Source organism: Nannobrachium achirus (genome assembly GCF_963921795.1).
Source record: "Nannobrachium achirus genome assembly, chromosome: 4".
In the NCBI taxonomy this organism is placed as follows: Eukaryota; Metazoa; Chordata; class Actinopteri; order Myctophiformes; family Myctophidae; genus Nannobrachium; species Nannobrachium achirus.
The window spans coordinates 32191558-32263646 of record NC_137813.1 but is presented as its reverse complement, the minus strand read 5'-3'; the positions used below and the strand labels follow the sequence as shown (position 1 = coordinate 32263646).

At 42.1% G+C, this 72089-nt stretch overlaps 4 protein-coding genes across 5 annotated transcripts in view; 1 reads left to right on the top strand and 3 right to left on the bottom strand.

Annotated features, from left to right (window-relative positions):
- Window positions 1-20971: 20971 nt before the first annotated feature.
- On the bottom strand, window positions 20972-28079 carry desi1a (desumoylating isopeptidase 1a). The gene is made up of 6 exons (XM_080724502.1): window positions 27682-28079; window positions 25145-25166; window positions 24255-24324; window positions 22798-22907; window positions 22498-22620; window positions 20972-21622 (listed from the first exon to the last, which is right to left on the bottom strand). Exons 1-6 carry the CDS (start codon window positions 27770-27772, stop codon window positions 21532-21534), a joined length of 507 nt encoding a protein of 168 aa, XP_080580628.1. The 5' UTR covers window positions 27773-28079; the 3' UTR covers window positions 20972-21531.
- A 1550-nt stretch (window positions 28080-29629) lies between these two features.
- flii (FLII actin remodeling protein) lies at window positions 29630-50884 on the top strand. The gene is made up of 31 exons (XM_080724498.1): window positions 29630-29769; window positions 31620-31730; window positions 32981-33052; window positions 33182-33262; window positions 34527-34774; window positions 35062-35165; window positions 35347-35522; window positions 36047-36204; window positions 36893-36977; window positions 37091-37238; window positions 37525-37655; window positions 37952-38059; window positions 38399-38503; window positions 38916-39095; window positions 39479-39561; window positions 39985-40059; window positions 40175-40258; window positions 40434-40605; window positions 41004-41111; window positions 41459-41650; window positions 42582-42686; window positions 42779-42868; window positions 43278-43417; window positions 44616-44865; window positions 45455-45609; window positions 46465-46525; window positions 46806-46934; window positions 47366-47472; window positions 47722-47827; window positions 48335-48400; window positions 48528-50884. The coding sequence occupies exons 1-31, from the start codon at window positions 29707-29709 to the stop codon at window positions 48660-48662; spliced, it is 3828 nt and encodes a 1275-aa protein (XP_080580624.1). The 5' UTR covers window positions 29630-29706; the 3' UTR covers window positions 48663-50884.
- Window positions 50885-58485: 7601 nt separating this feature from the next.
- Window positions 58486-62788, bottom strand: LOC308282828 (mast cell protease 1A-like; the record flags this gene model as incomplete). The annotated part of the gene is made up of 6 exons (XM_080723213.1): window positions 58486-58820; window positions 59380-59956; window positions 61051-61290; window positions 61521-61662; window positions 62354-62531; window positions 62746-62788. The coding sequence occupies 5 exons, from the start codon at window positions 62786-62788 to the stop codon at window positions 59810-59812; spliced, it is 750 nt and encodes a 249-aa protein (XP_080579339.1). The 3' UTR covers window positions 58486-58820; window positions 59380-59809.
- Window positions 62789-66620: 3832 nt separating this feature from the next.
- llgl1 (LLGL scribble cell polarity complex component 1) overlaps window positions 66621-72089 on the bottom strand; it is a 70154-nt gene continuing 64685 nt past the window's right edge. For both annotated transcript variants that reach the window (XM_080724500.1, XM_080724501.1), the window contains 3 exons: window positions 71608-71743; window positions 70990-71072; window positions 66621-69618 (listed from right to left, as the gene is read on the bottom strand). In XM_080724500.1, coding sequence (XP_080580626.1) covers window positions 70994-71072; window positions 71608-71743 — 215 coding nt within the window. In that variant the 3' untranslated portion in view covers window positions 66621-69618; window positions 70990-70993. The remainder of the gene's footprint in view (window positions 69619-70989; window positions 71073-71607; window positions 71744-72089) is intronic.

Sequence of the window (72089 nt, the reverse complement as noted above, 5' to 3'; positions counted from 1 at the left end):
CAAAAATGTACAATTGGTAATACTCTAGGAAAGTGGCCGCTGGGTGTGAAAATGACAACTGTGTCGGTTGTAAACTTTGCACTACGTGTTTAGTGCCGGGGGTTGTCCACATGCACTCAAGAGGATGGCAAAAACAGATAAAACATACCTTTTTTATATTAAGGATTTTTAGTAATGACTCTTCAGAAGTTCAGATCTCTTCAGTCAGTGTAATTTCACTGAGTTGGATATGTCTCCTCTGCACAATGGACTCAGTGTTGTGTGTCTGTTGGTCATTGTATTTTCTGGTGACTGTTGTTTTCTGCAGGCAGAGTGACTGACTTTCAGTTTTCCTCTGGAGAGATTAATGAAGTGTAACTAATTGAATCTAGTCGAAGTTCCTTTGTCTCCTTGAACTGATCGCTTTCTCCTTCTCAATCATTCTATTTTCCCCTCTCCTAGCCCTCTCTCTCCCATAGGATGCTCATTTATTCATCGACTAGTCTTCAAGTGCCCAAAACAAGTTGTCAAGGAAGTGAAAAACATATAGTGTTCAGGCATGGTCAGCCATCATGGTAAAAAAAAAAAAAAAAAAAAAAATGGTGCATTTATATAGCGATTTTATCCAAGGCGCTTTACATACATGTGCATTACATTCACCCATTCACACACACATTCATACACCGATGGCGGAGGAAACCATGCAAGGCATCAACCTACTCACCGGGAGCAACTAGGGGTTCAGAGTCTTGCTCAAGGACTCTTCGACATTGACTCAGGGGGAGCCCAGATTCGAATTGGGAACCCTTCGGGAACCCTTCGTGCTCTAATGTCTCTAATGTCTCTAATGTTTCTCTACCCCTGAGCTATGCCGCATAGTAAAAGAGTTCAACTGGACTTGCGTAGTTTAACATGTTATTTGTCTTTATATTCTTGGATGCAGATATGTTGGCCACAAAGATAGATTTTAGGAAAAAAACATATCAAATAACTAAGTAAATATCATTTTAATGTATACATTTCTAACTCTGGGTTCATTTGGTTATTTGGACAGTTAAATTAACACTAAGGATTTTACTGTGTGGGCTTTAAAAAAAAGTGACTCATTGTGATAACGTGTTGACCTTAATTTGAATTTGTGCAAGTCTCCTTGAGATCAGGCTGAGTCAGGGTACAACAATGAGCCTGGTGAGACTGGTCTGTCAGGGCACCGCAGTGTGTCATGCCCTAATCCTCTCCATTAGACAGCTCCTTGACGCTCCACTACCCATCTGAACATGCAAATGATGACCGCTGACCTTAGCTTGATCACAGTCACTGTGTTTGTGTTTAATTGGATGTTGAAGTGTGTGTGTGTGTGTGTGTGTGTGTGTGTGTGTGTGTGTGTGTGTGTGTGTGTGTGTGTGTGTGTGTGTGTGTGTGTGTGTGTGTGTGTGTGTGTGTGTGTGCACGCATGCATGTGTGCGTGCGTGCGTGTACACCATGACCATTGACCCATTGATTCTCTAGTTGTATACATGTAATAATATACAGAACCCATGTTGAGAAAAGAATCATTAGAAAATCCCACATGGAAAAATGTCCTGTATGTAATGAACACAGTGAAAGCAGGTATTTATTTTTCCCTCTAGGATTAGAATCACAGGGAAGACACAGCAGCCACTTTCAATTAAAAGTTATAAATGTGCAGCATTCCGTAACTGCATTTCAAATACATTCTAAATACATTTCTCTTCACCTATGGCATTTACCTGCATCTTAGAGGTAACACTGTCTTCTTTAGCACAAAATGTTGACATTATGTTGAGCATGACATTTTACTTTCTATAAATATGCTGAATACCAATCAGCAAGTATAGAGTTTTCATTCACTTTTCATTTTTTTAAGCACCAGTCCTTGGGCTGGCCTGGGGCCTTCGGCTTGCCTGCCAAAACAAATGCATTTAGTTTGATTGTGTTGATAGATTGACAGTTGATGGTGATAGAAATAATGAAACTGTGAAAATGTAATATGTATGGCTCTTTGCATCTTGGATAGTTTTTTTTATAGGACTATTAACATGAATGGTTTTCAGCAGAGCTGTGCAACAATAGGCAATATACTACTATAATGTTTTCTTATTTGTTGCAAACACACACAGAGTGACTGTATTGTTTAGTTCACTATTGCAAACATCTAGTTTCTGAAGCTGTGGTGTCCATCAGCATTGAAAAATAAAACAATTGAACCTTTATTAATCGCCTCATTGAAATTCAGTTTGCTGTAGAATTCCTGCCTCTTCCTATCTCAGACCCTCAAGTCCTGCCTGTCACATTGCTGACCGTGCACATTTCTAAATACAGTCCTGAAGTAGGTGAAATACAGTACCCCAATATACTGTACAGCAGTGGTTCTCATAGTAAGGTCCTTGGAGGGGTTACCAGTTCTGATACAGTATTTTTTATACATTTTGTAATCTCCGCCAGGCCGGATGGACGAAGACCGGACATTAGCTATCACGAAATGCCACACATCATGAATGCGGTGTAGAACGTAGCATTGCCGTGAAACTTTGCACACACACTCCCAGTAGGCTAAGGAAGAACCGCCACTCTTTTCGCCACCCATTGTTTTTCCCAATCATCCTCATGGTGGCACTATAACAGGTAGCTCACGTAGGTAGGTCACATAATAGAACCGTTCCTTACAATTATGGTTATTTTCCTTGGATTCCTAGGATCATTATGCTCGATCATCAAGTACATTGATGCACACTAGGACAAATAAGCTGTGTCTGGAAAGTCCATTACATTTATTCTCCCCTATAGACATTTTCTATGTAGTGATTCATTTTATCCATTTTATACCATGGCATGGTAAGTAGCACAATTGCATAATTCTGCGAAGCTCTGAAAATAAAGAACTAAAGAGTGAGCTAAGAATTCCAGCACCATTGAACCAGTCACAATGATACAGACCCACTTTCTTGGAAGGCACAAGACAAAACTCTGAAGACTGAAAACACTGAAGACTGCAGAGCTCCAAGTGGGAAAACAGTATAAGCTAAATAATGTGTGTACACAAAAGGTACAAACAACACTATTATTCGTGCACAACCTATTCATGCACAACCATTCTGTTAAAACAAAAAAAATTGCAGAATGAAAACCAATGCATTCTATTACAGCCTATACAGTGAACCGTACACACTCACATTCATATGAAATACCTTGACAGGGCTTAATGAGAGAAAACATAATCAGTGGATCTTCGTTATAACACTCTCTTGTAGCACCATCAACTGGATATTCATAGTAATGCACAACATCCACAATAACACTGCTGTTTAAAAATGTGGTCTAGGTTCTAGGGCTGCAATTATTGATTGTTTTCGTAGCAATTAATCTATTGTTAATCTTTTAGATTAATTAAATAATCGAGAAGCACTTTTTTCATACATCAACAAATCCAGTTATAATCGACTAAATCAATCAGTCTGATTGAGCACTTATTCTATACTGTCATACACTGGTGTCCTGCAAAAAGAGACAAAATAATCTACAAGCACAGAACGTGTTGCATCGTGACACATTGTGAGCTGTAGATCGGTTATTTTCACTGCATTGATACTTTTCATAATTTTTTTTATATAATTATACTAGTAAGACGCCTCAGGGCGACAAGCAACCTCGCCCTAAAGGGCGAGCCATGTCTTGGCCATCTGGCCAGTGATGTATCGGACCAGTTTCCCATATGTAGACCCCTGGTACCCGTACTGTATATGGAGATATGCTGTGACAGCCCAAACATGCTTACTCAGTTATTCGTTATGTGAAAGTCCTATGATGTCTATGACATCTGACATCATACCTTTGTATGCCCATACATGGAGATCCCTGTCTGTAGAACCAGCCACACAGATATGGGCTGTCTTGGCCATATATGGATTCTGTTAGTGTGGTATGTGGCTGATGTGGCCTCCATATATGGGCATTCCCATATGAAGTCCTGTTTGATATGGGCTTAATGTTGATGACATCAGGGAACTCCATGTATGGGTATAAAAAGGATTGTGTTAGTGTGACATTACAGTGAAGCCAGAGCGTTATGTCAGAGCGGAAAACCCATTCTGTTAGAGTGGTTCCCCTGACATCACAGTGACGTCAGAGCATGATGTCAGAGCGGCAAACCCATAGACCGTAAGAAAGTGTACACGTCTCCAGACGGACAGATAAGCTGTGACGGTTCTGATAGTAAACTGCAACCTACGGTTGCAATAAAAAATATATATATATCATTTTATAATCAAATAAGTCAATTTGTTTGTCAATTAGTCAATTTGAGTAAATTCGAATAAGAATGTAAGCAGAATGCAAAGTACTGTCCATGAGTATACAACCTATGAGATTGTTTGACGTTTTTTGCTAAACGCAGCCCAGATGGAAAATTGCACACAGTTGAAATTGAGGCTAAGGAGGCACTCATAACTAAAAGGCCACATGTGTTGAATCCCTGCACGTGTGCTGTCAACGTGTCCTTGTACAAAACACTGAACCCCCCTCGGCCCACTCCCTCATTGTAAGTAGCCTATATGTATGAAGGCAGGAGCTACTTGCTTACAGTGTGCAATATTACATGTCACACACCATGACCTTGGGATATCCAGACTGTAGTATACAGAGACACCGCTCATGGCGAATCAGGAGGAGATTGGTATTTCTATTAGCATGGATATATGAAGGCTAATTTCATGCTGCCTTTGGTGAACAAATGCTCGTATTTTCAACTGAAGAAAGGTATGTTCAAGCGACATGATGATGTTTCCATGATGCAGCACAACATCTTCTGTGTGTGCGTGCGTGTGCGTGCATGTGTGTGTGTGCGCGTGTTTAGCTGTTTCGTGTGGAAACATGGACGTTATTGTTTTGCTATGTCTCTCGTGCACTCGAACTCCAACAATGTGTCTCTCTACAATACTCCCAAGTCTCTCTCTCTCCCTGTTGTTTCTGCCCTTTACTTACTCCCTCTTTTTCCTCCTTGGACCATCCATTCCATGTCTCCTTACATCCTCTTCTATGTGTCTGGGAAATGGAATCCTTTCCTCAGGTCTCAGGTTAATTAGTGCTGGTCTTGTGTCTGTTGCTGTGGTACTCAGGCCTGTAGGGACCCTATTAACAACACTCACACAGCAGCAACCTTGGCATTCCTATTTTGGCCAATCTTTCAAAATCTTTAAATTTTTTGAATATCTTTCTTCCCCCACCCATAATAGCGCACAACATGTCACAATACGACACAATGTGAGCTTATGGATCTGTTATTTTTGGCTATATGGCTTATACTGTAAGTGGTTATGCTTACATACTGTAAGAGAGCATATGATGGCTACCATGGCAGTAATGGTCAATTAAATCTGTAGTTTCATTCTTTGAGTGTCTTCTCCATTGTTCCTATACTAGAAGCTTGTGGCCCTGCGGGCCACTCACCTCTAGTGTTGTCGTGCTACGTCTATAGGATATATAGCCTACTACCAGTAAGAAGCATGGATTGGCATTGCCAAATATGGGCCTTCCCAGATATGCGCTTAATATTGATGACATCGGGACAAGGATCTTCATATATGGGCATAAAAGAGACAAGGGCAGAACTAATTTGAAAGTGTGACTCATTTCGCGGCAACCACACTGGTTAGACTGACACAATATGGCCATATATGGGCATTCCCAGATATGGGCTTAATATTGATGGGCATAAAAGGGATTCTATTGTATGGGCATTCCCAGATATGGGCTTAATATTAATGGGTCAAATACAAACCCCTCAGGTACAGGGTGGCTTGCTCTGTGTTGGCTTGGTGGGTTATAATAAGATATGGCATGATGTTAATTTGGGAAATGGCTATTTGTCAGGTTAGTGATGATGTGCAGCCACTGTTGTCCCTCTTCATGCTGTTACCTATATTATTAACCTATAGGCGGAGCAATGAACACTGCTGCAGGGCTCCAGAGTCAGACATCCCATTTTTGTAAACATATTTATATTTAGCATATATATAGCAAACTAGACCCTGGAAACTACCGCCCCGTTTCCATTCTTTGCTCCATATCCAAAGTCATGGAGAAAATAGTCTACGAACAGATTGCAAGATATCTCCATGAGAATAATCTGATTTACGAGTTCCAATCTGGATTCAGAAAATCTCATTCCACTGACACATGCCTTCTCTATTTGACTGACCAAATCAAACGCGAAGCGGATGACGGCAAATATAGCGGCATGGTCATGATGGACCTCCAGAAGGCATTTGACACCATAAATCATTCTATTCTGATTGAGAAACTAAAAGCCATCGGTCTTGACAGCGCAGCAGTGAGTTGGATGCAATCTTACCTGGTGGGGAGGGAACAGGTGGTGGAGATTAACGGTACCCTGCCCCCCCCCCCCCCCCTCCCAGTAAGCTGTGGTGTTCCTCAAGGTAGCATGGGACCTCTCTTGTTCCTAATATACGTGAACGACATGGCATCTGCTTGCGACTGCAACCTGTTCCTGTTCGCGGATGACTCGGCTCTCCTAGTCTCAGGCAAGGACCACTTGCAGGTTGAAAAGACACTTAACTCTGAACTAAGTAAGATCTGCACATGGCTTAACGACAACAAATTATCAATTCACCTGGGAAAAACTGAGTCCATCCTCTTTGGATCAAATCATAACCTCAAAAAAGTCGATAACTTCACAATTAAAGTGGGTGACAAGGTCATAACACGAAAAAACGAAATCTCTTATTTAGGATGTATCCTTGAAGCTAATCTTTCCAGCGAAAAGATGACTTCTAAAGTAATAAATAAAATCAACCAACGAACTCGTTTCCTACAGAGGATCGCCCCAATGGTCAACTTCAACACACTGAAGACCATAGCTGGTGCAATAATCCAGCCCCTCTTTGACTACGGAGTCCACGTATGGTATTGTGATGCCCCACAAGCCCTTAAAACTAAACTCCAAACAGCCCAAAATAAACTAATTAGGGTCCTGCTTAGCCTTCCCTATCAGACTCACCTCACCACTACTCACCAGTTAAGAGTGGGGTGGCTCAGAGTAGATGACAGAGTACAGCAACTTGCAATGGGCCTGGTGTACAAGATACACTACACCACTATGATACCCAAGTACCTGTCAAAATACTTTATAAACATTAAGGATGTCCATAACTACAACACCAGAGGCAGCGCCACAGATCACTTTCAACCCAGAGTCAAAACCAACAAAGGGTCTGCTATACCACCAAAATGTGGAAAGCCTTACCGAAGGCCATAAAGGAGTGTGGATCACTAGCATCCTTTAAAATTGCCCTGAAAAACCACTTACAGGCAGCAGCCGTTCGCAACTGGTAAAAAAAAAAGAACCTAGCCCAGCCCTACCCTCCCCTGCCCCTTCTTTGTATATACTTTCTGTTTGTTTAGACTTACTGTTTTCTTTTTTCTTTTGTTGTTTTTCATTTTCTTTTCTTTACATATCTACTGCATAGTACTGTGTTCTATTTGTCTGTCATTCAATGTTATATGAGATACTTAAATGGTTTCCTGTGGAAATAAGCTTAGTCTTTTCATGGATCTCCTTTTAGTAGACCTTGTACCAGTGAATTGTACCGTCATGAAACTGTACCTTTTACTATGCAAACTTCTAATAAAGTCTTCAATCAATCAATCAATTTTTTATTAATTATAATAATTATTATTGTCTCCACCAGCCGAAAGGCATGGGAGAGACTATGTTTATCTTCACTATTCCACTCATATTCCTTCCTATGGGAGGCGCTAATGTGTCGCATAAATCAGAGAACGCTGTGTCGTTTGCTCCCGATAGGCCGATGCCATTGGCTGAAGGGCATGTCAATCATGTCACCGGAAAACCCACTCGTCTGGTCCGAAAAGAACAAAAACTGTATCAGTGGGGAGCTGAAAACTTACTCTACTTAATGGACGCAGTATGGGCCCCCTAAATACATTTCTAGGCCGAAATGAAAAATATTCCACCGGCTGTCTTCCTTTGTGAAGACAGCGCGAACACGCTTCCAACATCGCAGAGGTGAATAACACCCAACGAGTTAATGCGGTCCTCTGCGGTACTCACTACTGCACGGCAGTAGTGAGTTGGCGCCGTGATGGCGACAACAAAATCGGACAAATAATAAAAAACTAGAAGAAGAGGAGTCTCCGTCCGGTGGAATATTTTTCATTTCGCCCTAGAAATATATTTTAAGCGTGTGGTGGTGGGCTCAGACTGCGTCCACTAAGTAGAGTAAGCTTTCAGCTCCCCACTGATACCTTTGGTTTGGTGAGGGGCGAAACAGTTTTTGTTATTTTCGGACCAGACGAGCGGGTTTTCCGGTTTTGCCAAGCCAGAGCGGAGGTGGAGGAACATAGCATTAGGGAGAACTCCACTAACGCTATGGACCAGAGCTACCTGTCAGCATGCCTCCTCTCCTCTCTCTCTCCTCTCCTGCACGTCCAGTGCAGCACTGTGCAGGTCCCTGCTGACAGCAGAGCAGCTCCCTGTGGACTCACAGTTGTGTCTACAGAGCTTTCCTAATGAGGGAGTAAATGGCTTTGCAGCTCTGATTCCACTGTGACCGTGGTGGTTATACACTGGAGAACCCTGGATCGATTTAGCCGCACTCTCTGTGTGTATGTGTGCGCGCGCGTGTGTGTGTGTGTGTGTGTGTGTGTGTGCGCGCGCGCACACGTGTGTGTGTGTGTGCGTGCGTGTGTGTGTGTGTGTGTGTGTGTGTGTGCGTGTGTGTGTGTGTGTGTGTGTGTGTGTGTGTGTGTGTGTGTGTGTGTGTGTGTGTGAGAGAGCAGGTGAGAAAGGCAATTTCCTGGACAGGGCTTGTGCTGATGCAATGCTTTTCAACAGCTTGCTGTGAGCAGGATATTGTCAAGATTTGTAATGTTACGGTTGGGAGTGTGAACTGTGTGTGTGTGTGCGTGCGTGCGTGCGTGCGTGCGTGCGTGCGTGTGTGTGTGTGCGAGCGAGGCTTATGTAAAAATATGTACCGCCGGTAAATGGTCTGCTGACGATCAGACGACTGGTCAAGGTCACTTAATGTTCCATTAGTGCGTGCAGCATTATGCTGCGCACGCACACATACAGCACAGACATAAACATACACGCACAGTACATGCCCTACGTTGATTTAAATCTGAGAGTGTACCCGTGGGGTCCATTTGGGTCAATTCTTACACACTATGAGTTAAGTGAATACTGAGGGCTTTGCTGTGCACTCACTCCAGATGGGACAACCCAAGGGCATTCCAGGGGATAGCAGCATGTGGCGGCTGATGCAGCAGAAACTCTATATACAGTATTTATGCATGCACATACCGGTATGCAAGGACATGGCAGTTTCCTGGCCTCAGCTTGACACAGACAGGGAGGCCGCGGCAACTGCTCACCCAAGTCATCTCCAAAATGGTGACTTGGGCAGCTGGTTGCCTGTCCCTGGTGGTGAGGGGAGCACTTTGTTTGACGAGTTAAGGAACATAAGGAGGGAGGGAGGGATAGAGGGAGGAGGGAATGCCGTGGCGTCAGTTCAGAAAAAGCTAAGGTATGGCAACATGACTGGTGTCTTGCACGCGCAGGCATGATACATTTATTTTAATAGTACTATTTTTCCCTCCGTTTCTACGTTTCTTGGGCTGGATATGGCAGCCTGGAATGGTTGTTCAAGTGCAGCTAAACTTGGCATGTTAGTAAACGTGCCACTGCCACAATTAACAATAATGAATTGCACCTGTGCAGCTGACCTGCAGAACCTGGGAATATACCATTTTGTCAAGTTGGGGAGAATTTTGCATTTGTAGTTATTTTACTGTAACGTATTAACATAATAACCAGAACAGATATATAAAGAGACATTCATAGATTTATATTTAAAAGTAACTTTTATTTTCCCCCTGGACCCAGGGTATGGCAGCTGCATACCCCTGCCATATCCATTGATGCCCCTGAGGGAATGGCAGAGAGGGACACAGAAAAACACAAGCATATTGCTGCAATGGTTTTCAAACGTCATGTCAAGGACCCCCAAATTAATGTACGTGGCTGCAGACCCCCATCAAAGATATTTTATGCAAGAGACCCCATGTGTTGTTAAAATGTTTCCCAGACTCTTGCCCTGTAATGCCCTACAATGCCCTCTTATAATGCAGATGTTAAAATGTTAATGTTAATGTTACGCATGGTCAGCTGTTGATGCCCCATTGTGAGCTTGTAGATAGGCTATTTTAACTGACAGACATCCTATAACTGAGCCGCTGTTGGTGTGTTTCTGTGTCTGTTCGAGTTTAGACTGCAAATCAGTAGTCTAATTGCTTCCAAACTTGCCACAAATATTGCTCAGGGCTTTTAGCCATCTAGGAGAGAGTCTGACTGTGTGTTTGTTTGTTTGTCCTAGGGATAATCTCGCAAACAGTTGGACTGATCAGTACCACATTTCTTGTGCAGACTGCAATATTTATTTCTCGTTTTAAAGGGTGTACATTTGAATATGTAAATGTAATTTTACAATGGAAGCGAAAGGTGGTTAAATTGGGCTGAAACCTTGCCCAAATATAGAGTCATACATCACAGATGACTATAGCTATGGGCACCACGTCCACACTATTATTAGATTGTTGTTCCCTTTCAATAAGGATATTTGTCCAGTTCTGTTAACATTTCCATGACTGGCTGACTTTTCCGATACATTGTTGTGTTTTAATGTGACTGTAGGTCGCATGTTTAGTATGAAAACCTGAAGATCATGTCTGTCTGTCTGTCTGTCTGTCTGTCTGTCTGTCTGTCTGTCTGTCTGTCCATCCGTCCGTCCGTCACATGTCAGCGTGACATGAGGTGTGACTGAGGCGTGATGACATCAGATCCCTGATGTCACCAATACATAATGCTTGTCCTTGTTATGCCCATATATGGAGATCTCTGAGGTCATCAATATTAAGCCCATATCTGGGAATACCCATATATAGACATATTGTGTCAGTCTCATGTGGTCTATGACGTCAGACATTTATGATGTCAGACGTCAGTCATCTCCATATTTGGGAAAATATGGACAGATTTTGTCCAACTTAAACAACCAACCAGGTCTGAGCATTTTTTTGGTCAAAGTTGATCCCATGCCAAAGCACCAGCGCTCGCCCAGCAGTCTGCCGTCACCCAGGCGGATGTGTGCACAGACTGCACGCGCCCATGTTTGCGACCTTGCTCTTTAGGATGAGGTCGCTTCCCGCCTTAGGGTGTCTTTCTAGTTAGCTATATATGTTCTTCTTAAGATGTTTTACCCGTGAGGCTGAAATAAACCTTGCGGGAGAAAATAAAGGTCCATCTATATAATTTGCACTTTGCATAAAGCAGTTTTTATGGCATACATGTGTGCCATATACCACATACCAGTTTCTGCTCTAGGGAGTTTCTGAAGAACTCAACAGATAAGGACACAACAACGACCACTCGACCAGGCACTAATACAGTAGCTACTTACACTACTGTCTCATCGTTTTCTTTTGAGGGTTGCTTGTGCAAACACTTGTGTACTGCTGTAGTAGGCCATTTCCAACAACGTAAATGATGCATCGATGCATCACACTCAAATTGATGCACTTATGCAATCTATGTTATCGATTATGCTGATAAACTTGACCTTGACCTTGATGTGAGGTTCCAGCGCTTTTGTCCAAATCGTTAATGGACTGTTTATTCAAAGTATACAGGTTATATGCATGAAAGGGAAAGAAGTAGCTGTGACTTTGTAATTAAAGGAGGATTATGATGTGCTTCCTTTTTCTTTGCAGCAGTCTTCTGTGGCAAACAGCTTCAATTCAAAGAAAGACTTTTTTTAAAGGCAACCTGTTTTTGGGTTGCCACTCTGGTGAGATGCAGTCCGACAAACAACCTGCCATGAATGAACCAAAGCTGGGAACTCCAGGCTGCTGAGCTGGATTTTAATATTTCAATGTAGGGTTCACTATAGTACAGACCACGCCTTCAAACCAAAGATCGCTAAACATTATTTAGAAATGAAGGAGATGAACATGACAGGATAAGGGATTGGTTATGCATGGATGGAGATGGCAGAGGCATGAGGGAAGAAGGGTCGGGAAGGAGGGAAGGGGACAAAAGGGTTGGGGGCAGGGGATGTGAGGATGAAGAGGCGAGGAAGATGATGTAAGGACGGGGAAGGTGAGCATAGGAGGATGAGGGGGTGAGGATGAGGTGGTGAGCTGAAGGGAGTGGAGTGATGGAGAGGGAGGGAGGCGCGGCGGTGGGCGCAAATGAATGAGGGGAAAAGGCCCGGAAGGACTGTAGAGCCCTGGGAAGGCATGCACGGGCACTGAAGGGCACAGGCCCTGAATGGCTGTAGAGCCCTGAAATGGGGGGGAGGGGAGGACGAAGGGAAGGTGGGTAGCGATGCATAATGAGTGGCTCCAGGGGGGTGGAGATCCTGAGTATTTGGCATGGGATCTGGAGAGATAGCGCCCATCTCAGCTGTCATCTGAGGACACAGCATCACTCCGAGATCCCCATCTGGAACCTGAAGTTGAAAACATGTTCTGACAATAGGTACTGGCGACTGGCGTCATACTGATGTCATAGTACTGACGTCATAAATCAGTGGTTCCCAACCTGAGGTCCGGCCACCCATATTTGCGGGGGGTACCAAAGACCACCGGGGCCATGGGGCCTTGTCTATTTGTAAGTAATCCAAAATTTAACTTGATGTGATATCAGTCCAATAAAGTCCAACTTATTGAAAAAGTTTATACAAATCTACTAGATCTACGAGCTTGTAGATCGTCTATTTTCACTATTCACCATATAAGTAGATAGGGTTTACTGTAAGTGGTTTATCCTGTATGAAAACTTGTATGTGTGCATACATGAACACACGTGTGTGCTTTTTTGAGCGGTGGTTACACCGTCTCCTATACGTGGCCGTGTGTGTATGCGTCCGTCCGTGTGTGTGTGCGTGTATGTAGCCTGCAGGCCTGCAGTACCTTTTATGACCACACATGTTAAGGGAGGGGCGCTGTTGTTCAGGCCAGGCCAGACCAGGCACACACACACACACGCACACACACACACACACACACACACACAGGGGGGAAGGGGGGGGGGGGGGGGTAAACCACCGCTCAGTTCACACGGGTGTGATTTTCAGAAGAAGGGAGGCTCCACCAAAGATGACTAATAGATGACTGATATGACCTCTGCATGCTGTACTGACATCATAGACGGAAATACTCAAAATACTCAGCCAACGGTTAGTATTGACGTCAGACATAGATAAACTGGGGAATGCTTTCATTTCCTTGTTATCGTGCTTTCTGTGGCAGCACACTGAATGTCACCTCTTTGTTTGTGAGAAGGTCTCTGGAACATTACAAAGAGATCGGTCTGTCAAGTGAATAATCAAATCTCGGCTCGCGTGAGGGAGCACATGAGTAGCTACCGAAGTGGATTATTTCTTTTCAATTACACACAGATATGAAGAAAATGTCCCAGACTTCTGCCCTGCAATGCCCTCTTATAATGGAGGACACCTCTCACCAATGTACTGCTCTATTAATAAAGTTGTAACCTGTGTATTATACTAGTCAGACAAAAAGTGTACATTAATTGTGAGCCATTTCTGTACGTGGGAGTGGGGGTCTGTGCACGTACACAGAGGAATTGTAGGTTAAAGTTAGAGAGCAGAGTACAAGACATTATCTACAAGAGTGTCAAAGCTGTGAGTCTATATGCACAGTAAGCAGCAGAGAGGAGGAAGATATAGGGATGATTTAGAATGATAGAGGTCGAGCAACAAGGGCATGCAAGTTGGTGGCAGAAAGTGGAGAGCGATGAGAGTTTAGGCATGAGGCGCGGAGGAGGGTTGGATGCAGCGAGGAGGAGCAGAAGTGCAACCAAGCAACAAAAATAAAATAAAAGTAGGGAGGAAAGAATGAGAGATAGGGGGGTGGGTGTAATAATACTTAATTTATACTACTATTTTCAGCAAGCAAGTTGGCTATCTGGCCAGTGATGTATATCGGACCAGTTACCCAATCTCAACAGGCACTGTTGAGATTGGGTAACTGGTCCGGCAGAACATGCCTATATATGGGCATTACCAAATATGGGCATTCCCAGATATGCCCTTAATATTGATGACATCGGGACAGGGATCTCCATATATGGGCATAGAACGGACAAGGACGTAATTAATTTGCAAGTGTGATCTGGGAATGCCCATATATGGGCATGTCAGAACATGCCCATATATGGGCATTCCCAGATATGCCCTTAATATTGATGACACTGGGACAGTGTTCTCCATATGGGCATAAAACGGACAAGGATGTAATTAATTTGCAAGTGTGATCTGGGAATGCCCATATATGGGCAATTGGGCATGTTCTGACATCACATTGTGGACTATATATGGGCATAAAATATATGGGCATAGAAGGGACATCAAGCCAGAGGGTGAGGTCACGGTGACATCAATTTTAGTTTTTTAGAAAGTTTTATTTTGGTCCCATTTGGCAGCCAGTATAGTACAATACATTCAATATCAGTATACACTGTATGGTCCGAAAAGGTATAGGCAGAAGCTTATGCTTATAATGCCTACCCCATATAAATAAAATATAAAATCAAATAAAATACATCAGAGCATGATGTCAGAGTGGTGTCACAGTGACAAGGGTCACTGACTGAACAGACAGACAGACAGACGGAGACAAGCTACGACATTTCTTATGGTATACTGCGACCTTTGGTCGCAATAAATCAGAAATGTCTCTCAAATGTCTAATTTTATAGCTTTTGTATTCCTTATACCACTGAGATGAATGTCTTCTACAGCTGGCCTAGAGTCAAATCTTGACATCAATTTATGGAAAATGCACTGGTAGGCTACTGAGAGAACACGTCTGACATGCCCTACTACTGTGTGTGTAGCTGCTGTCTGCATCAATTATCCTATCTGCAATCTGCCTCTATAATGTGGCTTGATGCCAGCACTTCATTAGGATTCATTATGAATACCAATGGCAAATGAAACTTTAAGCCACAGGGATTTGGTTCTCAAAGTACAGCAGGACCTTGAGGAAGATGTGAATGCCCAGCTGTTGCCTTGAAGCACTCATCTTCTTGCTTTTTCTCAAATCAGAATTATAATCACACACAACATTACTAGCAAGCGTCAGGCGGTTAACATGTCTGAAAATCACAAATTATTTTTTGTATGACTTGAAAAAATTATAATAATAATAATCAGAACAAAGTAAACAAAATTACTTTCTCTTTTCCTTTCTATCTCTCTCTGTGCATGCAGTGTGTGTGTGTGTGTGTGTGTGTGTGTGTGTGTGTGTGTGTGTGTGAGAGAGAGAGAGAGAGAGAGAGAGAAAGAGAGAGAGAGAGAGAGAGAGAGAGAGAGAGAGAGAGAGAGACACTCAGAGCGCTGTGTGATGAGTGATGGTGGCATTTGAAGTGATGCCATAACTTCATGTCACGCTAACAGCTCGGGACATGAACACGACCAATACCCTTTAGCACCAGACATCTTGTCAAGCTGTTCCAAGCAACCACCATCACTGCTTTAACATTACAGCAACAACTGCAACTGCACAACAGCAACCTCCATCCTGCATGTGACTTATTAATACAGCTTGAAAAGACAAGGCTGCGTAAAGGTTGTCACCCTACAATACACCCATATGGTATGAGGTAGAGCTGCTGTCTGTTCGATCCCCGGCTCGCCCGGGCTGTGTTCGAAGTGTCCTTGAGCAAGACACTAAACCAGATGAGCAGGTTAGTGGCTTGCATTTTAAAGCATATTTGAGTGGTTGAAAGTCGAGGAAAAGGTGCTATGCAGATAGTTCATTTAAGTCTCATTTATACTCAACATTAAGTACGTGTACGGATACAGATGGAGCCTTCTGTCCATTTTTTGCATTCATTTAATCTGTCTTTCCGCACAGATAAACGTGAAATGGAGCAGTACGTACCACCATAAATCGTGAGGGCAGCCATCACATTTGATTAAACTACATCTAGTTCATGCAAGACACAGCTGGCATAACATTTTGAGGAGAGGTTGTGCAAGTCGGTGAGTGCTTTATATTATAAATATATAAATTGTTATAGGCAATCTGGCAGTGAATTCCGTTTCACGTACAGTAAGGAGTTCTTATATGTAATCGCCCTTATGTGTCATTGAAGGCATTTGTCAGCACAACATGGGGCCTGCTGTGACTCAGTGGGTTTTGTCACAGACAAAACCCCACGGTAACAACTTTACCACGATCTAACACCACCCTTGAAGATGGAGGGAAGGTTAACGTTTGTCAAATGTCAGAAAAGCACTCTCAGGTCTGCTGGCACTAACATGGCTGATTCAGCTACTTAGCAGGGTATAAAGAACAGCCAGAGAGCAAGATGTTCAAGGCCCTGCAAGCATGTATTTATTATCCATTTCTCAGTGGAACCTAGGGGCCATTGACCAAGTCTGTCTGATTAAACAGCAATAACTGCAGCTTTTAATACCTTTAGCATTTATTATGTATTAGGAGCTGACAAAAAAAATTAAAAAAATGTTTTTACTAATATTTTGTTATTCCTTTTTGCCCTTCTGGTTTCATAAGTTACAGATATGTATTTCATCCTTGGGACTTGAGGTAGTTTAATGAAGCATAGTGCAATAATTCAGAGGTTACAACTGAAAGGAACATGCTCAGTACAACCATAGTATTTTTTTTTTTTTTTACCTTGTTCAAGGCCAACTTGAAATATATTTTTTAAGGGAGACAAAAGCCTTAATTGTCATTCTTCCTTGCTTAGGTTTACCCTAACTGTTTCCCCTAACTGTCTTAAAATTCACACCAATTCACTGTTTGTTAGTTTGTTTTTCTTTCTTTTTTACATAGCATCAGAGGCTATAGACAGATAGAGTGACAGTGCCACCTGATGGATGATTCAGGACTTGCAGTGGTACTACAGTCCGTTAACCTCCTAGCCTGGGGCCAGCCTATATAGCCTACTAATGCAGCTAACTAACCCCTCCTTGTTTTAACATGTGTGTGGATGTCTAGCTGCAGCTAGGCTATTAAAGGAGTAGTTCACACCCAACATATTTTTTTCCCTAATGATTACTCATGCCATGGAGACTTGAGTTCAATAATATATTTTTTTGTATTTGTCGGCTTGTCGCATTCCTAAGACAATAATTTGATTACAATAAATGTACCTCCATTGATTCCAGATGGGGACCCGAATGCATTTGGGTCCCCATTCGGAATCAATGGGGGTAAATGTGGGGGGGGATCTACTCCTGTGGTTGTGGTTTGTTCTTTCATGCTTAACCCCACAGGTGTGTATTGGTATCTTTTTATTCTTTAGAAACATGCGTCTTACAAAATGTAACTGGAAATGTATCATAGTATTTAATGTGCAACATTATATTGTTTCCATCTTATAGCAGTTTTCCCAGCTACCCACCCTGTCTTTCTCCTGACCACAATGGAAATAAGCTTCCGAGCTTCCTTGTGTTTATGCTTTTGACTGTGCGCATCTGCCATCAATTGTACATTACATGTGATTTGTCAGTAAAGAATTCAATAAATCAATACAATGTGGCTGTGATTATGTATCAGGCAGTGTGGACACTTTATTTTAGAAATGTGTACAACATTATATATTGCACATTTATACATGTTATGTATATTTTGGATGTACGTTACTAAATTTGAAATTAATAATAACACATCACATTAGTCAAGGTTGCAGTGAACAGTTTTATGTGGTAGCACAATTACAAAACATGAACATACAATGAAACAATGTGCAAAAGTGCAAAAACAACTTTACTTATGACTTCTATAGAGAATAATAATATATTACTAATGAATATCAATATTAACATAATCATGAATATCAATATAAACAGCTCATTACAGGTATCAGCAGCAGCTGTATTTATAAATGATGAACTTTAGAATATAATAATATAATAGGTTAAAAAGGGGGACCTGTCAATGGTCAGTTTAGCTTATAAAGTTCCTTGGTAAACAGCAGGCTGTTAGTGACTGACAGTGAGCGAGATGAATACGGGTCTGTATCCAGTGGCAACCTTGTGGTTCAAGGCTTTTAAAGGGCAATTCCATCTAAATTTGGCAAATTTTCCTTCAAAAGATTGCCACCAAATTCCCCCAACCCCCCTCCCACCACCCAAAACAAAATAACAAGAGAAAAATACCTACTCACAGTTCACAGTTTAACGTTAAAGTCAGCTTTGCATTCAATCTTGCAGCCTAAAAGGCTCACCCACGAACTGTACACATGTATGGAAACATACCATGCATTACCTTAAACACATGTACAATACTGTACAACATGTGATCTACCATTGAATTACCCTGACAAATTACAAATCTACGCAGTCACATCTGGTGCCATACATCAACACTAGAGGTATTCTAGCGGCATCGTTGGTATAGGTGAAGAAGAATTATTAGAAAGACCTAGAGGAGAGATACAGGTATTGTTACACCAAAACAATAAGTATTATTGGAGTAACACCTGCTGTTACAGAGTTCATACTGTGAATTTTGCTATTGCTGTAGATTGGCTAGTATTAGCATGGGAGCTGTCCACTATGTATTTCTATTACTGAATCATGATTTGAGTCAGACACTGAATCTATACGCAATTTTTTTTCTCTTAGCATAAAATGTAGCATATTCTATGATTAGTGTTGTAGAGTTGCACGTGTATTGCACTTTGTGATTTAAATTACAGACTAATGGCATGAACGTAATATTATTGTGACCATGTAAAGGTTTCCGGTCGTAAATAGACCATCATATTAAGTAAATTAACTACCGTAATACAAACTACGTAATGTGAATTGCCATGTGCTCTATGATTAATATGCTAACACCCTTGATAATTACTCTAAAGCCTGATTTATACTTTGCCGTATAACACCGTTGCACACGGTTGGAGCAAACTAATTGTATTTCATTGCTGTGGTTTTGCCATTCTCATGGCATTCAAATTGTTCAGTGCTTTTTTTATTTTACTTGGTGATCTAGTTTACGCATTGTCCTTATATCAAAGTCATGCTAGTTTACTATCATTCAGTTTAGTTTGTGTTTAAGAACTGTGACCATTTCTAGTATGGTGATATCTGTCTCACCAAAAATAGCAGATTGGCATTAGCTATTGCAGCGCACAACACCGCCATACCATACGACAGAGTAAAATGAAGCATTCAAGGTTCAAGCATGATGACTAAAGCAAAGCTGAGGGAAGTGAAGGCACAGAGGTGTATTGTACTCTATATAAAACACACTCTTAGCTGATGGGATTTTTGTTAAGGAGCATAATTTCCTGGGCAATGAAAATGAATTGTCTGGTCACTTCCATATTTAATCTAAAGAATAATAATAATTAACTATGTAGATGTGTTCTTTTCCTTAATGACTTAATGAGTGTTGGCAGACCACTGGGAATCACGTATAAAACTCATATAACAACATATTCCCACATCCCTGACTAGATCAAATCAAAATCTGAATGCTGATTAACCACGATTGCTTTCTATTTCATTTCTCCACCTTTGCATTCCATGATTAGAGATGGGAGCAGGTTTAAGACATTCTGATCAATTATTGCTCCACGCAGATGAACTGGTTGCATCTCTTGGACTAGCAATGTGTCTGGTGAGCAGGGAATGTTAACCATGGAAAGTAAATCCCTCTTCAGGGCCAGATAACTCTCATGTGCCCACTCATTAAGAAGACATAAAATTGATCTAGGATCAGCTCTCCTCCTAGGAGACATTCTGTAGCCCAGTAAATTCTGACTTTACAATGGCCTTATTTCAATGTATCAGCTTGTGTATTAATCTTCCTAATACAATACATAATGTATTTGCGAGTATGTAACAAAAAACTATTGGACCATATAATTACACCGTAGACTTTGGATGTTCACTGTATTGATACTCCCTCATTATTATAATCTATATCACGAAGCTTTTCATTCCAGAGGCTAATACACACCTTGATACACTGTAATAAGGCAACTGGAAACATTATACTCTCCAGCGGGTATAATGTACACATTGAGTCTCCTCTACTATTAAGCAAAATGTATATACTTTGTCATATGGCTGCATTGCTCACAGGAAATAACGTATTTTCCTGTTATTTTACACGACCGACACTATCTGTATAATTAGGGTTTTGAATCTCAATGCTGCCAAGCATAATTGCATGCACGGCTACTTCGTGTAAAATGAATAACTGTGTGACATCGGGAATGATCATGATATAAGGTCATTATTTAAATTACACTCATAGAGCCTCAAAGAGAGAGTTCCATGTACAAGAGCACTGAAGCTTCCAAGTGCAAAAAAAAGAAAGAAAAAAAAAACATAAATGTAAAGAAACTAAGAGATAAACCCATCACCAGACTCACTGAGATTCAGCCGCCCTCACTTATTGTAAAATATATCTATCTATGCAAGTATGGACAAGATCCAGGTGAATTCCATTGCCAGCCACATCTCAGCCAAATACTTGCCTAAAGTAAAATAATAAGTAGAAATACAGGTGTCCATGCATGGCAAAATATATCTGCTAAGTGCTGCTCTTACAGTATCTGCAAATGTATCTCCCTTTTTTTTGCACACCTCCCTCCTGATTGCCTACCATTGCCTTCTAAGCCAAGGTTTGTGTATGCGACCTGGCGGTCGCTTATCTCCCGATTAGGGAGTCTTACTGGTGTACTTACAGGTATCTAGCTTCTGCTTTTCTTCTATTTTATAACTGCAAATCATAGGGAGCTTATATGGAACATTATCCCACTCTTTCACACTCGTAAAACTTGTGATGTGACAATGAAGTTGAAGCTACTTTATGAAAAACACATTTCATTTCATTTTATTTTAGTAAGTCGTTGTCAATTTCCCTACGAGAGCAGGTCCCGTCACTCTCTATGTCTGTGGTTTTCGAAGTGGGTTGAAGGACCTCCGGGGTTCTTTGAGGGTTGTCCAAATGGACCATTATAGGTCTGTAACTCTGAGAGTGTACAAATAGAACCAAACACATTTGGTTCCATTTGTACACATTCAGTTATGGGGGTCCTTGAAAACAAAAAGGTTTGAGAACCATATCATGTCATCCTCAGACAAGCCCAACCTCCACTGTTGGCCTGAGGAGGACGTAGCACCACATGCAAACTCTGATACATGAGTCACCAGCAGTTTCTTTACACCAGAAGAGCTTAACGTGTGCAGAGGGTCGTGCCATTTCCCCCAGTTCTCCTCCCCTGCTGAACACAAACCCCAACCAACCTGTCAGAGTCACTTTAGTCCTGTGGCAAGGTCACAGTCACCTGCCTGCTTCATACCCATAACCACTAACAGGAGAAAAAGAAAAAAAAAAGGAAATGTTTGTAAAATTCCTCTGACAGACTGATTACAATGGAAGTGGCCTAGAAATTGTTTGGTGACTTTGGTTGTGCTTGATTTAGTTGTGCCGCCCCCCGTTGATGACGTTACCGCCAGGAGGGGCAATATGGATGGAGTCTAGAATGGGCCGAAGTATCTGTCCAAACGGCCTACAGAGAGGGAAGACAAATATGTGAGAAGATTTAATTCCTTTTTAGGGTTTAAATATAAGCCTCTTAAAGTAAACATTTTCAGAACTAACTCCACTACTCTAAATATTACTCAAATGTATGCATCTATGATGGGTTGTCCTAGTGTTTGTTCATGTAATGTAGGAGGATGATTTATGATGGATTCTGTGTCAACCTAAAAAGGAGTTTTAACGTCCCACTGGTTTAAACTGGTCTACGTTTTAGACCCCTTTCCTCCCTGCAGAAAAGGACTTCTAAAGAAGCAATGCTGCTCACAATACAATAACATACTTTAGAACTGCCCTATTCTCTGTAATGTAAAGAAGATACATAGAAATAGATCTCTCATGAGAAGAACGTCTGAAATCAGGTCATGGAATACTAGCACACTTGATATAGTACTACACTATAACCATAACACTGAAGCAAAAACAAAAAACAGGATGGTTTCGTTAAATGAAGAAAATATACTGTATATGATACGGTAGGTAGCAAATAGCACCTCCACAAAGGCAAAAAGGTGAATACTTTTGCTAAAAAATGAGAGATAAACTGTCAGGCAGACTGACAGACAGAGAGCGGTGGCACAGTTAGTACAGAAACCGCCAACATTCCAGGTTCAAGTCCTGTATGTGTGGAAGCTTCTTCAAGCAACCAGGGCTTTCATATGGAGAGCGGCCAGCAAAGCACTGCATGAAAAGCCCTGAAAATGGCATGGAAAATTACTGCATCATCATACATTTGGTGGAAGTTACTGCAAATTACCCATCCATTAACGCTTACCAGGACTATCAGTAATTTCCAAATAGAATCAACATAACGCAAAAACGAGTCATTTTCTGAGTTCCACTCACGTAGACAGGACTTCAGACGGGAGGTCAGTGATGTAGGAGGGGATGGTTTGGCCTGTGAGGAACTGAGCCACCTCGTTGGTGAAGGTGTTGCAGTTGTGTTCAAACAAACGATACCTGTCACCTCTGAGAAAAGAACGAGAGGACAAATTTATCTAACAGCTGCTAGAATCCATTTTAACCACTTAAACCCTCTGTACTGTAATAATATTTAGTTAGCCTGGGTGTGTGTGTGTGTGTGTGTGTGTGTGTGTGTGTGTGTGTGTGTGTGTGTGTGTGTGTGTGTGTGTGTGTGTGTGTTACCTATACGTGCTCTCTCCCAGGGAGGAAAGGTAGTCCATGAAAATCTCCTCTGACAGTTCAGTCTCTCCCAGCTCCACCACCGTGTCTGGAGGACCAAGCATTGTCCCACCCTGACAAACACACCACCAAATGTAAAAAACACACAAAATGTATTTCATCTATCTGCACTTTCCATGAATCTCTGTCTGTCCTTCGCATATCTCGAGAACCGTTCATTCGATTAAACTTCACACTTGGCGGGTGTACTGCTGAAGACCCATGGGTGTTTGAAGTTGATCAGATCAGCACTAGTCTCTTAAAAGAATGTAAGCACTACTACTGCAATAGATAAAAGATTCATAGATAATGTTTCCACAGTACAAAGGTTATTTCAGACACATACAGTGGCCTATAACATAATGTATCATTCAGGTGTCTAAGGTCAGTTTTGTGATAAATGTTCTCCAATAGTCCAATGTTTTTAGGAGACAAATGTATTGATCCGATTTACTGATTAAATTCAAACGATTGGAGCCAGGGAAACTGTAGACTCCCAAAAGTTCAACGGCCATTGAGAAGCCAGTAAGATAAATATCAAAGTGTGAGAGAGACTATCACATAGCAATGAGTAAATTACGGATCACAAGGAATAGCGAAAGGAAGTATGCTGGCCCCCCTGCAGGTCAAGTGCCTTGTTTAGGGACAATTCAAGATGTAGACTGCACAAGCCAAGGGTCGAACCAGCGACCTTCCGATTCTCAGGCGGCCTCTCTGCCGACTAAGCTATACGGACGGATATATAAGTGCTATACGGATAAGGAAGAGCGTACTGCTCTGTTCGTACTGAATAGTTCAATAAACTGATAGCAGAGGAGTATGCTGGGCTGCGTCTCCACTCTCCAATGTAGAGGTCTTAGTCAAGGGCACTTGGCAACTACATTACAACCGCATCACAGATGGGACCGCTCCACTCAGTGCCAGGAATCAAACCACTAATCCATCTATTATTACCGCGGGGCCAACCCACCATGCATCATGTTTATAGGCTTGATGTAGTACTGTTCTATAATTGTGTGCCATGGGATTTAATGTCTAACTGTAAAAGGGCTTCAGCACCAGAGAGTATCAGTTTGTAAATCTCTTGTTTGCTGTGTCAGTGCAGCAGTGTGAAACAGCTGGCCTACTGCATAGTACACTATACATCAGCTTGTTGCTTGACAAAACATTTCAGCAGAGCAGCTCACTCAGTGAAACATGTCAGAGGTTCCACCTCGGACACAAGAACCATAGACTCTCATAACAACTAATGTGTCCTTTGGAAGACTTTGGAAGTGCCCTTCAGCAAGACACAGGTCCCACAAGTGTGTATTTCTTATTAGTAGCTCTAGCTCGGCATGTGTGCATCATATTTCTGCACTGCTTACAGTATATACAGTATAAGCCTAAACATTCAGTCACTTCCTTTGTTTAACCCTCACCGGTGGACAGCTGGAGATCCCTACCCCACCGAAGAAGAATTCATCTCCATACACCACTATGGCCGTGTGCCTGGAAGTATAAAACACAGATATACACACACCTTAATAGACCTTATATGCGATGCCAACACCAACTCGTTCTCTCTCTCTCTCTCTGTGTGTGTGTGTGTGTGTGTGTGTGTGTGTGTGTGTGTGTGTGTGTGTGTGTGTGTGTGTGTGTGTGTGTGTGTGTGTGTGTGTGTGTGTGTGTGTGTGTGTGTGTGTGTCTCGGTTGGCTTGGGTAAGCACACAGGCTGGGGGGACTGCAAATGATTGCTGCTATGTGTTCCAAAAAGCTTTATACCCTGTATATATATATAACATGTACATGCCAAAATGTAACATTTACACAATGCTGTACCTCCTCCAAATGTATATATGATCCCCCTTTTCAACTTTTTCTATTATATTTTCACAGTTGCTTTGGCAATGTAAACGTATGTTTTCTCATGCCAATAAAGCTCCTTTGAATTGAATTGTGTGTGTGCTTATATAGTATGCTACCTACAGGCTGCAGCAGCTCTGCAACCATTTAATAACACAGATCAGCTACAGACATGGTGCAAGGCTGTACCAGTTGAATGGCATAGGCCTACAGATGTGATAACAATTAATGATCAATGATGAGCTAGGTAATAAGTAGATGAGGTAGGTACTAGGTACAGACAGACTTGACTCTAAACTCTGGGCTCACACCAAAAATAGGTCTGGCCTACTTCTAATGGTTCCATAGAAATTAATAGGAACTGTTTTCATAGCCCCATGTTACTGTCACTGTAAGAGTCAGGTGCTAGCCTGGACCACACGACTAAACCAATGGCAAAATGACAGTGAATAGTTCAGATTCATACCATATTCCATCCAGCTGCTTCCCTGTAAACAGAAAGGCAAACAACTGTGATCAACAAGTGATAAACATAGCAAACACACACACACACACACACACACACACACACACACACACACACACACACACACACACACACACACACACACACACACACACACACACACACACACACACAGACAGACAGACAGACAGACAGACAGACAGACACATTTCCCATTGTATAAAATCACAGATGATTATTAATGATTATTAACCGTTAATGTATCCATTCCATATTATATCTCACACACATCACTGGGCAGAGTCAGGCACGCCCGATCTCTCTCTCACGGCAATTCCTCTCTCACACACTTAGTAGGGCAGGAGAGAGGGGTCTACCAGCACCCCAATGACATGTTTTCGAAACCTGTTTTTTTTGGACCGTTATGATGTCTAGTTATGATTTCTGCTTGTTGCCGTCGCCAACTAATACCCCATGGGGTTCATTTTTAACCTTTTCTCACAACTATTCCCGATCTGAACCATACAATGGTCATAACAGAAAATGCCATAACGCTTGATGTAAACAACCTACAGGGACAAATGAACACACTTTTCTATATGATTTTGACCCAGGGAATTCATTAAAGTGGTTATTTTTAACATGTATGCACATCTTGACCCTATTTCAGGACAGAAACGGTGAAAAATAACCCAAAAATGTTCAAAACACGTCTATACTTCTCTTTGTACAGATAAATTAAGGTGTATTCTTTTGATACCACAGGTTTTTTAGGACCCTTATGATGTCTAGTTATGATTTCTGCTTGTTGCCGTGGTCAACTAATGTCCCATGGGGTTAATTTTTAACCTTTTCTCACATATCCCCAATTAGTGTGGGGATTTAGGGGAGCAAATGCTAATTTCGTGCAATTTTGACTTAAAGCGCGAAATTTTGCACAGATGTAGCCCAGGGCTTGCTCTAATGATTTAGCTAGGGCGCCCGAGTCTGCGACCTTCGGGGTCGCCACAGCGGTCAAATCAAGTTGGGCTTCCATTGACTTTCTATACAGGAGGAAAATACCCAGAAAAATATTTTTTTTCTGGGTATTTAAGGAGGATCTGAGGGGTCTAACTATGGGTTTGTCATGATGCTGAATCCATTGCAGGCATTTGTTTTGCACAAAAAACATTCAGTGGGCTAGAAATGGCCTTAGAAAACAATACACGTATGGGTGAGTATTCATGTTAGTCGGAGGCCTTAGGGTTTTTTTTTCTCGTGCTAATCAGTCTAAAAGTTCAAGATTTTGCACAGATGTAGCTCAGGGCATGCTCTAATGATTTAACTAGGGCGCCCGAGTCTGCGACATTCGGGGTTGCCACAGCGGCCAAATCAAGTTGGGCTCCCATCGACTTTAGTGATGAAAAGTGATGAGTCATCACTTTTCAGAGTTGTGTGGGTGCTGTGGCGACCCCGAAGGTCGCAGACTCGGGCGCCCTAGCTAAATCATTAGAACATGCCCTGAGCTACATCTGTGCAAAATGTTGAACTTTTAGACTGATTAGCACAAGAAAAAAAAAACCCTAAGGCCTCCGACTAACATGAATACTCACCCATACGTGTATTGTTTTCTGAGGCCATTTCTAGCCCACAGAATGTTTTTTGTGCAAAACAAATGCCTGCAATGGATTCAGCATCATGACAAACCCCTAGTTCGACCCCTCAGATCCTCCTTAAATACCCAGAAAAAAAATCTTTTTCTGGGTATTTTCCTCCTGTATAGAAAGTCAATGGAAGCCCAACTTGATTTGACCGCTGTGGCGACCCCGAAGGTCGCAGACTCGGGCGCCCTAGCTAAATCATTAGAGCAAGCCCTGGGCTACATCTGTGCAAAATTTCGCGCTTTAAGTCAAAATTGCACGAAATTAGCATTTGCTCCCCTAAATCCCCACACTAATTGGGGATATGTGAGAAAAGGTTAAAAATTAACCCCATGGGACATTAGTTGACCACGGCAACAAGCAGAAATCATAACTAGACATCATAAGGGTCCTAAAAAACCTGTGGTATCAAAAGAATACACCTTAATTTATCTGTACAAAGAGAAGTATAGACGTGTTTTGAACATTTTTGGGTTATTTTTCACCGTTTCTGTCCTGAAATAGGGTCAAGATGTGCATACATGTTAAAAATAACCACTTTAATGAATTCCCTGGGTCAAAATCATATAGAAAAGTGTGTTCATTTGTCCCTGTAGGTTGTTTACATCAAGCGTTATGGCATTTTCTGTTATGACCATTGTATGGTTCAGATCGGGAATAGTTGTGAGAAAAGGTTAAAAATGAACCCCATGGGATATTAGTTGGCGACGGCAACAAGCAGAAATCATAACTAGACATCATAACGGTCCAAAAAAAACAGGTTTCGAAAACATGTCATTGGGGTGCTGGTAGACCCCTCTCTCCTGCCCTACTAACTCACTCTCACATCACCATAGAAATGCTCCCACAATCGGCACAGATTTTTTTATTTTTTTTACCTGTCACTCGATCACTCACCTAACATGATGGGACTGAGGCTGCGGGCCATCCCCCTTGACAGGTCATAAATGTACAGCTGCACGCTATACCTCGTGACATTCGTATCCATAATGGGAACCCCAAAACAATCAGGCTGGTTTTCTTGACGTTGTTTCCTTCTGTTAGCTGACGGTTGTCTTGGTGTTGTTTCCTTCTGTTAGCTGACGAGCTAACGTTAGCACAGGGAGGGAACAACTAGTCTACAGCTGGGTCTCGTATACAGCTGATTCAATTTGTGTCACCCAGATTGTCTCACGAATCACGATCAGACAGCTTACAAAGTCAGGACGAGATAAAAGGTTCAGACAGTGACCCGGTCTTTACACCAATCACGATGTGAGCTTGATTATCTCATGTGCCATCTGATTCTGAAGCTACTATTTATGTCCAAAGGTAAAAGGTCTCTTTCAAAGGAAAAGGAAGCAACATACATACGATACCACACAAATTGATTGGAAATGGAAACATAAGAATGTGCAATACAATCTTTGGCGCCCCCAAGTGGCCGCTTGTTTGGTCCCGTTATTATTAAAGGGCAAGTTCACTCAAAATATGTGTATCAATCAACCGGTATCAACCATAGAGTTAGGTATCAACACATGTTGTCCCAGGCACTCAGGCAGTGGTGTACTGACTGTACTGTCTGTAAAGTTAAACCTAACCATGGGTCTTCAACAGGGGGTCCGGGACCCCTAGGGGGTCCTCAGAGCTACTATGTCCTCCTCCTCCAAATCGTTGTGTATTTTTTCTCCTTTTTTGAAATAGCAGATCTACAAGCTTAGCTCTGGTCCATCGCTTTCACCTCCCGCATTCACCGGGAGCAATGTGGGAGGTGAAAGCGATGGACCAGAGCTACTACAAGCTCACAACGCCTCACAGCAATAGCTTGTAGATCAGCTATTTTCGGCAAAGAGGTTTTGTAGAGGGGAAAAAGAGCAGACCAAGTAGGCTCTACAGTGAAAGGTTTGACGGTTCAAGAAGTGTTTAAATATATGAAAACACAAATTGACATGAATCCAAAATACAAGATGATTGTGCTGTCAAACGATGAAACCATATGGAATTGATTGATTGATTGATTGATTGATCACTAGCATCCTTTAAAATTGCCCTAAAAAACCACTTACAGGCAGCAGCCGTTCACAACTGGTAAAAACCTAGCCCAACCCTACCCTCCCTGCCCCTTCCTTGTATATACTGTACATACTGATTGTTTAGACTTACTGTTACCTGCCCCTTCCTTGTATATATTGTATATACTGTACTTACTGATTGTATAGACCTACTGTTTTCTTTTTTTCTTTACATATCTACTGCATAGTACTGTGTTCTATTTGTCTGTCATTCAATGTTATATGAGATACTTTAATGGTTTCCTGTTGAAATAAGCTTAGTCTTTTCATGGATCTCCTTTTAGTAGACCTTGTACCAGTGAACTGTACCGTCATGAATCTGTACATTTTCCTATGCAAACTTCTAATAAAGCCTTCAATCAATCAATCAATCAATTGAAGAATCTATCTATGAAAAGGTTGTGGGGGTCCCACCGTCCCACTCCCTTCCCTGCTTCATCTCTCTCACAACTTGGCCTGAACACGTTGAAGATCCCTGAGTTAAACCAAATACCACCGACATTTGACTTTGAAATCATCTCAATGGGAATGTTGAGGTTGTCTCTTTCGAGTACTGGGAGCAGAGCATAAAGTAAACTGTCTGTAGGTTGGGAGAGGAGAGCAGTCGGATTCGTGAGTGAAGTAATAAAACAGGAGCGGACGGTGACGTACAAACAAGCCACATGCGCACATGCGCAGTGCTCCCCCCTCCCACCAAATTCCCACCTCCCAGTTCTGATTGGCGGTGACGGCGTGTCTTCTCCTGCTTGTTTCCAGTACAGTACAGTGAGTACACCACACGGGTCAGCCACCAGCCAACCTCCAACCCACTGAGCGACCAAAATAGACTGGCAACACTTCAGAATCAGCTCACAGCGGCTGAGATCCAGAAATGGCGGCCACCGGAGTGCTACCCTTCATAAGGGGGGTAGATCTCAGTGGAAACGACTTCAAAGTAAGCATTTTTGTTTAAGTATTATTTGTGGGTTTGATACTAATAACTGTTTAGCAAACATGTACCTCGCTCGGGTAGCCAGCGAGCTGCTACGGCTGGCAAGTGTTTACAAGACAACACAGGACAGCGATGCTAGTCTAAGCTAACTGCTAACTTTTAGCTTTCACTGGCTTCGCTTACTAGCACTGGGCGTTAGCCAGTTGTCAAACTGTGAGTGTGACATGAGTTTTCCTGTCTTGAGGCCAAGGGCTTGGGCTTCCATATTCTGGCCTGGTGGTGGTTATTATGTTTGAAAATAGTTGTGTTATGGGGTTAGCCAGTTAACATACCTTGACTGTTCAGTGTGGAGATATGAGATAACATAAACACCCGGCATTTGCTGTTACTTAGTCTTGACAAATCTAGCTAGTTTAGTCTTTAGTGTATTGGCTAACTTTCTAGCATACTACTGTAAGCCACCGCAAGCCCTTTATCATAACTTCTCTTACACCACTAGACCGGTTTCACAATGTTAAGATGGAGTGCCAGATAGAACAGAGATTTTGAAGAGGTCTTTGACTATAGATCTGTCTTCACACTTGTTTGTTTTGACCCACATAGAGAGTTTATTTTGGGAGATAAAAATAGCAGTCTCGCCTGGCAGTAACGACAGCTGGCACAGCCTGGGTCTGGCATGGAGTGCATTGTGACTGGACTGTTAGTATAGTATGGCTTTATAGCTGTCATGTCAGTCTGTCAGTAAGTTAGATTAGCTTTGTCATCATCTGCTGGCTGATGAAGCAAAAAAGTAATCTAACTAGTTACTTTAACTACCTCAATTAATCACAGAGCCTCTGGAAGCAAGTCTGTTAGACAATATTAGGAGCTCAAGTTGTATGCACACTGTGTAGTCTTCCTCTGCCTTCAAGCTAAAGTACTGTAAAATTGTGCTAGCCAAATTGGTGCTGTCGCCCACACCCTGCAAGGGCAAAGAAAGCAGGAAGAGGGTGATGACTTCATCTTTTCAGCCTGTATGTTGACACATTGCTCACACACACACACACACACACACACACACACACACACACACACACACACACACACACACACACACAAACACACAGACACACACATACACACACACACACACACACACACACACACACACACACACACACAGGCACGCACATTATCCATGTGTTTGCAAAATGTTATGATCTCATTAGTTGGCCATATATTGGGTCAAAACAATCTGTAGATTTTTGAGGAGATATTGGGATTATGCTGCAATTGGCTGGCACTGGCAGCCTGTCGGTTTGATTATGCTGTTTTTTCAACACACAGCAGCCAAGCTTGAGTAGCGGCTTATACCACGTTTTTATATCAATCCGATACCAGCACCATTTCTGTCTCTCTGATATCAGGCAGGCAGCATACTTAAATTATTAATTTTGTAGTCTGAATCTAGAATGTTTGAAAAGGCTAATCAAGTGAAATCACTCAAACAACTACTTTTCCAAAGAGTTATGTTCTGGCCCTGTTCATTGCTATCTCTGACAGTTGTGATACACAAATCCCACTCTGTAAACTACCTAGGATTATATGTAAACATTGTAGTCGGATGATTTGTGAGATCTAGTGTTGGTGTTGTGTTCTGTTGCCCATTTGATCTTGTTCTGGTATATTCATTGTCAGTCAACAGCACAGTGAATTCTCACACAGACCTATTGAGATAGTCCTATGCTGTTGTGTACATATCACTAATAAAGATCACTCTCACAGCTACTGTTGACATTCATCTGTCCTTGTGATTATTATTTCATGACGACCTTCGATGATCATTTCCTCACTTTTCTCCCCTCCTCTTTCAGGGTGGTTATTTCCCTGAGCATGTCAAGTCTATGAGCAGCCTGCGATGGCTGAAGCTAAACAGGACGGGACTGTGTTACCTCCCAGAGGAGCTGGCCTCTCTGCAGAAGCTGGTGAGGTCTTTTCAGGCATATTCACACATTATTAGCCAGACCTATGTAATGAAAAATGAATAGCACTAGGATCAGCTTAATGCACAATGCATAATATCATCTGGCAGCTATACTGACTTGTTTTAATGTCCCTAGATTGTCTGCAGAGTATTGAAAATGGATGGATATGGAATGGATGGATGAACTTAATTCCTTTGGTTGTGATGAGTTGTGTTTACTGTGAGATAACCATGCTCTAAGTAAACAATACCAAGGGGAGTGGTGGACTGCCCTGATATGAAGGCAGTGTGGGGAACTGACGTATTTTTCTTGAGTAGGAACCATGATAATAGATACGGGGCCAGGCACATGAAGTTTCTAACAATAGAAACTAGTCACATTATACACACTGTAAGAAGTTTGGTTTACACTTGACGCTCTCTCTCTCTCTCTCTCTCTCTCTCTCTCTCTCTCTCTCTCTCTCTCTCTCTCTCTCTCTCTCTCTCTCTCTCGCTCGCTCCCCCCATATGTACATACAGTATACTCTGTGTGTAGTATATATCTATCCATCCATCCTCAAAAAGCAAGTTACCAGAACAGCTTCAATGCACTGTCCTTGGCATAAATGTAGATTGTACTACAAATGTCTGGAACTCAACTGGAGGGATGTAATTAAAACATTCTAACAAAATATATGACCTAATTTGATGATGGTGGTGCAGAGCGCTAACACATTGGTCTTCCATAAATGTTCAGTTGAGTTGAGATCTGGTGACTGGAAGGACATAGAATATGATTCACATACATTACACTACAATACGATGACAGAGACACCACATTAATCATGCCGTTAACCTCCCAGTAAGTTTACTGTTGACCATGGTTGAATAACTACCATCCCTGCATTTTAGGCTTATCAGTACAAGTTGTGAAGCACGACCTCACTGAGAAAACACAGGTCCATGATTTAATCCTTCATGTGTCTGAAAGGATGATCTAATCTTGTGAACAACAGGTCATGGATAAACGCAGACCTCTATACTGTACATTTGATCTTTTAATGGAGCAATCAATAACATTAGCCTGCTAGCTTCCGCCACCCATTTCAATGTCTATGTGTTGTTGTGGTGAGGTAATGGTGCTGGCATCAGCGATAACGGGGGCTTCGGTGCAAGTGTTGCATTTTACAATTGAGCACAATATGCCTTTTAGAAATGCTGTGTGTGTTCCTTATACCTTAACCTACCTCGATATTCTCTGTCCCTCCCCAGGAGCATCTTTCAGTGAGTCACAACAGTCTGACAACATTACATGGAGAACTGTCCAGCCTACCTAACCTGCGGGTAACTAACACACACACACACACCCACACCCACACGCACGCAACAATGTTCTTATGTTTTGATTATTTTTTTTAATGAAACTATATGGCCTAAAATATATATTTTGTGTGTGTGCGTGTACGTGCACAGGCGGTGGTGGCCAGAGCCAACAACTTGAAGAACTCTGGAGTCCCTGATGACATCTTTCAGCTGGATGACCTTTCTGTGCTGGTATACAATCAATATTTTCACTCCCTGACAGCCCCCCTCAGACATGCTGGTACACAAACTTTATCATACTGTATATGAAACGTGCTGTCCCTGACTGCTCGGTAAGGAATCCACAAAAAAGTATTTGTGTTGGATTACTTACAGACAGTATCAAGTTTCAAGTCTCTGCAATTTGACTTTTATACTGTAATGAAGTGAATGGTATCCAATGGCCTCCTGAAGAATCTATACGCTATGGTATGCTTTGGAAAACGGTCGGTCAATGTATTAAACATGACAGACCAACAAGCAAGGTCCTTTAAGCATTACAGGCGCAAACTGTATGTTTATACAGTTCATTTTTCAAATGTATACATTCAGCAAGAGCTTAAATGTTTATCCAACACAACTCTCTCCTTCCTCTTCATTACATCTTCCTGACACACTTCCCTTTTCCATAGCCATCTTTCTACTTAAGTAGCTCGATGCTGTAATTGCTTTTTCGCTCTAACCTGTATATTAACTTTGATGTAGGGCTTATAGCAGGTGTACTGTATCACCACAGTGAAAAACATGTGCTGGCTAGTCAGCAACTTTTATTATTGCCTGTGTCGTTCTGCTGCAGAGTCATGCTGTATATAAAGCAAGGTCATTTTAGATCCGTGATGACTCCCAGGACCTCGCCACGGTTTCAGTCACTGGCCTCATCTTAATTCAATTGTAAAAAATGGAAAACAAATATAGCTCTATAGTCTGGGCCTGTCACAAAGCTGCGAAGCATATTATACTATTATATCAGACTGACTTTTATACCACTTAGGTGGTTCAGCTCGGTCATGAAAGTAATTTTTTGGATTGAAACTGGGCCAATGTAAATCGGTGGCAGATCGATGGCGGACCACCTCTAATTCAAACATGCCCTACCGTCTTTGCTGTTAAGTTAAATAAATAAAACCGAAAGGTGCCACTTCAACCCCATCTACATTTGATGTTATTGATTGGATATAACATTAATTTGTTCTACAAGCGTAAACTTTACCTATTATTTTACAATGCACTATATGTACTTGGGGAAAGTGGGCATGACCTTTGGGCAAGTACAACATGACCTGTAATTGCCCGACAGGCAAGTGCCTCCGAGACCTCAGTGTCAACCCCTGGAGAAAGTGACCAAGATATGTCTGCATAGTAGCCATATCTTGGTCAATCGCTTGCATCAATCAAAAGAGAAGGTGGACTAGAAGGGGTGCAGGGAGAGTGAAGTGCATCTGTTCCTCCACAACAGGACCTGAGCTACAACCAGCTGACGGAGATCCCCAGGGACCTGGAGAACAGCAGGAACATGCTGGTGCTCAACCTGAGCCACAACGGCATTGACTCCATCCCCAACCAGCTGTTCATCAACCTGACAGACCTGCTGTACCTGGACCTGAGTGACAACAAGCTGGACAGCCTCCCGCCACAGATGAGACGTCTGGTCCACCTGCAGACACTCACTCTGAACAACAATCCTCTGATGCACGCACAGCTACGGTAAAAGGACACTTCTCAGATTATTATATATTTTTAAATATGCAACGTGTTGCATGTTTTTGTTTTTTGAAAATGTTTGAAATAGATTTAGCCAAAAGTGGTCAATGACTATGTTCTGTATAATGGATGCAAATGCAGCAACTAGTAACTCCTCCTCCATTAGGGAAAAGCGGGCCTTTTTGGTCGGTACAGTACTTATAAAGGTACGGTAGCATGTAGGGTTTCTTTACTGTTCTAAAATATGTGTGTCTGTGTGTGCGTGCGTGCGTGCGTGCATGTATGAGTAGCCAGCTGCCAGCCATGGTGGCCCTACAGACCCTCCATCTGAGGAACACGCAGAGAACCCAGAGCAACATGCCAACTAGCCTGGAGGGACTGGCACACTTAGCAGGTAACACACCACTATAATCATACATCATGCTACAACAAACTTTGTGTTTGTCAAGGACCCCTAGAATGTATTTGACCGTGGACCACCTCCTCAAAATATGTTGTTCCAGGGGACCCCCTCCCTCGGAACATACAGTATACACCTGCAGCATGCCAACATTTTCCTCTGTACTGTCTCTTAGATGTGGACTTGTCATGTAATGACCTGACGCGGGTGCCAGAGTGTCTGTACACGCTGAGCAGTCTGAAGAGACTCAACCTGAGTAGCAACCAGATCTCTGAGCTGTCTCTGTGCATCGACCAGTGGACTCAGCTAGAGACACTCAACCTCAGCCGCAACCAGCTCACCTCTCTGCCTGTAAGCAACAATCCTACTTGTATTGTCACAATTATTACAACAATCCTTCCTGTATGGTCACGATTATTAACATCTTAACCCCTAGCATCGCTATTCTGGGCACAAGCTCACAATGCGTCCCAAGGCGTGAGAGATTTGGTGTGTGTGTGGGGGGGGGGGGGGGGGGGGAGACCACATATTGATGGACCCCGTGGTAAAGTAAATATATAAAAGAAAGGTCTATTTTCATATCCTATAAATGTTTAAATAATACACTTGTAGCACTGCTTTATGGTGTCAATCCTTTCTAGGAAGCATTTGTCAGCAGAAATGTAATGGTTAGCGGCGAAGCATTTCTCAGCAGATAGAGTATGTTAGGGGAAGCGATAGATGGGGCCTTTGTTGATGCTGTGAGACACTAAACTGTGAAGCAATGCATTGTTATGGAAGCCACAGTAGGATCCTGATGTGCTTATTCTCATCATATCATATGACATCTGCAGGAGGTTAAAAATTAAAAACATTGTGTGTGTTTCTGCATTCAGTCAGCGATCTGTAAGCTGACCAAGTTGAAGAAGCTGTATGTGAACTCCAACAAGCTGGACTTTGATGGGGTTCCTTCTGGAGTGGGGAAGCTGTCCAGTCTGGTTGAGTTCATGGCTGCTAACAATAACCTGGAGCTGATCCCAGAGGGCCTCTGCCGGTAGGAAAGACACACTCATACTGTACATACTGTACATCAGGGGTCTTCAACGTTTTCAGGCCAAGGACCCCTTGCTGATAGAGATAGATTCATAGACATGTTTGACAGCACTGTCATCAGTCTTATGTTGGATTCGTGTTTTAGTTAACTTGACCTTTACTAATATGTACTTGTTTGTTTTTTTTACCTCTACACCAAACCTATTTGCCGAAAATAGCCGATCTACAATCTGCTATTTTTGTCTAAAGTTCTCAGAATAGGGATGTGAGGGTTCAAGTTGTTAATTTAAAAGAATGATCCTATCACAAAGATTTGGTGGCCCCCCCTGTAGTAACTATGAGGACCCCCTGCTGAAGACCCCTGCTGTACACACACACACACACACACACACACTCACTCACTCACTCACTCACTCACTCACTCACTCACTCACTCACTCACTCACTCACTCACACACACACACACACACACACACACACACATACAAATGTGCATATGAAGATGTGTTGATTTATTGTCTGAATTGGCTTGTTTTCTTTGGATTTATTTTTTGAAGACCCAATCTCTAGACATAAATGAAAGAATGAATGAAAAGGGTTGGAGTCTGTTTTAATGCAAGGAATAATATTTAATGAAGTTAGGATGGACATTTAAGCTCTAGTGTTGTTGTTATTGTGTTGTTGTCTAGGTGTGGTAAGCTGAAGAAGCTGGTACTGAATAAGAACCGCCTGGTAACATTACCTGAAGCCATTCACTTCCTCACTGACTTGGAGGTACAGTAGACGACACATTGGCAAAGTATACAGTAGTAATAAAATTAATTGTGCCACTTTTGCATCCTCAGACACTGTTTAAGAAACACTGGTCTTACTATTCCTCTGGGTAGGTCCTGGATGTGAGAGAGAACCCCAACCTGGTGATGCCTCCAAAGCCGATGGACAGAACCGCCGAGTTCTACAACATCGACTTCTCTCTGCAGAATCAACTAAGGCTCGCTGGGGCCTCCGCTGCTACTGTAGCTGCTGCCGGAGGAGGTGGTGTGTGTGTGTGTGTGTGTGTGTGTGTGTGTGTGTGTGTGTGTGTGTGTGTGTGTGTGTGTGTGTGTGTGTGTGTGTGTGTGTGTGTGTGTGTGTGTGTGTGTGTGTGTGTGTGTGTGTGTGTGTGTGTGTGTGTGTGTGTGTGTGTGCATGCGCGTGTGGGCACATGCTTGTTCATGCATTTTGTTTGACGGGCAAGATAAAAACATTTTTTAGACTTTTGCACCTATATACAAGTGTATTCTTACTGTACTTAAATGAGTGTGTCTGTATGTGTGTCCAGGAGCCAGCCCCCGTGACCCCATGGCGAGGAAGATGAGGCTCAGAAGGAGGAAGGACTCTTCTCAGGATGATCAGGCCAAGCAGGTCCTGAAGGGCATGACCGATGTAGCGCAGGAAAAGAAGAACATGGAGGTAAGGAGGAGCAGTATGTATGGTTTGTTTATGACGTTTTTTTACATGACCAATGGGGTTAATGCGGTTTACGAACAGATTGACAAAGTGTTTCATGAGAACCAGACCCATATCTAGATTTAACATGGGGACGGTAAACACAAGGGCTTAGTGACTCAGATAATGATGCCCTTGTCATGAATCTGTTGACATTTAAAAATGTCACTTAGACAACTGGTGGCATTGTTTCCAGAAGGGCCTCAGACGAGGATGGGAAGAACATTTCAATAAACTGACGTCTGTGTTCAATGTTCCAGGAGAATGGTGACCTGAAGTACGCCAGTCTGAAAGTACGGAGATGGGACCAGAGTCTGGAGAAACCTCCGCTGGACTATTCTGAATTCTACTTGGAGGACGTTGGGCAGGTGTGTGTATGTGTGTAGATACACCTGGTCTTTAGCTGTGCGTGTGTTTGTTTCAGAGAGAGAGAGTGAACACAGTTCAAAGTTCAAAATCAAGTCTCAATTCACTTTACATTAAGCTACAATTTGATTTCCATCAACATTGAAGCAATAATAAAAATGAGTATAATCAAACAGTCAATTCTAAACCACCTTGCTTATAAGCTGTGTAACCTTATTGAACTCATTTGGCTGAGTAAGTTCTAAATCAAACATGCAGAACATCTGTAGAAAGTGTTGATGTCTCAGTTTGGTTTATATACAAACTAGATCCAAACATCTGTGTCCATGTCTTCCCTGCAGGTTCCTGGCGTGAGCATATGGCAGATAGAGAACTTTATCCCCATGATGGTGGAAGAAGCCTTCCATGGAAAGTTCTACGAGGCCGACTGCTATATCATCCTCAAGGTGACATAATAACATCACTTTGTTTTACTGTAATATCTTTCTGATTTCTGGACTTCAAATAATATCATCTGGTGACTTGGCCCTATCATCAATTATTATACATTTGTCAGTTATTAGATAACATATAATTACAGTTTGTTATTTGGAAGCTGAGATTGTCAGATATGTTTGTTTAATTTAACCCCATAAACCCCTCCTTTTTCCTCTACAAAAAAAAAAGCAGATCTACAAGCTCGCATTGCGAGTCTTTTTTTGAAATGTTTTTGCCTATCGTAACCTGCCCAGGAACAACACATACTTGGGTTTATGTGGTTAAAATCTCCTCAAGGTGGTCCTCAATCCAATCTTACCTTCATCACTCCCCCTGTAACCTTCCATCTCCCCATGTATCCTCCTCCTTCTTTCCATGCAGACCTTCCTGGATGACAACGGAGCGTTAAACTGGCATATCTTCTACTGGATTGGACAGGATGCCACGCTTGACAAGAAGGCTGGCGCTGCAATCCACTCCGTCAACCTCAGGAACTTCCTGGGAGCAGAGTGCAGGACCATACGGGAGGAGATGGGCGACGAGAGCGATGAATTCAGCGCTGTACGTTGAAATATATATACACGCACACTCACACAGATGTTATAGTGCACGTATAGATATCCATCCACAAGCATGTTTCTGGTTCTTGTAACAGTTTCTGTCTACCGAGTCCTCTAATGTTCAAACACAAACTTGGTGGTTGGTTTTGCTTAAAAATAAATGCTAATTGTGGTTGGTTTTGCTTAAAAATAAATGCTAAATGCTTACAACTATTACCCTTAGGGCAAACGTCATATACATATATCCGCACATCACGATGGCAGAGTACACACTCACACAAATGATAGATCTAACCACTTCGGTCAAATCTGATCTTCTCATGGATTGCTCCCTAGTTTATAAAAGTGTTCATAGCTCCATTAACAGGAACATTGATGTTGCAGGTCTTTGACAATGGGTTCTCCTACATTGAGGGAGGAACAGCCAGTGGCTTCTACACTGTGGAGGACACACACTACACTGTCAAGTGAGCATTTAGTGCAAGTAATAAACTTAGACAAAGTAGAATTAGACTAGACGGACGGGGGAATTCCCTATCAGTATATATTGTAAAAATTGTTTCTGTATAGTATGTTAATCATCAACAATGAACTGAAATGGATCACAGTGTGTTTCTCTAACATATTACTTAAACACAACCATTTTAACCATATACTTAAACCATCTCTAATGTAATACAACTCAACTGAGTAAAGAGGATTTAGTGAAAGTGAATGTAATACAAATGTGATCATTAATGTCTAACTATATAGCTACACCTAACTTTATCTAATCAAATACCTTAACATGACCATCTACGAGGATAACAAAAATGCAGTTCTGTTTTGACTCCTGAATTTAAGTCTATAATTACATAGTGTTCTTACCAGATCATGAATGCTTCTTCCAGGTTGTACAGAGTTTATGGCAAGAAGAACATCAGATTAGAGTCTGTCCCTCTGAAGGCCTCCTCCCTGGACCCACGGTAACACATGCACGCATTCTGAACCCCCCCCCCCCCCCCCACACACACACACACACAGACTCCTCTAATAGTGAGTATTGTGGTGCTGACATCCTGTCTTTATGTCCCTCCATAGTTTTGTTTTCCTGTTGGACACCGGGCTGGAAATCTTTATCTGGAGAGGAGCCAACGCTACACTCAGTGGTACCACCAAAGCCAGGTTAGAGTGCATGCACACACGCACGCACGCACGCACGCATTAATCTCTGATTAGATCAGAGATTACGTGGTTACAACTTGTTTGGGAATAGAGTTTGGTCAGTGACTACAAAGGGGCATGATTTCCCTCACAATTACAGTGATTTACGTGTACTGTTACTGTTGTCATCCCAAAGGTTATTTGCAGAGAAGATCAATAAGAACGAGCGCAAGGGAAAGGCAGAGATCACTACTCTGGTTCAGAACCAGGAACCTCCAGGCTACTGGGAGGTCCTGGGAGGACAACCTGAGGAGATCAAGAAGCACGTACCAGATGACTTCTCTCCCATCAGACCCAAACTATACAAGGTAAACTACCAAGACAGTCCATAACACTAGACCTGACATGTTCTATTCGTACAATATTTGGTCAGTTAGAGCCAAAGTGCAGCAAGCATGCTGTAGAAACTAGGACTTGTAAATGTTACAATGACTATCTCTGAACGTCTTGGGTGTACATTTACTTCCTGTTTATTTACTTATCCATTGTGACACGTGTGTGTGTGTGTGTGTGTGTGTGTGTGTGTGTGTGTGTGTGTGTGTGTGTGTGTGTGTGTGTGTGTGTGTGTGTGTGTGTGTGTGTGTGTGTGTGTGTGTGTGTGTGTGTGTGTGTGTGTGTGTGTGTGTGTGTGTGTGTGTGTGTGTGTGTGTGTGTGTGTGTGTGTGTGTGTGTGTGTGTGTGTGTGTGTGTGTGTGTGTGTGTGTAGGTTGGTCTGGGTCTGGGCTACCTGGAGCTGCCTCAAATCAACTACAAGCTGTCTGTTGAACACAAAGACGCTAAGGTCAAACTGGACACACTGCCAGAGCTCAGACTGGTAGGTACTTCTGCTGGACGGTCACAGAGGGGCAGTATAGTGTTGTGGTAATGCAGATAGTGGTGAGACAAACATGTGGGTTATTTATCCATGAACCAATCAACAGAATTAATGTGCTATTTACAACTTCACCAAAATATGAATGCTTGTATTAGATTTGCAGCTCTAAATGTAGACCTTTTGGAATACATTTCTTAAAACGTATTTCCATTTCCCTCACTCCCTTGTCCCTTTCCCTCTCCTGTTATTTCCACCCTTATTCTCTCTTTATCCATTTCTCCTCTCTGTTCCTCCTCTGTCGCCATACCTTCCTTCCCTCCCTGTTCCTGGTCTCTCCCTCCATGCAGCTGCAGTCTCTCCTGGACACTAAGGGTGTTTACATCCTGGACTGCTGGTCAGACGTGTTCATCTGGATCGGCAGGAAGTCTCCCCGCCTGGTGCGAGCCGCTGCGCTCAAGCTGGGCCAGGAGATCTGCTCCATGCTGCACCGACCCAAACACGCCTGTGTTACACGCAACCTGGAGGGCACGGAGTGCCAGGTAACGCACGCACGCACGCACGCACACACACATTCATAACATACAGGAAGTCAAATCTATGCAGTAAAGTGTTAATGCATATTAATACATATTTGACTGTGTGCACATCCTCCATCTGCAGGGAATTAGCTAAGCGTTCCTCATAAGTGCATCAAATAGTACCTAGATTAGTTATACTAGATTCCTGTGTGTTATTGCAGTTGCAATCACCTCTCTGTTGTGTCCGGGTAGCACAGTCGGTAGAGCTCTCACCTTTGGGCCACAAGGTCATGGGTACGATCCCGGGCACCGCCAACTCGGCGTGCGGCAAGTACTGGGTGCTGATGGTAGTAGTGGAGCAGATAAGTGAAAGAATCGTTCAAATGGTGATGCAAGCATGACGTTTGGTACATATATTCTTGAATACCTGTGAATTACCTGTGAATATTGAATTTTGCATGGCCATATTTTTGAAAAGAGTGGGATTTGAAGAGTATACATACCAAATGTCATGCTTGCATCACCATTTGAACTATTCTTGCTATATTTTGCAATTATCTGCAGCACTATAGGTGTGGCGCTCCACCTCAGCAATCCAACTCCCAGGGGTCTAGCGCATTGTAACAGGGGCGGACTCCTGCATGTTACTGGCTGATACCGACAATAAGCCACTCCCGACCTACTTGTTGTTGGGAGATGATAAAACATGATTTTCTTGTGTACAAGAGTGAAATTATTTGGTTTTGATTCCTCAACGCAGTCTTGTAGCAGCATAAGTAAATCAAATACAAGGAAATAATAAAGAATTGCAGTAATAATACGCAGTTTGACAACCATAGTTGAGGTGTTGTGTGCTTGCACAGTATGTGTGTAATAATACAATTATAGGCTTAGTTGGGGGAGTCTGTTATGAATTGTAGCTTTAAATGACTAATTGTCTCTTCTGCCCAAGGTGTACAAGTCTAAGTTTAAGAACTGGGATGATGTGCTGAAGGTGGACTACACCAGAGCAGCTGAAAGTGTAGAACAGAAAGAAAAAGATAATCTCCAGGGCAAGGTAAGCATGTGCATGCAAAAAATAAGAATTTGTGTTGCGGCTTGTAAATCGGTCGACTCGGCTGACCAATAAAACGCCCTCGTCCCTCCCAGGTGAAGAAGGATGCAGAGAAAAAAGACCAGATGAAGGCTGACCTCACTGCCCTCTTCCTCCCCAGACAACCAACCATGCCCCTCACTGAGGTAAAACCAAGAAACACATCTTCCCTTTCTCTGTATGTAAACCTCACAGCTCCTTACCTCTACGGCATTACACTAATGACCAGGGTTCCCACGTTCCCTGGAAATATTAGAAAAAATGGCTTGGAAAACGTTTGCAAATTAATCACATGTTTGGGGGAAATGATTGGATATACCGGTACATTGTATTTGGCTATTGATCAATGATCATGTCCCATAACATTACGTGAGATATGTAAAAATGCAGTGCTGCGCTACATGAGCTGTGTGAGTGCAACCTAATGTATACAGGATGTTGAAGGAAAAAAGTGTGGGAACCCTGATCAAATACATTCTGTCAGAGCTATTCCTTCCTTTTGTGGAAGAGTGAAGTTACATAGCGGAACGTTGACCTGTGTTAACTGTCATCCAGGCAGAGCAGATGATGGAGGAGTGGAACGAGGATCTGGACGGCATGGAGGGATTCGTGCTGGAAGGGAAGAAGTTTGCCCGCCTGCCAGAGGAGGAATTCGGACACTTCCACACTCAGGACTGCTACGTCTTCCTGTGCAGGTGTGTGTGGATGATGTGCATAATGCTTCTGCGGCCATGTGTATTTAACCATTAAAACCAGGAAAGCATCTGTGTCACTTGTTAGCATTGGCTATTAAAACTCATTCCCTGCCAAAGACCTACCAGTATGTCCTTACATAACCAGCTGTTGACCACCAAAGACTACCTGTAGTGTACATCCTACCGTTTTTGGCCACTAGATGGGGCTGTTCACTAATCTATGAGAGTGTGTTGCCTGCTCTCTGGGCTGGCTGTGGCTACAGTCAGGGGTGAGATGCCATGGGCTCGCGTGGGCTCGGCGAGCCCACACTTATTTTGCTGCACGCACGCCTCATATGCACACACTAATTAACAATAAAAACACGAATTAACAATAAAAACAGCATGCGCGCATGATGTCATGAATTTAGAGGACCCACACTTCTAAAATCCATATCACACCACTGGCTACAGTGGAGTGCTGATCATGCACTCTTACCTGTCAGCTGCCCCCTTTGCTCCAGGAGGAGGATTTTTTCAAAATGTAGTCCATCCATGTGCTGTTTGTGTGTGTGAATCTTCAAATGGATTACTACTGGGGTTGATTATATTTTTCTCCCAACTGCAAGAGGGCCATTTTCTTTTCTTCTTCTTTTTTTTCTTCTTTTTTTCTTCCCATCATGTACAGTAAGTACAGTAATTACAGACTTGTATAGAAAAACCTATGGCAGGGAATGTGAAAAAGTAAGATATACAAGCTCTCACTTTGTGCCACACTCCAAGCTTGTACCTACTATTTTTGTAGAGTCTGCCTTAGGTCTTAATGGGTTAACCGCATTAACTCTGGTGTCATATCCGGTTCTGAACCACTTAAACCTTTTATACTTTGACCCGGTCCCTCAGGGGTCTATTTGCCCACTCCTTTTATCCCTCTATACCAGATATACAAGCCCGCCACTAAGGTAGAACCTCACATTGTGTCACATTGCAACACGTTGTGAGCTTTTAAATCAGCTTTTTGTGTCATACATCGGTGTAGGCTCAATAAGGGGTGCAAAAGTGTTGTACTCTATTACAACAGGTAAAAGAAAGTGTCTGTGTAAAAGTTCTTTCATAAGAATGAATCAGGTAAAACCACAATGCCAGCAGTCCTTCAGTCCTGTTTTCGCTGCAAAGGGTAAACCATGGTGACTGCTGACCTCCAACCATGTTTCCATAGATACTGGGTGGCAGTGGAGTACGAAGACGACGACGCCGACAAGGACAAGGAGGAGAAAGCGGGAGGAGGGCGAGTCCATAGAGGAGGAGGTGGAGAAGGAGGGGATGAAGAGGACGACAAGCAGCCAGAGGAAGACTTCCAGTGTGTGGTGTATTTCTGGCAGGGCAGGCAGGCCTCCAACATGGGCTGGCTCACCTTCACCTTCTCCCTGCAGAAGAAGTTTGAGAGCCTTTTCCCCGGCAAACTGGAGGTACAGTATGTCTTTTTCAGCCGTGGGGAAAAAACTATGATGGACATGTCAGGACACACAGCATAAGTGGTCAAAGGTGACGTCTGTATTGCCTTTCTTAGTTTACAGATTTTAACCACATAAGCCCTGCCCCCAAACTCCCCTCCTGTTATCTCTTACTGCAGTGTTTCTCAAACTTTCACATTTTAAGGTCTCCCCTTAACTCTGACAGTGTACAAATGGAACCAAATGGACCCGTTATGGTTCCATTTGTACACTGTCAGAGTTACAGACTTGTATGGGTCAATTTATACACCCCCCCCCCCAAAGGAACCCACAGAGTTCCTGGAATCCACTTTGAGAACCACTGTCTTAATGTAACCAAAACCTAACCCTAATTCTGACCCTAAATCTTATCCATGAGTTGTGGTGAAATGTCTTCACTTCTCCTACTCTTGCCGCTGTTCTCTTGCGTCAGGTCTCCCTTGCAAAAACTCTTTTAGCGCTCAGTGAGAAATAAATCACATTTAGCTACATCCTGTGTATGAAAAGCACTGTATGAATAAAGGTTTATAATGTTTTTTAAAAACCTGTTTGTGTGTATCTCTAGGTGGTGCGTATGACCCAGCAGCAGGAGAACCTCAAATTCCTCTCACATTTCAAGAGGAAGTTCATCGTTCATAAAGGGAAGAGGAAACTGAAAACCGACTCAGCCCAGCCCTCTCTATACCACATTCGCACCAATGGCAGTGCCCTCTGTACCAGGTATACCCCCCCTACACACAAACCCCACACATACACACACATGCTCTTAACTCATTTGTAGTCGATCCCGCGAATACTCGTGAAATATTAAAAGGTATCTAGAGTGCCGATCACGCGATGTCACAGGCTATTTACTGTATATACAGTAAAGCTGGCAATGGCTACATACGGTCCGTTGAAAAGTGCTGGCACGGGTGGAATCGCCGATTCATCATCATCGCGCATCCACGTGCACACAATAGTGATCCCTTAACATGGAAGCCAACGGTCTTTCTCATCTTTAAAGTCAATTTTCTCCAAAAAACACTTTTGATGCCAAGGATGGCATTGGATTCTCGCTAAAATAGCAAAAGTATAAAGGGATCCATCTTCCACCCCTCTTTACATTTCGACCACAAGTACTTCCGGGTGAATCTCCGTCAAGTAGGAATTTGTTTAGTTAGCTCGATCTACTTCCGGCCTTCAAAATAAGAGACTGGCCGCGGACGGAGCAGGCGGCCGGCAGCTTGGACATTTAACCCTTTCATGTCTGGGCATTAAATGAGTTAAGCCGTGTGTCCAGTGTCACCAAAGGTATTTCTTTCACAGCTGAAAACGCAAGGTGCTCTCCTACACTTCCAAACACCCACAGTTGAAAATATTTCAACCCAGATACAGTAAAAACGCCAGACATGAAGGTGCAGTGCACAGCAGACACTCAGTGCCTCGTCACCCTGCTGAGGTTTCCTGCATGGCATTAAAACTCTGCGCTCCCATCCAAAACGATGGTCCTCACAATGGTCCCAGACAGAATGCTAAAGAAATACTTGGTTCTCTCTCCTCTTATGTTTAACTTTTTAACTTTCTCTGTCTCAGGACTATCCAGATTGGAACCGACTCCAGTCATCTCAATTCAGAGTTCTGCTATATTCTCAAGGTGAGTGTCTTTGAATCGTGGATGCTGAAAGTGAGTTTTATTTATTTATTTGTTCACTTTGGACGTTGCCAAAGTGAAACGGCTTTGAGGTTTATCATTTTCACAAGGAATTTATCTTTCAAACACTGTGTACAGTACTTTGGTTTCATAAGCAGCCACCTCACCTTGTCCTGTGTCCCCTAGATAATTTACATTCAGCACAGTGAGCAATATATTGATATGCAATCCATGCAAGGCCATAAAAAAGGCTAGACTGACCTTGTGCTTGTGTGTTTGTCAGGTCCCCTTTGAGAGCACAGACAACCAGGGCATCGTTTACACCTGGGTGGGACGAGCTGCTGACCCTGATGAAGCCAAGCTGGCTGAGGACATCATGAACAACATGTTTGATGACACATACAGCAAACAGGTGTGTGTGTGTGTGTGTGTGTGTGTGTGTGTGTGTGTGTGTGTGTGTGTGTGTGTGTGTGTGTGTGTGTGTGTGTGTGTGTGTGTGTGTGTGTGTGTGTGTGTGTGTGTGTGTGTGTGTGTGTGTGTGTGTGTGTGTGTGTGTGTGTGTGAGAGAGCACACGCAGGCATGCATGTTCTTATGGTCATTGGTTCTCTCAAACTTTTTAATTTCAAGGACCCCTATAACTCAGAGTTACAGGCCTGTAAGGGTACATTTGGAACCAGCTTAAGGATCCCTGAGGGTCATTGGACCCCACTTTGAGAACGACCAACCTAAAATATAAATGCAAAACCTGTCTGTAGTATTTTCTGTGCTACCCGGTCAAACGAAAGAATGAGTACAGAATGTATGTAAAGAGGTTCATCAGTAGCCTCTTACCTGTCTCCTAGGTCATTAACGAGGGGGAGGAGCCAGAGAACTTCTTCTGGGTGGGGATTGGTTCTCAGAAGCCGTACGACGAGGATGCAGAGTACATGAAATACGCTCGTCTCTTTAGGTGAGATGCTTGTGACACTGAGGGAGACGTTGTGCCTTTTCTATCTGTTCGAAGGCTTGATTTTACACTTCATCGTATGGCAGTGACATGCGGCAAAAATAGCAGATCTACAAACTCACGTGTCACAATGCATTGAAGATCTGCTATTTCTACATTTCTACATTTTACCTGGCGAACAAACACTATAAATAATAATTTAATCATAATATTCTATAATAATTCCCCTCCCTGTGGTCCATGTTGTGCCAGGTGTTCCAATGAGAAGGGTTATTTCTCTGTGTCAGAGAAGTGTTCAGACTTTTGCCAGGATGACCTGGCTGATGACGACATCATGCTGCTGGACAACGGCAAGGAGGTCAGTACAAATGATTTATTACTGTGCTTCTCAGCCATGTTGCAAGTGGGACCCCAAATAATATAATGTATAATACAGGTTTGTCTCAAAAGAATTCAATATTGTATAAAATAGCATGCAGATGCCATATACAGTAGCAGCCCAAATCATCACTGACTGTGGAAACTTTCACACTGGACTCATTTCTGTATTATAAATCCTTGTTTTGAGTGGTCTCGTGTAATATTTTGAGATATGCATTTTTGATATTCATAAGCTGTATGGCATAAAAATCTAAATTTAAACAAGTTTGAATATTTCACTGCAAGCGCAATGTATCTGGAATATATGATCAACTTCTCCACAATATTCTAATTTTCTCATTTCTAATTTAATTGGTCAGATCAGATGGGGCCGCGAACATTTCAGAAATAAAGAATTATTACAAATAATTACCAATTGAATGTATGGTCCAAAGGTTGTGTAGTAGTGTATATACAGTATATTCAGTCAATGTCTGTCTCACAGGTCTACATGTGGGTTGGAACTCAGACCAGCCAGGTGGAAATCAAACTCAGTCTCAAAGCCTGCCAGGTATGTACTGTATGTGTGTTTGTGTGTTTTAATTTTCATGCGTTTAGTGCTGTTGTCTGCATTTATGTGTGTAAATAGTGTTAGTGTTTTTTGACATCTCACGGTGTGTACTTGTCTCCTATCCTAGGTGTACATCCAGCACATGCGCTCTAAAGACTCTGAACACCCCAGGAAGCTGCGACTGGTCAGGAAGGGAAATGAACCTCACTGCTTCACACGCTGCTTCCACGCCTGGGGAGCCTTCAAAACCCAGCTCGCATAGACACACACACACACACACACACACACACACACACACACACACACACGTGCCCTCCCAATGACATGTACACACTGTTGACTCATTCATACAGTGAAAGCGGGCATGCATGTACACATACAGATGAAAACACAAACCAACACATTTGCTGCCATGTAGTTTATTATTATGTTTGTTCAGTGAAAGCTGTCTATATGCCTTTCCCAGCTTTATCTGGTGTCCACCTCTGTTCCCTGTCTCTTTCTCTCTGTTAGACTGAGTGAGACATTGTTTTAAAGACTCAGTTGTTCCTACATTGGAAGGCATTGGCTCTTTAGCTAAAAACTGCAAATGAGCAGAACAATTGAACATTTCTATGTGTACGGTAATTGTCGCGAAAAATTAGAATGGAAGTTGGGAAATGTTTTTAATACAGTGTCCAGGAACTCGACTTTACATTTCTTTTTAAGGCATCTTGGCTTCTGCGTTCTGCGTACTCTTGGTGATACTTTGGTTCGGTGTCTACTTTTGCAAGACGGCAATCTAAAGTCACATTTGGGGAATAATGCTTTTTTTTTTTGTCTTTTTGACATCTTTACCTGCTTCTGTAAGATAAGGGATCTCATCATAGCTGTGGCTTTGGACTTTAAAATAATTTCCTGGGCGAGGGGCAGACGTTTCGCAATGAGCATTTCAGCAGCAGTAGAAGGCATGATCATTATCGAATGAAAAGCAGAGGTTTCTGTTGGAGATGACTCTGAAGGTGTACAGATGTTTTGTAAAGTGCTCCGCCACTGTTCCCCAGCTAACATATGGTTCTATGTCACGTACCTCGCATTAGGACAATGTCATATCGCACAGGTGAAGATGTCTCCATGGGGCAGCGCCACCATGCTCGCCATTATGGACGTTTTTGCTACTCTTTGACTTTGCGGTGCCATTACGTGCACGTAGCCTAAAGGTGGCCCTAATAAAACAGGTTCCAAATTTTTATCATTAATTTGTCGGCATCACAACTGAGACGGAACAGGCAGTGACGTCATTATTTTTCCTTTTTGAGGAATGTCTGTTTATATATTTTTATGTCTGTTTTTTACGTCATGAGATTGTGTTTTATGCGTGTTTACCCGGGACGCCTTCAGTCAAATAGCCTGTCTCTATGGTCAGTCTTCTCATCTCCTCAATTAGACACGGTTATGACTAAACTCTACTATTTTCATTTCTGGCAATGTGGAAGACAAAATACCCAGAGGAATCACATCTGGGTCACCTACAGTACTTACAAGTTGTAGGTCAGTAATTATCCACTGTAGTCTGTTTTTTCTTGTTTTACCTGCTTACTTCATGTTTAAACTAGTCCCTGATTAGCAAGCTAGAATCAAAACCAACAGTGCTTCATGTCACCTAGCACTAGACTTGAGAACCTCTACTGAATGGTTGTCTTTTCTTCTGCAAGTACAACATTGGAGCTATTATCAACTTCCTTGAATTCATTTATTTTAAGCTAAGATGCTTTTGGCCGTGACCGAATAAGAAAAATGGAAGTGATGTGGTTGAGTCCATAAACCAATCCAGTCTTTTTACTTTTTAAATGGTCCCGATTCAGAGAGCAGAAAGGAAGACGAGTTTTGGTACAGAGCCTAGTGTTACCTTAACTTTAAGGGACAGTGATGTTTTAAATGTGCAATCAGTAGAGCTCGGTATAAACCGAAGCCGTTAGCGACGGTGCATTCTCTTGTTAAAGTCACAGGCTGCATTCACGTTATCAAGATTCTTCTTTTTCCACAGCCTTGATAGTGTTTACCAGAGAGGTTTATGAAGGGATAGCTTTTTTTTTCTTTTTGGCAATCTGGTCACAATCTAAATGGGAGAATTTATGTATCATGTTAGAAACATGTCTTGATAAATGTAAAGTCACCCCTGGTTCCTCTGATCTCTGAAGTTAAACTGATTCTAGATCAGTGTTACCAGGGGCAGCTTTACTGTGGAGTATGCAACAGTCTGCAGGGATTGGTTTAATAAACGCCAGTTGATATAGAAGTAAGGGGTAGTTTAGTTATACTGTATATATTTACAAAACCGCTGCTTACCACAACCCTCTGTTTCTGCATACTGTGTCTTTGTTGGGTGAACTGTATGTATGTGTCTGTTTGCTGACTGTCACACACAAATGTGTGTGGTCTTGCACACGCTCTTGATGCCACTTGCAGATGTTTTATTTATGTATTTTATAAGAAAAATTAAAGTTTCACGTCACTAATCTTTTACCGGACAATAGTTTTTTTTGTGTGACGTTCTTTGATAAATTCAGACATCATTTCTGTTCTTTGGCATGGAAGCTGCTCTGTAATTTGGCATTAGTCTTGACTGATTTCTACATCCCAACAATGCAATGTTGGGAAGCTAAAGCTATGTAGCTGAGCAGAGCTACATTTTGCTGTAGCTTGCGGTAGCTGTGCTACATTCATATTTGTGTAACTCGTCAAGTAGTTAAGCTACTTTTGGGGTAATTTTTGTTGTAGCTTAGCTACTCAAGTTATAAGCTACAAATTTGGGTTGTTTCAACGATTTGTAATGGCCCAGCACTTTGGCGAAAGATAAAATGACATCTGGGAACTCAGATTACTGTATCACAGCATCCATGCCCCCCCTTTTGCCTCCACCTTTTGCAATCTGTGTGCCTATGTGTGTGGTAATCTGTTTCCCCCAGTACAGGATACACTTGCTACTGTATGTAATTTCTTACTGAATTTCGTCATTTAACGAACCTCTGTTGACCTCCTTGAGATTTCAGTAATCTTTCTTGTTTGTACATTTCTCTTGCCTCACCTTTTAGCATCACACCCCACAAATAATATTTAGCATCGAGCATTTAAGCAGCACAAATAGGTTTATCTTCACCTTGATCTAAAGTTAAGCTAAAACAGGGTTGAAAGGCTGATTTGAAAGCCATGTCTTTTGACAATATGCAAGTCACAATTCATTGTTACTGAACATTTTCTCAATCCATGTTCTGTAGGAGGATATGCGCATGTAGACATCTGTACGGGGGGTTTTCCCAGTGAAGGAGACGATACCTGCTAGAGTTCCATTACACACCATCGGGCCACCTTTATCCCTCTGTAGAACAGATAACATACAGGTTAGATACACTTTATTTATTTGTAACAGAAGCAAACTTTACAGTATCACCCGTATTGATTCCAAGGTCATCGGACTTCCCACACTTGCTGATACCGTATGAACAATAAGGCCACCACACGCTTAGCACTCTCAATAACAAATGACACTGATCATCCCCTGTGTCTTCGACCTCTTGCCATCAGGGCGAAGATACAGAACCTTGAAGTGGCACAATTAAGATTCGGTTTAGCAGGAGTTTTGTCCCCTCAGCCATTGCTGCACTTAACTTATCTGCTAAACAATCGGCCCAGTCGCTAAGAGGGTTTTTCTGTGTATAGTGGGGTACTGAGGATCTGTCTTCGTGATATGTTTTGGTTAGGGTTAGGGTTAGGTTGACACATTCATACAGTGAAAGTGGGCATGCATGTACACATACAGATGAAAACACAAACCAACACATTTGCTGCCATGTAGTTTATTATTATGTTTGTTCAGTGAAAGCTGTCTATGCCTTTCCCAGCTTTATCTGATGTCCACCTCTGTTCCCTGTCTCTTTCTCTCTGTTAGACTGAGTGAGACATTGTTTTAAAGACTCAGTTGTTCCTACATTGGAAGGCATTGGCTCTTAAGCTAAAAACTGCAAATGAGCAGAACAACTGAACATTTCTATGTGTACGGTAATTGTCTCGAAAAATGAGAATGGAAGTTGGGAAATGTTTTTAATACAGTGTCCAGGAACTCGACTTTACATTTCTTTTTAAGGCATCTTGGCTTCTGCGTTCTGCGTACTCTTGGTGATACTTTGGTTCAGTGTCTACTTTTGCAAGACGGCAATCTAAAGTCACATTTGGGGAATAATGCTTTTTTTTGTTTGTCTTTTTGACATCTTTACCTGCTTCTGTAAGATAAGGGATCTCATCATAGCTGTGGCTTTGGACTTTAAAATAATTTCCTGGGCGAGGGGCTGACGTTTCGCAATGAGCATTTCAGCAGCTGTAGAAGGCATGATCATTATCGAATGAAAAGCAGAGGTTTCTGTTGGAGATGACTCTGAAGGTGTACAGATGTTTTGTAAAGTGCTCCGCCACTGTTCCCCAGCTAACATATGGTTCTATGTCACGTGACTCGCATTAGGACAATGTCATATCGCACAGGTGAAGATGTCTCCATGGGGCAGCGCCACCAAGCTCGCCATTATGGACGTTTTTGCTACTCTTTGACTTTGCGGTGCCATTACGTGCACGTAGCCTAAAGGTGGCCCTAATAAAACAGGTTCCAAATTTTTATCATTAATTTGTCGGCATCACAACTGAGAGACGGAACAGGCAGTGACGTCATTATTTTTCCTTTTTGAGGAATGTCTGTTTATATATTTTTATGTCTGTTTTTTACGTCATGAGATTGTGTTTTATGCGTGTTTACCCGGGACGCCTTCAGTCAAATAGCCTGTCTCTATGGTCAGTCTTCTCATCTCCTCAATTAGACACGGTTATGACTAAACTCTACTATTTTCATTTCTGGCAATGTGGAAGACAAAATACCCAGAGGAATCACATCTGGGTCACCTACAGTACAGTACTTACAAGTTGTAGGTCAGTAATTATCCACTGTAGTCTGTTTTTTCTTGTTTTACCTGCTTACTTCATGTTTAAACTAGTCCCTGATTAGCAAGCTAGAATCAAAACCAACAGTGCTTCATGTCACCTAGCACTAGACTTGAGAACCTCTACTGAATGGTTGTCTTTTCTTCTGCAAGTACAACATTAGAGCTATTATCAACTTCCTTGAATTTATTTATTTTAAGCTAAGATGCTTTTGGCCGTGACCGAATAAGACAAATGGAAGTGATGTGGTTGAGTCCATTAACCAATCCAGTCTGTTTACGTTTTAAATGGTCCCGATTCAGAGAGCAGAAAGGAAGACGAGTTTTGGTACAGAGCCTAGTGTTACCTTAACTTTAAGGGACAGTGATGTTTTAAATGTGCAATCAGTAGAGCTCGGTATAAACCGAAGCCGTTAGCGACGGTGCATTCTCTTGTTAAAGTCACAGGCTGCATTCACGTTATCAAGATTCTTCTTTTTCCACAGCCTTGATAGTGTTTACCAGAGAGGTTTAGGAAGGGATAGCTTTTTTTTTCTTTTTGGCAATCTGGTCACAATCTAAATGGGAGAATTTATGTATCATGTTAGAAACATGTCTTGATAAATGTAAAGTCACCCCTGGTTCCTCTGATCTCTGAAGTTAAACTGATTCTAGATCAGTGTTACCAGGGGCAGCTTTACTGTGGAGTATGCAACAGTCTGCAGGGATTGGTTTAATAAACGCCAGTTGATATAGAAGTAAGGGGTAGTTTAGTTATACTGTATATATTTACAAAACCGCTGCTTACCACAACCCTCTGTTTCTGCATACTGTGTCTTTGTTGGGTGAACTGTATGTATGTGTCTGTTTGCTGACTGTCACACACAAATGTGTGTGGTCTTGCACACGCTCTTGATGCCACTTGCAGATGTTTTATTTATGTATTTTATAAGAAAAATTAAAGTTTCACGTCACTAATCTTTTACCGGACAATAGTTTTTTTGTGTGACGTTCTTTGATAAATTCAGACATCATTTCTGTTCTTTGGCATGGAAGCTGCTCTGTAATTTGGCATTAGTCTTGACTGATTTCTACATCCCAACAATGCAATGTTGGGAAGCTAAAGCTATGTAGCTGAGCAGAGCTACATTTTGCTGTAGCTTGCGGTAGCTGTGCTACATTCATATTTGTGTAACTCGTCAAGTAGTTAAGCTACTTTTGGGGTAATTTTTGTTGTAGCTTAGCTACTCAAGTTATAAGCTACAAATTTGGGTTGTTTCAACGATTTGTAATGGCCCAGCACTTTGGCGAAAGATAAAATGACATCTGGGAACTCAGATTACTGTATCACAGCATCCATGCCCCCCCTTTTGCCTCCACCTTTTGCAATCTGTGTGCCTATGTGTGTGGTAATCTGTTTCCCCCAGTACAGGATACACTTGCTACTGTATGTAATTTCTTACTGAATTTCGTCATTTAACGAACCTCTGTTGACCTCCTTGAGATTTCAGTAATCTTTCTTGTTTGTACATTTCTCTTGCCTCACCTTTTAGCATCACACCCCACAAATAATATTTAGCATCGAGCATTTAAGCAGCACAAATAGGTTTATCTTCACCTTGATCTAAAGTTAAGCTAAAACAGGGTTGAAAGGCTGATTTGAAAGCCATGTCTTTTGACAATATGCAAGTCACAATTCATTGTTACTGAACATTTTCTCAATCCATGTTCTGTAGGAGGATATGCGCATGTAGACATCTGTACGGGGGGTTTTCCCAGTGAAGGAGACGATACCTGCTAGAGTTCCATTACACACCATCGGGCCACCTTTATCCCTCTGTAGAACAGATAATATACAGGTTAGATACACTTTATTTATTTGTAACAGAAGCAAACTTTACAGTATCACCCGTATTGATTCCAAGGTCATCGGACTTCCCACACTTGCTGATACCGTATGAACAATAAGGCCACCACACGCTTAGCACTCTCAATAACAAATGACACTGATCATCCCCTGCGTCTTCGACCTCTTGCCATCAGGGCGAAGATACAGAACCTTGAAGTGGCACAATTAAGATTCGGTTTAGCAGGAGTTTTGTCCCCTCAGCCATTGCTGCACTTAACTTATCTGCTAAACAATCGGCCCAGTCGCTAAGAGGGTTTTTCTGTGTATAGTGGGGTACTGAGGATCTGTCTTCGTGATATGTTTTGGTTAGGGTTAGGGTTAGGTTGACACATTCATACAGTGAAAGTGGGCATGCATGTACACATACAGATGAAAACACAAACCAACACATTTGCTGCCATGTAGTTTATTATTATGTTTGTTCAGTGAAAGCTGTCTATGCCTTTCCCAGCTTTATCTGATGTCCACCTCTGTTCCCTGTCTCTTTCTCTCTGTTAGACTGAGTGAGACATTGTTTTAAAGACTCAGCTGTTCCTATATTGGAAGGCATTGGCTCTTTAGCTAAAAACTGCAAATGAGCAGAACAATTGAACATTTCTATGTGATAGATAGATAGATAGATAGATAGATACCTTTATTATCCCAAGGGGGAAATTCAGTTGTCCAGTAGTAGCACAGCAGTATACAGTTATTTACAAAGTTACAGAGACGTAAGAAAAAAAAGATAAGAGGGAAAGAAACAAGAGAACAAAAAAAAGAGCAGTACAGTACCAATAAAGAGAAGGTGCATCAATAGAGGGGGCGATTAATATATAAGTATATATACATAAAGTGTCTTGCAAAAAAGACCATGTGTACGGTAATTGTCTCGAAAAATGAGAATGGAAGTTGGGAAATGTTTTTAATACAGTGTCCAGGAACTCGACTTTACATTTCTTTTAAAGGCATCTTGGCTTTTGCGTTCTGCGTACTCTTGGTGATACTTGGTTCAGTGTCTACTTTTGCAAGACGGCAATCTAAAGTCACATTTGGGGAATAATGCTTTTTTTTTGTGTTGTCTTTTTGACATCTTTACCTGCTTCTGTAAGATAAGGGATCTCATCATAGCTGTGGCTTTGGACTTTAAATTAATTTCCTGGGCGAGGGGCAGACGTTTCGCAATGAGCATTTCAGCAGCAGTAGAAGGCATGATCATTATCGAAAGAAAAGCAGAGGTTTCTGTTGGAGATGACTCTGAAGGTGTACAGATGTTTTGTAAAGTGCTCCGCCACTGTTCCCCAGCTAACATATGGTTCTATGTCACGTGACTCGCATTAGGACAATGTCATATCGCACAGGTGAAGATGTCTCCATGGGGCAGCGCCACCAAGCTCGCCATTATGGAAATTTTTGCTACTCTTTGACTTTGCGGTGCCATTACGTGCACGTAGCCTAAAGGTGGCCCTAATAAAACAGGTTCCAAATTTTTATCATTAATTTGTCTGCATCACAACTGAGAGACAGAACAGGCAGTGACGTCATTATTTTTCCTTTTTGAGGAATGTCTGTTTATATATTTTTATGTCTGTTTTTTTACGTCATGAGATTGTGTTTTATGCGTGTTTACCCGGGACGCCTTCAGTCAAATAGCCTGTCTCTATGGTCAGTCTTCTCATCTCCTCAATTAGACACGGTTATGACTAAACTCTGCTATTTTCATTTCTGGCAATGTGGAAGACAAAACACCCAGAGGAATCACATCTGGGTCACCTACAGTACTTACAAGTTGTAGGTCAGTAATTATCCGCTGTAGTCAGTTTTTTCTTGTTTTACCTGGTTACTTCATGTTTAAACTAGTCCCTGATTAGCAAGCTAGAATCAAAACCAACAGTGCTTCATGTCACCTAGCACTAGACTTGAGAACCACTACTGAATGGTTGTCTTTTCTTCTGCAAGTACAACATTAGAGCTATTATCAACTTCTTTGAATTTATTTATTTTAAGCTAAGATGCTTTTGGCCGTGACCGAATAAGAAAAATGGAAGTGATGTGGTTGAGTCCATTAACCAATCCAGTCTTTTTACTTTTTAAATGGTCCCGATTCAGAGAGCAGGCTGCATTCACGTTATCAAGATTCTTCCTTCTTATCTTTCCACAGCCTTGATAGTGTTTACCAGAGAGGTTTAGGAAGGGATAACTTTTTTTTTCTTTTTGGCAATCTGGTCACAATCTAAATGGGAGAATTTATGTATCATGTTAGAAACATGACTTGATAAATGTAAAGTCAACCCTGGTTCCTCTGATCTCTGAAGTTAAACTGATTCTAGATCAGTGTTACCAGGGGCAGCTTTACTGTGGAGTATGCAACAGTCTGCAGGGATTGGTTTAATAAACGCCAGTTGATATAGAAGTAAGGGGTAGTTTAGTTATACTGTATATAATATTTACAAAGCCGCTGCTTACCACAACCCTCTGTTTCTGCATACTGTGTCTTTGTTGGGTGAACTGTATGTATGTGTCTGTTTGCTGACTGTCGCACACAAATATGTGTGGTCTTGCACCCGCTATTGATGCCACTTGCAGATGTTTTATTTATGTATTTTATAAGAAAAATAAAAGTTTCACGTCACTAATCTTTTACCGGACAATATTCTTTGCGTGTGGCGTTCTTTGATAAATTCAGACATCACTTCTATTATTTGGCATGGAAGCTGCTCTGTAATTTGGCATTAGTCTTGACTGATTTCTACATCCCAACAATGCAGTGTTGGGAAGCTAAAGCTATGTAGCTGAGCAGAGCTACATTTGCTGTAGCTTGCAGTAGCTGTGCTACATTCATATTTGTGTAACTCGTCAAGTAGCTAAGCTACTTTTTGGGTAATTTTTGTTGTAGCTTAGCTACTCAAGTTATAAGCTACAAATTCGGGTTGTTTCAACGATTTGTAATGGCCCAGCACTTTCCCCAGCTGGACAAGTGGGCACCAAAGGTAGCCTGGCTTGGCCAGACTATATACTAATGCAGCTAACTAACTGCAGTATAGTATCCCCACCTTGTTTTAACATGGGTGGATTGTTTAGCTGTGCTAGGCTACACCAAAGGCACCACTCACTTCACACCGGGTGTGATTTTATAAGAGTGAAGTAGATTTAAATGTTGTACATTTCATAATGTTGCTTATAAAAATACGATTTTTAGAAGACTTTATTTCGCAGGTAAATTTATTGAAGAAATAGGTTTTACAGAAATGGAAAAAGGCAAAAGCGTAATTAAGGTCAAGTATGGATTCAACATAATTTTCTGAAAACTGAACAATTCAAACTTAAGGCCTACATATTAATGTTCCCAATTTAGTCTAAATCATCTTATCCAATTTTACACTATAATGATAATAATCAAAATAGTAAGAAGACAGAATACATTCTTATCACCCTTTCAAAGGCACCAAACAAATAAAATAATTCCGGGGGCTCTCTCTGTCAGATTAGTGCAAGAGGCCTTTTAGCATGTGACCTCCCACTGGGGTAGAGACTGGAGCCAAGCAATATTACACGAGAGGGTGTGCATTATCACAGTTATTTGCACGCCAGCCTAACGGAGATGGGTATGGCTGCAGGCCTGGAGACACCTCCCTCTGCAGATCTTTCTTGTCAGATCTTTCGTCTCAGTACGGAAGTACCTAATTACTTGACTCTACTGCCCCCTAGTGCTTCGGGGACGTGTGCAGTGGGGCAACGGTGAGATTCGATCTAGTGATCTCTGGCACGCAAGTCGGCGACGCTATCCATTCAGCCATCAATGCTGATGTTTATCGTGGGCTTGCCCAGGCCTTACGGCCTGGGCATAAATATAACGATTGCATTCACCACGGCTTCGTAACTCGCGCGGCGCTCCGCCGGCCGCGCGGCCCTGGCCCGCTCTTCGCGGCCACTCGCGCCTGCGGCGCTCGGGGGCGAAGAGCAGGACCAAGGTCCGCTGGCCTTCGCGCCGCTTGCAATGTCGTGGACACTCGAGCGGCTCCGCCTTTGTTGACCCTGTAGACTTGCCGTTAGTACTTCCGTTCTGAGTACTTCCGTACTGAGACGAAAGATCTGACAAGAAAGATCTGCTGAGGGAGGTGTCTCCAGGCCTGCAGCCATACACTCTTGGCCTAACGAGCCGAAGTTCTGTAGGCGGGGCTGGTTTTGTAAATTCGCCCCTAGTGGCGAAAGATAAAATGACATCTGGGAACTCAGATTACTGTATCACAGCATCCATGCCCCCCCTTGCCTCCACCTTTTGCAATCGGTGTGTGTGCCTATGTGTGTGGTAATCTGCTTTCCCCAGTACAGGATACACTTGCTACTGTATGTACTTTCTTACTGAATTTCGTCATTTAACGAACCTCTGTTGACCTTGAGATTTCAGTAATCTTTCTTGTTTGTACATTTCTCTTGCCTCACCTTTTAGCATCACACCCCACAAATAATATTTAACATCGAGCATTTAAGCAGCACAAATAGGATTATCTTCACCTTGATCTAAAGTTAAGCTGGGTTGAAAGGCTGATTTGAAAGCCATGTCTTTTGACAATATGCAAGTCACAATTCATTGTTACTGAACATTTTCTCAATCCATGTTCTGTAGGAGGATATGCGCATGTAGACATCTGTACGGGGGGTTTTCCCAGTGAAGGAGACGATACCTGCTAGAGTTCCATTACACACCATAGGGCCACCTGTATCCCCCTGTAGAACAGATAATATACAGGTTAGATACACTTTATTTGTAACAGAAGCAAACTTTACAGTATCACCCGTATTGCTTCCAAGATCATCAGACTTCCCACACCCACACTTGCTGATACCGTATGAACAATAAGGCCACCAGACGCTTAGCACTCTCAATAACAAATGACACTGATCATCCTCTGCGTCTTCGACCTCTCAGGGCGAAGATACAGAACCTTGAAGTGGCACAATTAATGTTCAGTTTTGCAGGAGTTTTGTCCCCTCAATCGGCCCGTCGCTAAGAGGGTTTTTCTGTGTATAGTGGGGTACTGATGATCTGTCTTTGTGATATGTTTGTGTTGTTTCTTTGTTTGAACAGACTTTGAAGACAAATTTCCGTTCTGGGACAATAAAGATTATTATTATTATTTAGTTGTGCTAGTAATTTGACTGATTTATTTATTGATATTAATTAGGACGATAACCACTCATTATCAAAGTAAAAAAGAGAGCATTTAAATGCTATAATCACCTAAAAGAAAGCAACCCAGACACACTCCATAACATATATCCCTCAACCATAGCGAAAACCTACAGGGATTCCCACTCCCAGTCAGCTGGCCCAGGGACTACCGTACATAAACCAGATGGAAAACCCATTTGACTTAACCAGATTATGAGAAAACCAAAAGAAAGCCAAAATTTAGGAAAGCCTTGACTAGGTACAGACTCAGCGAACACGACACCCCGCTCACAAGGGAAGACAGACTATGTACCACACTAAATGTGGTGGAAAAAGAGATACATTTTCTAAACACCTGCCCAAGACATCAGAGACACATACCTCCCACAGATTACACACACCTCAAGTTAGTCTGAAAACATGACCAACGACAATAAACTCCCATACCTACTGGGAGAAATACAATGTGCGAACGCAGCAGCAAGATTGGTGAACTGTTGCGATAAAAGAAGGCTAGAGAATGGAATACAACAACACTAAGGACTACAAACCATTGAGTGACATCTAGACCTACTGCACATACAGTATAATCACATACAGTATATAATCAATCAGTATAATCTGATCACAATTCAGTTTGTAGTCATACCGAGGTAGTAATTCCTGGGGCACAAACCATCTTCTGGGGGATGGGAATGGCCCCCCATCTACGTTGGCACTCTCGCTTTGACAGGATCTTTAGTCCGGCCTCATGTAGTTTCCAAGAGAAAAACTTGTTGTCCCCTATGACGCCCCAGCCAGCTGTGCTGCACACACTGTCTAGGTATGGCCCTCGCTGTGACATAGGGAGCACCTGTACCGCAGGGGTCAGGGTGGCTCGGCCATCCAGCTGAGAGACAAGAGTTTTAATGAAGATATCAATGTGGTTCATTCCAAAATAAAATATGACACATTTTGACCACTTTTCAACCACCTTATTTGGGCATATAGATGGGAAGCATCAATAAATTCAATTTGTTTGTTTTGGTCATTTTATATCAGTCAGTTAAGTATGTCTGTCTAGGGGTTGTGTTGGGAATCTGAAAAAGCCCACACACAGATACAGTATACAGTACTTACCCGAAGGAGCATGAGATCATTTTCCAGGTACTCGGGATGTTGTTGGAACTCAGGGTGTAGAATGGATTGGCTGACTGCGAATGATTGTTGTGTATCCTCAGAAGCTAACCAGTTGTGGGCTCCAAGAACAACTTTAATTCGACTAGAAACCAAAACAGGAATGAGGAAAATCTTTAAATTCTATCCATTTTAAGGGGGGCTTTGACAGTTGACTGACAGGAAATGGGGAGAGAGATGAGGAGTGACACACATGCAGCAAAGGTTGTTGGGAACAGGATTCAAACATGCTGTCATGCATTAGAGCCTATGTGGTATGTGCCTGGACAACTAGGCCAGCGGGAGCCCCACATTTCAACCAAACCTAACCCTAACCTCCGTGGGGTGAGTAGCGATACCTGCCGACGCTCCATTGTCAATGATGATGTGCGTTCGAAAAAGCGAGATTTCCCCCATTTAACCTATTTAAACTTTGGCTATTTGAAAAAATAGCCAAAGTTCTGTGTAAGCACCAAAGTTCCAAGAATCTAGAACAGGAGTTACAGGACCAGTTCTAGAACCACATTTATTTTGGTGGAAAAAGGGGCCCTTGTGAAACAGGACATTCTGCATAATGAGTACTTTAAGTAGGTTTAACTTTGATGCCAAATGCTTTTGTACTTTCATTCAAGTGCAATTTGACAACTACATTGCAGTATAGGCTACTTTTACTTTTAAATTGAGTACTTTTTTCACCACTGCCTATGAATATCATCTTGATTTTATCCACAAACTGTGTGTCGCTTTCTGTTTAGTGAGAACACACAAGGAGATAATAGTGTTGATTGAATTCTTACCCATGTGGCCTACATGTTCTTGCTGTGAGCACAAAGTCCTCCCTCACCAGCACACCCCCACAGAAGTGTCCGTTATGCTTGGGCTCTGTCGTCTGTAACGAAGCCATGTAAGGGCGAGAGTGGGGGTCAGCCTCTCTGCCTCCATTAATACCCACCTTCACATTGTAGCCATGGGCTCCTGGGAACAGAACATGTATGCTTGAGTATTTGCTCTGTGTACCTACTGCAGTGGTGGAAAGTAACCAAGTATGTGTACTCAAGTACTTTTGAATAGCCAAACAATGCTAAAATTACACAGACGCTTTCCTGTTTTTTAATACACTCACATCATTAAACATATGAATAAAGGAGCGTGGAGATTATGATTTTAATAATTATCAAGTGTTCCTTACGATTTAGGGTGATGAGGAGGAGCAGGGCAAAGCTGAATGTCATGGTCTTTGGTCAAATGTCGGCTGAGTTGTGTTGAAGGAAAATATATAATAACCATTGTTCCTCATTACATGTTTACTCTTCCTCATTATTTCTCATCATTTGGAAACATGCAATGAATTTAGTTGCGACATGAAATCAGTTAAGTGATGAAAGAAGCGCATTTTGAAACTCATGGTTTTAGTGTTTCAAAATAAGCTTACATGAATACTTTTATCATGGAAAAAAGTTGACTGTCTCAGATGACTTATCTGCATGTTTGAAAAAAAAATTGATGTAAGATGTACTTCTTAAAATCTAGAAATTATGTGTACCCTGGATTTGACTTTTAGTGCTTTTGAGTTGTTCTTTTGTAGTTTAGCCTTCAAAGTTTCAGATAGGCCTACTCCAGCAATGAACTAATTTGTGAAACTGGAGAAGAAATGTCTGCCTTCACTTACAGCATACATCAAGTACTGTATTTTAATAGTATTTTTATGTCAGCATTTTGTGATCTGTATGTCCCTAACTGAGACTTGGACCTGAAACCTTTTGCTCTGTAGGCTTTCACTCTAGACACTGAGCTATGACTGTCCCTCTGTATAACACAGTGATTCTCACAGATGTTCATGACAAAGACCTGTGAATTGATACCAATTTGGTTGCAAACCCCCATCTGACAAGATGTAGTGCCGTGTGGCCTCACAAGAAAGATTTGAATTTAAAAGCAAAAAAAGAAAGTGTTCAACATTTGTCAAGACATTGGTGACAAGTTGACAACTAAGACAGGATTTGTACTTGTGATCATTCACCTATCTCTGCCTCCAAAACTAAGTGTTCTGAAACGCTTTCATTTCAAGGGCCCACAATTTGTATTGTATTTGACCACAGACCCCCATGGGAAGAGATGTAGATTTATACAGATTGTTATTTAAAACAGCAACAAAAATTGCATTCCTGTCAAAAAGTGAGGCAGGAATTGAACTTATAACCTTCTGTCCAGATTTTTAGACCAGTGAGTCACTGAGGTTTACCCTAACCCTAACTGGATAATAAGACAAAAGGTAGAGGTCCGTTTCTATTGCGGTTCCAAAACATTCAAACATCTAGACAAGCAACAACAAACAAGAACAAATATGCTATTAAAGATCTTCTTTTCTTTTTTCTTTTGTAACGTTGTTGTTCGTCTAATAAGAAAAAATACTATTTTGTTTCAAGGAGCGAGTAGCTCAATGAGTTAGGATACTGAGCTAATGATACAGAGGCTATGGGTTCAAGCCCCACTGAAGATCTTACTTTAAAGACTGATTTCCAGCAGAATAACTTCAAAACCAGTTCAGAAAGCATTGTGAGATGACCTTAAGTAATGACTTACTTTGCTTCAGTCATCAAATCTGTACACCATTTGGCATTATAAGGCTGAAATTTTACCCACGCTAGTAAAGCAAGCCTGATAAAAGTATCAAACATGTATCAAACAATTTTTTTTAACAGAACACAGGGAAATATTATATTTCTGTTAAGAAGTTTTGGGGGAAGCCCAGACCCAGACCCCCGTTGTGGAGTTCCGTGCACCCCCACGACCCAAAAAACGGAGTCCCAAAATCAAGGCGAAAAACCTGGAAAAAAGTGAGTCCCATGATCAAGGCGAAACACCCGTAGAAAAGTGAGTCCCAAAATCTCCCGAAATCCCCCAAAAAGTGAGTCCCAAAATCAAGGCGAAACACCTGGAAAAAGGGGAGCCCCATCAAGACGGAACACCCAGAGAAAAGTGAGTCCCATCAAGGCGAAACACCCAGGGAAAAGTGAGTCCCATCAAGGCGAAACACCCGGAGGAAAGTGAGTCCCAAAATCCCCAAAAATCTCCAAAAAAGTGAGTCCCAAAATCAAGGCAAAACACCTGGAAAAAAGTGAGTGCCATCAAGACGAAACACCCGGAGAAAAGTGAGTCCCAAAATCCCCCAAAAAGTGAGTCCCAAAATCAAGGCGAAACACCTGGAGAAAGGGGAGCCCCATCAAGACGAAACACCCGGAGAAAATTGAGTCCCATCAAGGCGAAACACACGGAGAAAAGTGAGTCGAAAAATCTCCAAAAAAGTGAGTCCCAAAATCAAGGCGAAACACCTGGAAAAAAGTGTGTCCCATCAAGACGAAACATCCGGAGAAAAGTTAGTCCCAAAATCCCCCAAAAAGTGAGTCCCAAAATCAAGGCGAAACACCTGAAAAAAAGTGAGTCCCATCAAGGCGAAACACCCAGAGAAAAGTGAGTCCCAAAATCCCCCAAATCCCCCAAAAAGTGAGTCCCAAAATCAAGGCGAAACACCTGAAAAAAAGTGAGTCCCATCAAGACGAAACACCCGGAGAACAGTGAGTCCCAAAATCCCCCAAAATCTCCAAAAAAGTGAGTCCCAAAATCAAGGCGAAACACCTAGAAAAAAGTGAGTCCCATCAAGACGAAACACCCGGAGAAAAGTGAGTCCCAAAATTCCCCCAAAAAGTGAGTCCCAAAATCAAAATGAAACACCTGAAAAAAGTGATTCGCAAAAGGCGAAACACCCGGAGAAAAAAAAACTCATGCAAATGAGGTCCAAGTCAGACCTCTAGGCTGACCTGGAGTTTTTTTTTCCATCCGGGTGTTTCGCCTTGATGGGACTCACTTTTTTCAGGTGTTTCGCCTTGATTTTAGAGAGAGAGCTAGATCTTTCAACAAAAAGAACAATCAAATAGCCAAGGAACTACAGTATAATGGCCGTGGCTGCATATCAGTGCCAGTGGGTCTTTGACACATGGGTAAGCCTACTTATCACACAAAAAGTGTGAATGAGAAATGTAAAAAAGAAAAAAAAATACTAAGGCTACTTATATGAAATCAAATCAAATATGAAAAAGGGTGAAAATCTCCTGTTTTGGGGGATATTCTGGAACAGGAGACATGGTCAAATAACAGGAGACTTCCAAAAACAGGAGGGTTGGCAGGTATGGTATATGCTGACTGAACCAATTCCGCAGGCTTCATACATTTACTGTAGGGTCTGGCTAGTGGAAAGTTACCAGTGAGGACCGGACCTAATCGAAGGGTTCCAGGTCATACTGTATTCTTTTATATACGAATGTCTAACCTCCACCTGAGAGAGAGAAGGCTGCAACAATGGAATTGTATGCTGACTGTTTGTCCTCATGTCTGCTCTATCAATACAACAATTTATGAATATAGTCCTGGGTTGTCTCTGAGTCTTATTTAGGTGTGAAATAATTCTTCTGGTTATGGATTCATTCATCCATATTTTTTTAATAACGGCAACCCTGCCTGAAAGTCAGACCACTAGACCATCACCAAGTTAATCTCAACATGTATCCCTTAGCACCGTTGAAGTGTTCCTTTGTATGTTAGTATTCAGTTAATAAATTACTCAAGCCTTTGGTTCAACTACAGATGACCTGGGACTTCTCTCTAGGTCGTCCTCAGATGAGCCCTCCATCGTCGCTTCCAGTCATCCCGGTTCTCCATACATCTGGCCAGCGTTTGCGTTCCTGCATCTATCTTGAGTACATCCACGTATGTGAATGTATTTTACAATGTTTTTCAAAATACAACAAAAAGGGGATAAGGTGAGATAGGGCGCGGGGGCCCTGAGTATACTACACCAGTCATTCAGTGCTTTTTAAGTGTTTGTTTATATCTTAACATTAAACGATTCACAGCACTTTTGGATGATAAACTGATCATTTCAAGTACTGTATCTGACTTCACCCAATGTCAAGGTCCATCAAGAATATATTTAGGGGGACGGAAGTGAAATTAAACGTAATCCTATCCCACACAGTACTCATGAAAAAAACACCCATACTATGCACATCATTTAGAGTAAATACTTTATTAACATTCACCATTCCCCATCAGCAAAATGCTAAACAATCCAATTAAAACTCTACACACACAAAAATTAAAGACTTTAACAGAAAACAACGTCATCGTGGTTGTGGAATCATAAAGTAAGTTGTGCCAGCTGTAGCATGAAAGGGTTACTGTAAGTATTTGTGTGTCGACAAGACCCTTACCTCATAAACGAAACACTAATAAACACATAAAAAGGCATCACCGTAATCACCAAACCTATATTTTGAGCTACATTAGTTAGCAGTGAGGTCCCCTTTTTTTTTCTTTACATGAGGTGATAACAAAAGCATGGAATACTGAACGGTTGCTAAGCTACTGGAACAAAAGGTTGTAGAAGATTCTAAACATTCTATTCCATCATTGGCTTGGCATAATAAACCTGTCTCTTTACTTCAAGGCCGTAAACCTAGATATATATATTTTTTACATAGTAAAAGTTAAAAAATGGTTAAAATATTGGTGATCCAAGCACTTGCTTCCACTAGCCAAACGTTGCCCATACCACACTGCTTCACAGAAACCCATAGTACTTGCTTCTTTCTCCATCACCACAGTTACTGTAGCATCTGCTTAGCTTGCCTTTCACAGCATCTTTTCTAAAGTCACGGTTCTCAACTGGATTTGCTTAAGCATTCACCTTCCCTGTCAAGTCAAGACTGGGTGTAACCGAGTCTTAAACCAGGTTCTTAATAACTCTTAGTTCACAAGTCTGTGGGTCTCACGAAACACACTTCTGGGTCTTCACCTGCTAGTTGAATATTCTTTAACAAAGGGACCTCCCTTCCTTCCCGCACAATGTTTTAGACAAACTTCTCAATAAGATGTCTGGGGAATGTAAGAATAAGACAAGGAGCCCGTCTTTCTCACATTATTTCAGCACCACTGGAAAAGTGATGGAAGGAAAAGCAGTTGTGCCGTATTGCTTTTCATAAGTCCTAGAGTTAACAATTAGAAGGCAAAAAAGTACTTCAGCCAAATAAAAACAATAGCCAAAGAAATGTAAAAAAATAACCACCATCACAAACAAGTCTGAGCTCCTTCAACAGGTTGTTCCCGCAATCCATTGATCTCGGTGGGTTGACACAGCCATCGCAGCCATCCATTTACCATTACATCTCTTCTGATCTAGCGTCCCCTCAGCTCCAGAGAGAAGAGCTGGAGGGACACTGATGTCACCAGGGTATCAGACAGGATGGCAGCAAACCATCTGGCACCCGATTTCCTTACCCGATTCTCACTGCAGTCGTACCTTAAAGAATTTTCACCATAAGTACACGTGCCATACCTCAAGTGCTCTCTTGACTGTACATGCACTGTACCTGCAAGACCCCATGACACCACTGTCTCCTCCTCTCCTCTATGAGGTCCCATCTCTGATCTTTTAACCTTATATCCTCTATACTTAGTAAACAAATACTTAGTTGTCTGTACTTGGTCCGCTCTTTTTTCCTCGCTACACCTTAACCACTTCACCTACAACAGCCGCTCTAAAAGCTCATAACGCGTTGTTGCGAGCTTATAGATTGGCTATTTTTGACAAAAGTTCCCCGCAAAATAGGGGTGCTAGGGTTCAAGCGTTTTTTACCATACCGGTATTCTGTGTTGGTGAGACTGACCTGGCCACACATGCAGCTCTCAAGGCAAGCATGAGGGCTTCTGATCAAGGGTATCAACTCAAAAATATTACTTGGCCAAGTCCTTCTTCCATGATCAGAGTCTGTTGCCATTTATTCATTATAAAATACCATTACCTTTCCCCAAAGCCATATAAAACATTTCATAGAGTATCAGTCAGTTCAATAGGAAAAAGAAAGAAAGAAAAAATAACCTTCATAATCAGGATACTTAAGTTTGTTCCTTCATGAGATGTTAATACCAAGAGAGTAGGTAGATAACTTCAGTGATAGTGTGCTTGTGTGCGATGACAACATATTCCTCAATTGTTGTGCAGCACTAAGTCCAGGTGCATTTGATTTGCGGAACAACTTGGGCAGTAGTGAGGTGACTGAACCCCGCCCACACAGGACACTCGGTAAGGCAAGTCAACTGCCTCTACCGACACCCAGGCTAGAAAGAATAGGAAATGCTACAGCTCTCTAGTTCCCACAGATGTTCCATTTACTTCATATTGCTTAAAATAAAATAAGAATCTTGCCCTCTTTATCGCTACAATGTTCCCTTTCTGTCTCGGCTACAGATTCACAGTTCATCCTTTAGGTTAGTTTACAAAGGTCGTGGTGTCAGTGAAACACTTCAATACATCCACCATTGTGCACGTTAATATTCACAACAAGGAAATTTCCCAAATGAGCACCAGTTCAAACTGTGGGGGGGGACTTTGAATGAACCCCAAACGGAATCAAACATGGCACATTACAAGTGTTAAACGTGGGGGGGAGGGGGGATAATCCCACGGAAACATCACCGATAAATCTCCCAGTCGTAAAGGTAGCAGCCCTTTTCTAATCGCCCTTCATTTTGACTGCCCTGATTGGCTGCTGACCACCCTGTAAGCAGGGGCATGTCCAGTCAGTGCCATTCCATCCAGAACAATCCACGATGTGTTGAAAAGAACCTGGGACTGGGATTCAGTGGGAGATGTCCGCGGCTCAGTATATTATGCGATGTTGTGTTTTGATAAGTAATACTTAGTCCAACACATGGTATGACGAAGTTATGTCCTGGCATTTCATTCCTTCCTTTGTCCATAGGCTTTCCTCACAGTTTGTGCCAGGGTACCGGGAGGCAGGTGGAGGGTGTTGGTTGACGTGGCAGGGCTCTACACTAGGATAGGGGGATGGAGGAGGGTAGTGGGACAGGGACTGGAGCGTCCACTACCACATCTGTCTATATGCAGCCTGTCAATCCTTCCGTTCCGTCCATGTCTGTCTGTCTGTAGTCCAACCATGTGACCCCATCATCCAGCTGTGTTGTTCCGTCCCACCTCACTTCCTCCCTGAAACAGTTGAAAAACAATCAAAAGGTTGCTCACGTTGACAAAACAACAGCCAGTGCAAACAATGAAAATAACACATCCTGGGTTCAAAAGCACAGACTAACCGGGAAAGCATCGATGTCATTTAAGATTATTTGGCCACACTATAAGCTTGTAGATCTGCTATTTTTGAGTAGCAGATCTGCAGATCTAGTTTTTTCAGAAAAACACATTTTGCAGAATTCAGCTACCTCCTTTTTCCCCCTCAACACCAAATCTCTTCTCCGAAAATAGCAGGCCTACAAACAATACTAGTACACATGAATCAATGTCTTCTATTTATTGAGGAAAATAATGTATGAGTTTCAGCTGATGATCGAAATGTGTTTGTTGATCTCGGCAATAAATACCATTAAGCTGCAAGTGGTGTGTTTTCTGTTTGTTTATATATTGTATGTAACGAAGGAGAGAGGGGTGATATGAGGAGGAACAGTGTAAAAGAGAGCAATAATTTAGTGTATTGCAATGAGTGTGCATCAAAAGTGTAAGTAATCTTCAATATCAGACTCGGCCACTAGGGGGAAGGAGAGAGTTTACAATAAAGGAGAGGAGTGGACAGCATAATCAAAGATAGCAGGAGAGTAGATAGGCAGTAGTATATTGTCACTGTCCGGCAGAAACCTCATATCTCCAAGTTTTAAATGTGTATGTTTTTTCGTAAAGTGAAGCCCTTCTTCATTGTACAAGACTGTCGCACAGAACTAGTGAAAATAGCAGATTTACAAGCACTCAACGCTTCGCGGTGTGAGGCGTTGTGTGCTTGTAGATCAGCTATTTTCACTATTTTAAATCATTTTTAGAATGATAAATACAAACCAAATGGTTTTGGACATACAAGGTTACCACCCGACAACAACGATATCATATAAATAATGTATTTGTGAATAATTGATAAATAGTAGTAGTATATCAAAGACAAACGTTTTAACATCTATATTTGGTCTTCGATACTATACCACATCACTGGGAAATTAACTTACCGGTATGTATCTCTATCTCACTCCTTCATTCTACTAGGTACGGATATAGTAGCAAAACAAAATCGTTCCATGTATAAACATATTAGCTTTGCTAAGGCTTTGCTTTGCATGTTCTCCTCTCAGTGGTCTTCTGTATTTTATGCAGTGTAAAAGCACTCAAGCTTGTCTGCCTTGTTAGGGAGACGCTGTCTGTGTGCTGTCTTTTTCCTCCTCCAGAGACGTAATGGACAGAGGAGGAATGTAGCGTCGAGACAGAGAAACCCTTTGAAGTTTACACACTCTGGACACGCTCCATTAGAAACAGGTGTGTGTGTGTGTGTGTGTGTGTGCGTGCGTGTGCAGGATCTGTCACCTGTTCAGTTGATAAGGATGCCAGTAGGACGACCCTCCTCCTCTTTGATGTTTTTCAAGTTGTTCTCTGCCTCATCCACAGTGCTACACACACGCACACACACACGCACACACGCACACACACACACACACACACACACACACACACACACACACACACACACACACACACGTCAATTCACATATTCAGAAACTTGAAATATTATAAATCATGTTATGCCATGGAGAATCCTCTGATGCCAGAGGGTGTATAATATTTTCAGATAAATTGCTGCAGTCCCATCACTATTCTACTTAAAAATGCTTAATAAACATATGACTCAGTACCCATTTCAACATCAACTACATTGAAAACTATGGCTTTTAATATAACCGTCAACCTTTTCCTAGGTTATACTGGTCTTTATTTTTATTTTGTACTTGCTCTGACGAAGGCCTTGCACCCGGAACGCATCAAATAAAAAATGGCAGACCTGAGATGCTGCTTTTTTCACTTTAATTGTCATGGGTTACTTTTGGTTATACTGTGTGTGTGTGTGTGTGTGTGTGTGTGTGTGTGTGTGTGTGTGTGTGTGTGTGTGTGTGTGTGTGTGTGTGTGTGTGTGTGTGTGTGTCTTACGTTAGGAAGTCCCTGACGTCCTCCATGGTCAGTTCTCCGGTGGAGTCCAGGGTGATGTCAGCACAGCTGAGAGGGGAGTCCAGGGGGGTGTCCAGGCCTGGGGAGGACAAGGCACTCTGAGGGTCCTCTGCTAGCCCTGAGAGGAGAGCACAGCTTTAACCAATGTAGACATGAACGCAAATCTGTTTCACGTTTTGATTTGAACCACTTTAACCATTATTTTATGCTTTAACTATTAAAAAAATAGCAGATATACAAGCTCACAGCGCGCGCTGCGAGCTTGTAGATCTGCTATTTTTGAAAAATCGTGAACATTTGCGCAAGACTTTGAATATCTTTGACCCGATTCTATAAATGTCTTCTAAATCCTCCTTCTAAATCAGTGGTTCTTAAACTTTTTCATGTCAAGGACCCCCAAAATTACATGTGTTTTGCCGCAGACCCCCCCCCCCCCCCCCCCATCTCAAAATAGGTTGTTCCAA

Excerpts from the sequence above, each read along its gene's own strand:
- flii (XM_080724498.1), top strand. The coding sequence starts at position 29,707 with ATGGCGGCCACCGGAGTGCTACCCTTCATAAGGGGGGTAGATCTCAGT. Across the intron at positions 29,770-31,619 it reads TCAGTGGAAACGACTTCAAA|GGTGGTTATTTCCCTGAGCA; the intron begins GTAAGCATTTTT and ends CTCCTCTTTCAG. Across the intron at positions 42,869-43,277 it reads CAACCATGCCCCTCACTGAG|GCAGAGCAGATGATGGAGGA; the intron begins GTAAAACCAAGA and ends ACTGTCATCCAG.
- desi1a (XM_080724502.1), bottom strand. The coding sequence starts at position 27,772 with ATGGATACGAATGTCACGAGGTATAGCGTGCAGCTGTACATTTATGAC. Across the intron at positions 25,167-27,681 it reads CCTCAGTCCCATCATGTTAG|GGAAGCAGCTGGATGGAATA; the intron begins GTGAGTGATCGA and ends TTCTGTTTACAG. Across the intron at positions 21,623-22,497 it reads CCGTCTGAAGTCCTGTCTAC|GCCGTTTGGACAGATACTTC; the intron begins GTGAGTGGAACT and ends CCCTCTCTGTAG.